At 42.5% G+C, this 72,089-nt stretch overlaps 2 protein-coding genes across 2 annotated transcripts in view; both read right to left on the reverse strand.

The window, feature by feature from the left end:
• Positions 1-778: 778 nt before the first annotated feature.
• Positions 779-49,318, reverse strand: LOC115464530 (extracellular calcium-sensing receptor-like). Its single transcript, XM_030194897.1, has 8 exons — positions 48,915-49,318; positions 40,311-40,602; positions 35,188-35,499; positions 16,065-16,191; positions 9,888-9,946; positions 9,357-9,581; positions 7,247-7,436; positions 779-1,674 (listed from the first exon to the last, which is right to left on the reverse strand). Exons 1-8 carry the CDS (start codon positions 49,316-49,318, stop codon positions 779-781), a joined length of 2,505 nt encoding a protein of 834 aa, XP_030050757.1.
• Positions 49,319-67,435: 18,117 nt separating this feature from the next.
• LOC115464531 (vomeronasal type-2 receptor 26-like) overlaps positions 67,436-72,089 on the reverse strand; it is a 7,600-nt gene continuing 2,946 nt past the window's right edge. The window contains exon 3 of the mRNA XM_030194898.1: positions 67,436-68,364. Coding sequence (XP_030050758.1) covers positions 67,436-68,364 — 929 coding nt within the window. The remainder of the gene's footprint in view (positions 68,365-72,089) is intronic.

Raw genomic sequence — 72,089 nt, forward strand, 5'->3', positions numbered from 1 at the left:
ACTGGATAATGCAGAGTGTGATGTCACCAAATACCCAAAGGTGTAGGCTGAGTGTCTAGTGACCATCTGCCGCCTACCTGAAGGTGTAGGAGGCAGATAAGCTAGCTCCTTTAGCCAAAAGGCGGTCGACGATGACCCTCAGTATTCTAAGGGCTATTTACTGCAGCGAGTTTATCCACCTACTCTGTAGTAATTGTCAAAATGAATGTGTAGTAGTTGCTAAAGTACCATATTATCTATTGGTGCATTTGAATTTCAATGTTAACAGTTAATGAAGCTGAGAGTGAATGAGGAGTCTAATGGTTAGTGCAGTGGGCTGAGAACCTGGGGAACCAGGTTTAATTTCCACTGCATCTCCTTATGACTCTGGGCAAGTCACTTGGCCCTCCATTGCCCCAGGTACAAAATAAGTACCTGTATATAATAAGTAAACCACTTTGACTGTAACCACAGAAAGGCAGTATATCAAATCCCATCCCCTTTCCTAATTAGCCCCCAAGGATTTCCCCATTGAGTGGATGACTCAGAAATCTATTCAATAGTTATTTCAATAAAAAGATATCAGCAACAACTTTATTATGGACCACTATATCTACTTAATTTTTATATTCAAATTGTGTGCAGTATCTAATTTTAGCTATAATATTACATATGTGAAATTTAGGATTGCCTCAACCAATGATGCAGTTTCTGGGTTAAAGAAGGACATTCAATTTGGACTTGCCCAACAACTGATAACATTTAAATTAATCCATCTTTTGCACAAATATTAATCATTCTAGTTTCTTGATAAGCATTTTCTGCTGTTCCTTTCAGGTCTCAGCAGAATAACAAAGCACTTAGGGAAAAAGATACAGCCAAGAAGTCCAGTACTGGAAGCCAGAATAGCAAATATTTCTACCACTACCATGTACTTGCCCTTGGTGCTCAGGTACGTTGGGATGAAGGAGAACCAGACGTTGCAGAACACCAGCATGCTGAAGGTGATGTACTTGGCCTCATTGAACCTGTCAGGTAGATTTCTTGCTAAGAAAGCTACAATGAAACTGACACCAGCCAGAAATCCCAGGTAACCCAGAACAAGGTAAAATGCAACTATCGACCCTTCATTACATTCAGTTAGTATTGTTCCAATTTCTGATTTCGTATTAAGATATGGAAACGGGGGAGCAGTGAACAACCAGGCAAAACACAGAACAGTTTGAATAAGAGAACAGAAAAGGACTATAAAAGCTGAAACCCTGTAACCCATCCATTTCCGGAGCTTGCTTCCAGGCTTGGTGGCATGAAAGGCTGTGACCACAGTGATGGTTTTTGCTAGTACAGAAGAAAGAGCGATGGAGAAAGTGATCCCAAAGGCAGTCTGTCGGAGAATACAGGTCACTTTGTCAGGGTGTCCAATGAATACCAAGGAGCAGAGGAAGCAGAGCATGAGGGAGATGAGGAGAATGTAACTGAGTTCTCGGTTGTTGGCTTTCACTATGGGGGTGTCTTTGTAATGAATAAAGATGCCCAAAATGACAGTATTAATGAGAATTAAGAAAATACAGACTAAAGTCAAAATTATTCCCAAAGGCTCTTCATAGGTCAGGAAGGTTATCACTTTTGGGATGCATGTATCTTTCTTCTGATTCGGCCATTGGTCCTCTGGGCATTTCAAACAAGCGTCCATATCTGAGAATTGAAAATATTGTCCCATTATCTCACAAATAGAATCAGTTATAGGACAGTAACTTTTCCCTTATAATAAGATATGTTTCAAAATGGCAGACCTTACTTAACTGCCTTCATCACATCAGTATCACAGATCAAGTCTTAGCCTGGTTTGAGTCATACCTCGCCTCCAGAACCTATACAGTGAGCTTCCAAGGAACTACCTCTGAACCATTCTCCACAAGTTGTGATGTCCTCACAGATCTATATTGGCACCAACCTTGTTCAACATCATTATTACCCCATTGCTAACTCTCGTTCAATCAATCAACCTCATTGGTTTTATTTATGCTGCTGATATTGAGATTCTGACAAATATAGACCCCACCAACCTGCAAGAAATTCATTCCCTAACAATAAACTCTCAAAGATCACTTCCTGGCTAACAAACCAGAAGCTAAAGCTGAATTCAGAAAAATCAAAGGTCATCTTATGTAGTGGCCAACCCCATATAGTTCTTTCAATTCCACTCCTGCTTCACAATGTACAGAGTCCTGTAGTTTCTTCTATGAAACCTCTAGGCATTATAATTGACAATGATCTCAATTTCTGGACCCAGATTTCAACTTTGATTCGGTGATGCTTCAACAAACTGCACCTGAGATCCTAGTACACTCTCTTGTCTTGTCTCAAATTGATTATTGTAATTCATTATGCAAAGGGCTATGACAGAAAGATACACAACATATTCAATTGGTTCAAAATAACCCTGTTAAAGTGATCAATAGTGCGAAAACGTTTGATCATTTCACACTGTTAATGAAAGTCACTCACTGGCTCCCTATTGCACGTAGAACAACCTATAAGATTCTACTTCTGGTACTTAAAATAGTCACCACTGAGTCCCCTCCTTTCCTGGCACATGTTTGACTCCCTATTCTCCGTCACAAGCCCTTCGCTTCTCTCCACAACATCTTCTAGCCATTTCCTCTTTTTGGCACATCAGATATGATACCACTCGTAATTTTATGTTTTTCTGTTGTTGGCCCCACTCCCGAACGCCTTACATCTCCAGCTAGGATCACACATTTCCTTAAACAAATTTTAAACCGATCTTAAAACCTTCCTCTTTGAAGATGCTTTTTCCATAAAATAATTATGGTGACTTTGATGATAATCTCCACTTCTCCCCTGGATGAGCATGTCTACATCTGAAACTACCCTTTCTATCATTCTCTGCTACTCCCTGTCCTATCACATATTGTAGTTCCTTCTTCCTCCCTCTCATTACTGTCTACCCTCCCCCTTCCTCCTCTATCTCTAGTTTTTTAATCCTATTTTTATTAGTTTTGTTAGCTGCTCAGATAATTCTGATAGTTTGTGGGATATTAAGCACTAAATAAATTTAGAAACTTGGACAGTAGCAAACATTAAACAAGTAATAAATGATTTTACTGGAAATGAAATCATGCATTATGTCTTAGACTTACTTGCAACTGAAATGTATACTTCTAAAGGATTTATTGAAAAATCAGATACTACAAGCTCAACATTGGTAACTTGATTGAGATGTTTCTAAGTGTTTCAGTGATATGGCTATCCTCACTGATTATTGAAATCACTGATACTTTATAGATACTTGACTCCTGAAGCAGGCAATCGTTGCCAAAACATGGACTGTGCCAAGTCTGTGGTAGCTGGTTTTCTCAATAATTCATATTTGATTACAATCAACCTCTGGATATTTATCTGTTTTGTTTGGCCTACATCCCTTCCCTACTACTCCAGTTGTCTCAACCTTCCCATAGGGACATTCCTTCTTCTGTCAGGCATTGCTTTTAAAGGATTCCATACGTCTTATCCAATGGGGGTGTGATTAGTTTGCTAGCAGTACCAGTTTCATATTTTTGGATTAGACACAAGGTATTCCACTAGGACATTTGAAGACCTTCTTACATAGAATACTGGAGATTGCAATGAGATGTCCAGATCAGGATGTGCTCAATTCTGGTGATGTTTTTCAAAAGGGATAAAAACACTAAATGGAAGGAAGCGATTTTATTTGGGGACAATACACGTCCCATGTTTCAGAAGATGTTTGCATCAGAGGTCAATATGGATATACCACAACGCATAATTCCCATTCTTTGCTGTTTTTATCCCATTTGTGGCCTATTTCACTGTCTTGATCCACATCTTTTTTGTGTTGTTGCTTCCCTCCTCCTTGCTTGGTAAACATAGTAACGTGGAGGGGAATAATCGAACATCGCTGGCAAAATAGATCGCCGGCGATCTATTTTGGCGGCAGCGGCGCAACAGCCGGCAGGAACTGTATTATCAAAAAAGATGGGCCGGCCATCTTTTTTTTCGATAATACGGTTTGGCCCAGCGAAATGCCTTGGATTTTCGCCGGGTTTGACATCGCCGGGTGTGTTTTTCCACGATAATGGAAAAAACTGCCGGCGATCTCAAACCCGGCGAAATCCATGGCATTTGGCCGTGGGAGGAGCCAGCATTTGTAGTGCACTGGTCCCCCTCACATGCCAGGACACCAACTGGGCACCCTAGGGGGCACTGCAGTGGACTTCATAAATGCTCCCAGGTACATAGCTCCCTTACCTTGTTTGCGCTGAGCTCCCTAAATCCCCCCCAAAACCCATTCCCCACAACTATACACCACTACCATAGCCCTTAGGGATGAAGGGGGGCACCTACATGTGGGTACAGTGGGTTTTGGGGGGGGGTTTGGAGGGCTCACATTTACCACCACAAGTGTAGCAGGTAGGGGGAGAATGGGCCTGTGTCCACCTGCCTGAAGTGCACTGTACCCACCTTTGTGGGAGGGGTTTGGTGACCACTGGGGGAGTACAGGGAGGTCATTCCCTATTCCCTCTGGTGGTCATCTGGTCAGTTGGGGCATCTTTTTGAGGCTTGGTTGTGAAAATGAAAGGACCAAGTAAACCTGGCGAAATGCTGATTATTGCCGGGTTTTATTTTTCCATTATCCGCGAAAGCCAGCATCTGGTAGCCATGCCCATGCCCACCCATGTCCCGCCTTCGCTTCGCCGGCAACACGCCCCCTTGAACTTTTGCCAGCGATGCGAAGGGAAAGCGGTGATGCTGTTAAAAGCCAGCTTTCAATTATACGCTTTTCGCCACTTTTGCGAAATCGCCGGCGATCTCCCGATTTGTGTCGGAAGATTGCCGGCAAAAAGTTTTGATTATAAGCTGGATAGTAATATAGTAGATGATGGCAGAAAAAGACCTGCACGGTCCATCCAGTCTGCCCAACAAGATAACTCATATGTGCTACTTTTTGTGTATACCTTACCTTAATTTGTATCTGTCTTTTTCAGGGCACAGACAGTATAAGTCTGCCCAGCACTAGCCCTGCCTCCCAACCACCAGCCCCTTGATTTGTATCTGTCTTTTTCAGGGCACAGCTCCAACCCTCGTCGTCTCTTCACCACCCTTAACTCCCTCCTCAAAGTGCCCCCCGCTCCCACTTCCCCTTCACTCTCTCCTCAATCACTGGCTGACTACTTCCGTGACAAGGTACAAAAGATCAACCTTGAGTTCACTACCAAGTTACCACCTCCTCTTCAGCCTGTAGCCTTATCCAATAACCAACCAACCATGGCCTCATTCTCGTCCTTTCCTGAGATCACCGAGGATGAAACCTCCCGCCTTCTTTCCTCCTCGAAATGCACCACCTGTTCCTCCGATCCCATCCCCACCAACCTACTTAACACCATGTCCTATACTGTTACCCCCTCCATCTGTCCAATCTTTAACCTTTCCCTCTCCACTGCAACTGTCCCTGACACCTTCAAGCACGCCGTAGTCACACCTCTCCTAATAAAAACCATCACTTGACCCTACCTGCCCCTCCAACTACCGCCCCATCTCTCTCCTCCCCTTCCTCTCCAAAATACTTGAGCGCGCCGATCACAGTCACTGCCTTGATTTTCTCTCCTCTCATGCCATCCTAGATCCACTTCAATCTGGTTTTTGCCCTCTACACTCGACAGAAACAGCACTCTCTAAAGTCTGCAATGACCTGCTCCTCACCAAATCCAGAGGCCACTATTCCATCCTCATCCTCCTCGATCTATCCGCTGCGTTTGACACTGTCAATCATGATTTACTTCTTGCCACACTGTCCTCTTTTGGGTTCCAAGGCTCTGTCCTTTCCAGGTTCTCCTCTTATCTCTCCCACCGCACCTTCAGAGTACACTCTCATGGATCTTCCTCCACTCCCATCCCACTATCTGTTGGAGTTCCCCAGGGATCTGTCCTTGGACCCCTTCTCTTCTCAATCAACACCTCTTCCCTAGGCTCACTGATCTCATCTCATGGTTTTCAGTATCATCTTTATGCTGATGACACCCAGCTATATCTCTCCACACCAGACATCACCGCGGAGACCCAGGCCAAGGTATCGGCCTGCTTATCCGACATTGCTGCCTGGATGTCCAACCGCCACCTGAAGCTGAACATGTCCAAAACCGAGCTCCTCGTCTTTCCACCTAAACCCACCTCTCCTCTTCCTCCACTCTCTATCTCAGTTGATAACACCCTCATCCACCCCGTCCCATCTGCCCGCAACCTCGGAGTCATCTTCGATTCCTCCCTCTCCTTCTCTGTGCATATCCAACAGACTGCCAAGACCTGTCGCTTCTTCCTCTTCAACATCAGCAAAATTTGCCCTTTCCTATCTGAGCACACCACACAAACTCTCGTCCAGGCTCTCATTACCTCTCGCCTTGACTACTGCAACTTACTCCTCACCGGCCTCCCACTTAACCATCTATCCCCCCTTCATTCCGTTCAGAACGCTGCCGCACGTCTTATATTCCACCAGAACCGATATACTCATATCACCCCTCTCCTCAAGTCACTTCACTGGCTTCCGATCAGATACCGCATACAATTCAAGATTCTCCTCCTTACCTACAAATGCACCCGGTCTGCGGCTCCTCACTACCTCTCTACCCTCATCTCCCCCTATGTTCCCGCCCGTAACCTCCGCTCACATGACAAATCCCTCCTTTCAGTTCCCTTCTCCACCACTGCCAACTCCAGGCTCCGCTCATTCTGCCTTGCCTCACCCTATGCTTGGAACAATCTTCCTCAGCCCCTACGCCAAGCCCCCTCCCTACCCATCTTCAAATCTCTGCTTAAAACTCACCTCTTCAATGCTGCTTTTCGGCACCTAACCTTTCGTGAAATATAGTATGCCCTATCAGACGGACTCTACACTTGTCTTTAGATTGTTTAGATTGTTTTTAGATTGTACACCTGTCTTTTAGATTGTAAGCTCCTTGAGCAGGGACTGTCCTTCCATGTTAAATTGTACAGCGCTGCGTAACCCTAGTAGCGCTTTAGAAATGTTAAGTAGTAGTAGTATAAGTCTGCCCAGCACTAGCCCCGCCTCCCAACCACCAGCCCCTTGGTGTTGATGTTTTGCAAAAGGCAGGAGTACATGCATATTTGCTTCCCATGTTGGGTCTTCAATAAAAGCTGAATATGGGCCTAATAGTGACTAAACAGTGTCCATGAGCATGCCAAATTATAACATGAAATCACTCACCAGCTTGGCTGGAGACCTCGCCCTCTGGACAAGGGATACAGTCATAGCAGCAGACAGGCTCTCCTTCCCTGGTTAATTTCCTGAACCCAGGAAGGCAACTCGGGCTGCATCTGGACTGTAGAGGTATCTGAGAATTGAGAAAACATCTGAATAACTTGAGATAATACTGGATTATGACTTTGCAAATGCAGTGTTACTTTTCTGTCTAAACGTGAGCCGGTTTTCCCATTTAGTTTTTGAGCTCATTACCAAGCTATTCAGTAGAATATGGAGGTCAGTATGAGCTCTAATTTGATTGGAAATATAAATAACATGAAATAAGTTTGACCTAGAATCAGTCATTCAAGCTGATTGGGGAATTTTATGAGCAACGTTCCCATGCTTTTCACCCTTATTAGTTTGATTAAACAGTATGAGAAAATACCTCTACTTTCTCAAATAACTTTGAATTCTCCCTCTCCTCTTAAGACTTGGGCAATGAGAAAAGGACTTTTGTTTCTTTATTCATTTAGCTAACATCAATCAGTGAGTTTCATTCAGCTTCACTAGGTATTTTTTGTTTAAACTTGATGCCTTCTCAAATGGATATATTTTGGCCAAATTTATCTTGATATGTGAATATACTATTCATTGACTATCCAGATAACTTATCCATTGATATTAAATTACACTGCAGGCTAAACTATATAGATATTACTGATGAATATAGCATGAAGATATGCAGATAAATTAGTATATCTTTATGCAGTCACAGTAACATAGTAAATCACAGCAGGTAAAGACCTGAATGGTCCATCCAGTCTGCCCAATAGTCACACTCTTTATCAAGTCATGATTAAACCAACAATGAATGTGACATAAAATACTTGACCATTTTCTCTTTTTGGCATTTCTGGGTCATGTTGTAGAATACAATGTACATTGCTCACAGATGCTCTTAAAAACAAAAGGAGGAAAAGATCTCAAAAGATCCAGGTGCTCAAGTGAACTTGTCACTAGCGTGACTCTGACTCTGATGGGGAGTTACTTATTTTTCTATTTTCTACCATGGGGGACATTCCCAGCAGTAATCAGCAGTACACTGTATGGTTGTTGCATGGGTAGCACATGAGCCCTTACCGCTAAGTCAATGTCTGGAGGTAAGGGCTCAGGTCATAAATAGATATGCACTAGATTTAATTTTTGTGCATGCCCATTTCCCGACCGATTAAAAAATTGCCTTTTTCCCAACCTTGGTAAAAAATGGCCCAGCATGTGCCCAAAAGACATGCCCACACTTCTGCAGCCCACTTTTTACTGTGGCTTTGTAAAAAGACCCCATAGTGAGCAGCTCAAAATGGGACGTGGCATGAGTGTGTCAGGGCTTTCCCAAAAATTAGGCACCATGTTAAAGGCTGCCATCAGTTGGGCACGAGAATTTACCCTAGGTTCTGGCAGACATAAATCCTTGGAATTGACTTTAAGTGCGATTCTTTAAATGGTGCTCTGTGCAGTGCGCCCTTTAGAGAATACTGGTTTATCGCACAACTTTCCGGCACCTAACTTTGGGTCCCATTTACTGAATCTCTCTCAATATACACATGGTTCAGTGTTTTGCATCTTGTTTTTGTATTATTTAGTTTAGTTTATTAAAAATGTGATATACCGCCCTTCACAATCACATCAGAGCAGTGTATAGTAGTCAAATAAAACCATGAGGAAAGGCACGACAAAATACAAGGAAAATAAAATGTTAATTTAATTAAATTAATTAATTAAATTTAGTAAATTAAGTAGACGGTAGTACCAATCTAGGCAATTTTAAATAGGTGAACTTTCAACAAAGATTTAAAATGACCAAATAATTGCTCAGAATTGAGGGTTAGCAGGAGAAGCATTCCAAATAGAGGGAACCAGATAAAAGAAAGCAGAGTGATGTGTAGATTCCAAATTAGAAAAATGAACAGGAGAAATAGAAAAGCCGGAGAGATAGAGAGAACAGAGAGGGTGATAAAGGGTTTAAGGAGAAATGAGAGCAGTGAGATATGAGTGGGGGGGGGGGGGGGGGGGGTGCCAATGTTAACGGCCTTAAATGCCAGAGTGAGGAATTTAAATTGAATTTAAATCAGACCCCGTTGAATGTGCTATCCCACATGGTCTTTTCATAGATGGTAAATTCCTGCTCTGGTGGAGCATAAGGGTTATAAGTTCCAACAATTTCATTAATCTGTGTCCCATCAGGTAGAAAGAAATTGCTTATAATATCATATCCAACGGCGAGATCACCATTCTCATCAAAAAAGATTTCCTCACCCAGAATGTTCTTAAAGTGGAGGTTCTTTAGATAATGATGAAGCTAATAAAAAAGAGAAACATAGTTACTGGTGAAACTCACTGCAGGGTTAAACTCCGAACTTCAAGCACATACAATCTTCTCCTGATTTTACAGACATGTTTTCATTTTGAAGCAGCATTAGGGTGGAGCTTATTTTTGAGGCAAAACATCAGTTAAATCAATGAACATTTATTGGTAGCTCAACAACAATGATGTTCTAAAGGCATCAAACAGTAATAATTCCGCAATCCACGTATGGCATTCTTGAATATGGGCTGTTTGGGCTTGTTAGTGTTGAGACTCAGAACCAAAAACCCAACACCTCACCCATACAAATTTCCCAACTGGTTTCTTAGGACCACCAGTCTGATAAGTACCAAAAACAACTATAAACAAAAGAAGCTTCTTACATTACAGTTTATTCTTACCCAAGAACATGAAAAATAAGAAATAATAGAAAATTAGGAACAGCACGTAAGAAACAGGGTAGTGAGGGAACATAAAGAAAAAGGAGGTGCCAGGGAAATGGTTGTATATTCCTTAGTCTATTGAGACTGAGGAAGATTTTCATCGCCCCCCTCCCCCCCTCCCCCGCCTTTGAGAGCAGGCATTTATATAGTGTTTATCAGCCCCAAAGAACAAAGAACTGTTTTTTTTTCAGGAATACATCATACAGGATATGTAATTTGTTTGTTATAATTGCCAAAAGGTACATAAAAAAATATTGCCTTTCCTTAAAAGATACATTTCAGTCCTTTTGTTAAATAAACACATCCCCAGTAAAACAAACTTTACCTTACTTCAAAGGAGTCAGAATTCCTTTCTCACAGACCCTACCCCTGCAATATGTCATTCTCCTTTCCTGTCCTGGCCACAGAATCTTGTCTTGCACCTCTGCCTTTTGCCCTTCACATGGAAATTAGTTCTGCAACCTAAAATTCTCCAATTAGCCTCCTTGAACACCAGTGGCGTACCTAGGGTAGTTGACACCCAGGGATGGTCATTTTTAACACCCCCCCCCCCTCCAAAATCCAGTACTAGGCATACCGAGAATACAAAACACTCAGGACCTATAGAGGAATTCTAGCATACCATAAGCAGTCATTTCTACAAGTCACACAAGGAAAAGGAAAGCATCTTAAACACTACAGTGAGCACTAGAACATCAATTCACCTATTGTAAAATGAAACCAGACAGAATAGTACAGATCGTTGATCCTGCATAGTCAATGCCAACTGAAAATCATGTCTTTTTCACAAACACAGATGCACTCTAATCCACTATAGAATAACTAATCATAAACTGTCTATTTAGACAAAAATTAAACTGAACTCCCAAGATGCCAGACTCTGCATACAATGCACCACCACAGTGAGGGAAGGGCCGACGCGATGAGGCGATTTGCTTCTTTTACAGCAGAGCAGACACGAGGCGCTTCACTGATTTTTTTTAAGGCTGGGTGCCGGGTGGCAGGAGAGGAGGGTCGTCTGTCGATGGAGCTGGTGGGCAGGTGGGGACTGCGGCACCAGCGGAGCACTCCCCCCACCTGCTGACACCCGGGGCGAACCGTCCCCACCACCCCGCCCTTGGTACGCCACTGTTGAACACACTCATCCTAAACAGTGAATTGCATGACTCATTGTCTTTCAATTACCTGGCCAGAGGAAGGGAGGAAGGGGTGGGGTACTTGCTTGTTTGTGCACCAGCACCAAATGGCCTTGTTTATTTCCTTTGTAATCCACAGAAGAAAAAAGGGTCTCCACACTTCAAACATCTGTAGATTAAGATTAGTTCTTTATATTAAATATTACCAGCACTGGAACTGCATGGTCTAGGCCTTCATAAGTGCAACTCCACCAACAGGACCGATGAGAACCAAATTAGGCTGTCAGTGTTTTTTTACACACAGTTGAACAACAAATTGAACATGTAACTTCATCACATGTCACCCAGTATGCTGACATCATTAGTCATCACCTTCTGCAAAAACGGAAATTACAAAATTTTGGCAATCAATAGAAATAAAACAAAATAAAACATGGAAAAGAAAATAAGATGATACCCTTTTTATTGGACATAACTTAATACATTTCTTGATTAGCTTTCGAAGGTTGCCCTTTTTCGTCAGATCGAAAATAAGCAAATGTGGGCACATTCTACATGCTACCCAAAATCCACAAACCTGGAAACTCTGGCAGGCCAATCATATCAGGTATTGGCACACTCATGGAGGAAATATCTGGACTCATAGAGGGAATTCTGAAACCTCTCGTGCACAAAACAAACAGCTTCTTACAAGACACCACAGTCTTTCTGAATAAATTGAAAAATATCAAGCAATGGATGTAGAATCACTATACAGCAGCATTTCCCCATGCGGATGGTATAGCTGCATGTGGGAAACTCCTAAGAACATCCACACTGGGACCATCAATACTCACCACTACTACTACTACTTAACATTTCTAAAGCGCTACTAGGGTTACGCAGCACTGTACAAGAAACTATTACAAGATTAATCAAATTTATTTACCTCACAACTACTTCCACTTTAACAATGATATCTATCTACAAATGATGGGCACCAGGACAGCACCCCCAATATGCCAACCTCTTTATGGCTGAGCTGAAGAGACATTTCTGAATACATACCAGGACCAAACCCCTAAAATACTACTGGTACATCGATGACATTTTTATGATTTGGACTGAGGGGGAAGAAACTCAAACAATTTTACAATTCTTTCAATACATACCATCCTTCAATCAGATTCAAAATTGACTACTCCTCAGAAAAAGTCAATTTTTTGGACACCACAGTCTCAATCAGCGATGCCTATATACAAACATCTATATACAAGAAACCCTCAGACAGATGCAGCTACCTCCACAAATCCAGCTTCCACCCTTCACATACAAAAAGATCCATTATTTACAGCCAAGCCACAAGTTACCACTGTATCTGCTCTGACCCAGGGGACAGAGACAGACACCTTGAAATCCTGACTGTATCCTTCAAACAGAAAGGCTACAACCCCAAAATAATCTCCAAGAATATTACCTCCTCCCTCAAAACACCCAAAGAAAATCTGCTACAGTACAAAGAAAAAAAAGTCACAGACAGAATCCCCCTTATAGTGACATACAACCCAGAGCTGGAAAAGAAAATCATAAAAGATCTGCAGCTTTTTACTCCAGGAGAATGAATTACCAGTGCTGGCCTTCCGACAGCCACACCAACTTAAAACACAAGCTAATTAGAAGTAAGCTCCCAACACAGACTCAAAAAGAAGAGAATGGCACACATTCTTGTAATATATCCAGCTGCAAACTATGCCAAAACATTTCACAGGACCCCATAGGCGGTCGGTGACTCAACTGTTTGGGGAGGCTAAGATGGGTGGGGCTAAATAGTGGGTGGGGTTTAAGGCGGGGCCAAGGTTGTGGTTGAATGGAGTGTGATTGGGAAGGTTAAAATCCTTAGTGTAGGGAGTAGCCCTTAGATTGTAAACTCTCCAGGGACAGGAAAATACCTATTGCATCCTGAATGTAATTCTCCTTGAGCTACTGCTGAGAAAGGCGTGATCTAAATCACATCCAGAAGACTAGTACCACACATAATAAAGTGATTATAAAACACAAAAAATGTCACTTAGGACTAAAGAACAATTCTACAATACCATAATAGCACTAACTTCCAGGAGTCACACAGCAAGGGCAGCAGCGTAAACAGTGGCAGTGGGCACTAGAACATCAATACTGGAAAACTAAAACAAGCCGGATTAGAACAGAATCAGCCCTACATAGACCATTCAATGTTAACAGAATACCTAGTTGTTCACACACACAGAACACAGATAGACCCTCACCAGGTATAGAACTAAAAATAGACATATGTAGACAAAAATACAAATACTTATGGATTACAGCAATATAACTAGGCCCATACGTCAGATGTACAGTCATATGTAAAGCATTTAAATTTTCTTCACCCATATTCTTAAAAATACACTATTATGATTTTTAAGAACTTCTGAAATTACACCGAACCCCAAGAAACTAGACTCCCCAATGCAACACTAAAATATATGCCAAATGTAAAGATAGCAGATGCAAATTTTAAAATATGACATATTCCAATCACATTACAAATTAACAAATAAAAATAAAGCAAAAAAATGGAAATAAGGCAATATCTTTTTATTGGACTAACGTAATACATTGTTCAACTAGCTTTCAGAGGCCAAACCTTCCTTCCTCAGATCAGGACAATATAGTGCTGTTATGGTATACTGTTCTGACCTGACGAAGGAGGCTTCGATCTCCAAAAACTAGTAAAAAAAACAAATGTATAGGTTAGTCCAAAAATGGTATCATCTTATTTTCCATTTTTTTGTTTATGTTTATAAGAGTAGAATAACATTACTACCACACTACTTTATCCTAAATTAAAAATACATTTTTTTCTACCTTTGTTGTCTGGCCGTTTTAATTTTCTAATTGTGTTAGTCGCAATTTCTGCACTCTGCTTTCTCCCTATCAAGGATTTCTTGTCCATTTGTCCTTTTTCTCTCTTCTCTTGTCTTCTTCACATCCTCCACTACATCCATCTCCAACATTGATATTTTCCCTCAGCTTCCTTCCATTTATTTTTATCCATTTTTCATTCATTCTTACTAGAGTCTTCAATTTTTCCTCTTTTTACTGAATCTACCTAGAGCTTTCCATCTTTTCCTTTCCTTTTATTTCCCAGTCTCATTAACTCTATTCTCTCCCCTTCCAACCAGCATTTCCTCTTTCCCCCTTCCATCTAGTGTATCCTCCTCCCCATTCATCCAGTGCCCCCCACTCTCCCATTCCAAACCAATGTGTCTCCTCTCTCCCCCCTTCCGAGTGTCTCCCTTTCTCTGTCTCCCCCTTCCATTAGTATGTCCCCACTCCTCCCTTCCATCCAGCATGTCCCCTCTCTCTCCTCCATTCAGCTTCTCCCCTTCTCTATCTCTACTTACATCCAGCTTTTCCCACCTCTCCCATCTTCCATCCAGCATGTCCCCTCTCTCCCCCTTCCCTCCAACATATCCTCTTTGTCTCCCCCTTTTCAACCAGCATGTCCCCTCTCTCCCCTCCCTTTAGCTTCTCCCCTCTGTCACATCTTCCATCCATTGTTTCTCTCTCTCTCTCTCTTTCTTTCTTTCTTCCCTCCATCCAACATCTCCCACTCCCTCCCCCTTCCATTCAGCGTTTTTTCTCTCTCTCTCTCTTTATCTTTCCATCCAGTCTCTCCCCTGTCTCTCTGTCTCTCACTCTCTGATTGTATTTCCTCTTCCCCTTCACTCTACCGATCAGAACTTAAGTGGCTGCTGCATTTCGGGACTAGCCGCGGAACAGGCATTCTGCATAGGCGCGACTTCCGACTCTGCTGTTCTTCTCAGTCACTGGGAGAGGAAATGACGTTGGGGAGAGGGCAAGGCTGGCAAAGTCGTCACGTCAGTTGCGTGACTACAGGAAAGTGCAACCCCGCGGCTCTCTTCTCTTTTACTATTGCTCCTCTGAGTCTAAACCGGCAGTAGTGGCAGTCAGAGTTAGCAACGGGAGGAAGGTAGTCAGAACAGAAGTCATGGTTGGGGCTGGGGAGGCTTAGCCTTCCCAAGCCTCTTATACCGGGCGCCTATGTAGGACCCCACAGTCATTCACAAAGGAAAAATATTCAACATAAAGGAATCCTTTACATGCTCATCTTCCAATGTGGTATACATCATTCAGTGTAAAAAATGTGACGAAGGGTGCTATATTGGAGAAAGAAGCCAGATGCTAAAGACAAGATTTAATTTACATAGCCATCATATGAAAAATGCCAGTGCCAGCCAGGATTGTCCTGCCTGTGGGGCAGCACTTTACAACACCAGAACCCTGTACCAGTGATTTATAGAATCCTGAAAGGTATCTTTAAAAACAATACAGGAAACGTAAGACCTTTGACGTCAGACTGATTTAATATTTTGGACACCCACCAGACAGAGTTAACAAAGATCTGGGTTTTCTAGCCCATTATAAACCATAAAATGTACTGCTTGTTTGTCACTCTTCTGTCTCCATGCATATCTCCCTGTATCTCACCTATCCACCCCCATCCTGTTAGACTGTCACTGAAATGCTTTGATGTTTTCACTATATATATACTGTCATCTACCAACATTTGCTTTTCCAATCTGACCAAAGAAGGGCAACCTTCAAAAGCTAATCAAGAATGTATTTAAGTTATGTCCAATAAAAAAGGTATCATCTTATTTTCTTTTCCATGTTTTATTTTGTTTTATTTCCATTGATTACCTTCAAAAGTGGACTAACATGGCTACCACACCTCTCTACTCAAAATTTTGGCAGAAATCAAGAATCCCAATAAGAGACCTGCAAAACTAGAACAAACATTTAGAGAGTGGCATTTGCTGAAGATCAAAGAGTGGCAAGTCTGTAACACAGCAACTCAGAGAGTCTGAGTTTGCCTCCAAGCTTGATGATCTTTTTGACATTGCTCATATCAACATTTTCTGCATAATCACAAGCAGTTCTTGCTGGCTGAACATGAAAAGGGGAGAAGAGGATCAATGACTGGTATCGATGCACCATTAGCTGCAAAGAGAAACAAAAGAGAAGCAGCAGAATCTTGCAAAACTTAAAAGAGTTGCATATGTGTTTGCATGTCAAGTGGTGCTTAGATGGCAACTCTGGCTGTATCAAGGTCGGTGCTCGGCTGGCTTGTACGATCTGAGTCCGACAAGGCAAGCTGAACCCCCCCCCCACCCCCACCCCCCCCCCCCCCCCCACACACACACACACACACACAAGACCAGAATACCAGACCCCACACCAAAGAACAAAGTCTTATCACACATCCAGTCAGCAGAACACGGCCTTATCATTAGGCCACAGTGAATAGAAACCGAAATGAATACCTTCAAACTACTCGTAATAACCTACTCCTTAACACTGATCTACCTAACACGAACAACCCCGCTTGCAGAAAGTAACAGTATACACATACTGTACAATCACCAACGATTGACCAGATACACCACACCTCAAAAAACTGACAACTTAAACGAAGGAAGGCAACTAACATGCGGATGACCACCACAGAACAGAAAGAAGGGCCCAAACAAACTCACCTCGACAAAGAAATGACAACTAATAAAAGTCCACACAACACCAGACGCAGAAGACCCATTCCAAACACTCCAAGTGGGCTACATCAATGCCAGATCCGAAGTAAACAAAACTGCAATTCTAACAGACTGGATCATGGCAGAAGACCTCGACCTACTCTTCATCAACAAAACCTGGATCCATGACCAATAGGACCCCATAATCCTAGACCTTTGCCCTCCAGGATACAAAATCACACACTGGACCAGAAATGAAAAGAGAGGAGGAGGCATAGCAGTAATTTATCAATCACCCTTTACCACCGAAACCACTGCTGAATCCATGACACCTCAATTCGAAATGGCCTCTATCAGAATCCACAACATAAAACTCTGCAATCATTTGAACTGTTTCCTGTTCTACAGACCTCCAGATAACTGGAATGAAGGCCAGACTGACTTCATGGACTTCATTTCAAACACACGTGTAACCAACTCCAATGTACTAGTAATAGGAGACATCAACCTTCACCTAGAAGACCCAAACTCAATCAACGCATGAGAATGTAAGGAATTTCTCCAATTATGGGATCTCAAATTGCCACAAATGCAGGCAACCCACGTCAAAGGGCACACACTTGATCTCATCTCACACAAACTTTCAACAGACCAGAACCTAATAATAACAAATATTAAATGGACAGAAACACCCTGGACTGATCACTACAAACTAAACATCCCTACACTGAGGGAAGAAGGGATCACACCAAACACAAGAACACACATCCTACATAATAAGAGGTCAAGTAGACACGAAAGCATTCTGGCAACAGATAAACAACAATGAATGGTCAGCTCAAACAGACTCCATATCATACCTCATGGAATGGGATAAAAGATGCAAATGTATACTGGATCTTCACGTAAGCATAACTCGATACCATGGTTCACCGTTGAACTGAAAAAGCTAAAAACACAATCCAGAAAACTCGAACGAGCATGGAGGAAAACAAAAGATGAATACACACTCAATACATGGAAACAATCACAAAGAAAGTACAAATACTCTATAAGACAAACCAAAAGATCATACTATAGAAATAAATAGGGACAGATTACAAAGACACAAAGAAATTATACCAACTCGTGAACAAACTCCTAAACACCAGCCTGGTCAGTACATCGAATACAGACATCCCATCTACAGATAAATTGGCTAAGTACAATGCAATCTGCTTAAGTGCAAGGGTCTGGGACCAAAGAAATACATGCAGTTAACCAGAGCGTGCACTTAACCGTTGTGATCCAAAAAAGCTTGAATCTGATAAACATATGTACAGTACTGTTTATATTTACATACAGTATACAGTCTCAGTTAACTGACATTAGGCTTACTGAAGTAATCAGATATAGTCCTCTGTACACTACTTGGGACGGCGAATCCCATAGACTACATTCTGCCAGATGGTAAAAACTATCATAGCACTGACATCCAGTGGCCTCCAGATAGGCCCCGCATGGTGTTGAGACTCTCCAGCACTCTTGCAAAGTGGACAGGAGGAGGTGTTGAATTTCATCAGCATGTGCCTTGCTGCTCATTTCTTCATCTGTTCCATCATCAGCTGGTGTAGGAGCATATCTCGACATCAGTGCTGTCTTCAGCTGTTTGTAGATCGTAATCAACAGCTACGTAGCAATGGAACTCCTCTTCAGTAAAACCGGTTGGGATGTCAATAACTTCTTCAACTGACGCGTTTGCAACAGCTGCACCTGTTTAGACCCTCTCCACATCCTTAACAAAACTTGCCCACTTGTAGCAGTTCACAATGGTTGCCTGTGTAACATGATTCCAGGCTTCTTTCTGCATATGTAGGGAATCCAACAGTGATAGATTACGAGCCAGTTCAACAGCACATTTATCCTTCCCAGCCTGGTCATCCATAACACTCATCAGACGACGTAGCACAAGAGCCTGATAATGTTGTTTGAAATTGGCTATTATGCCCTGATCCAGAGGTTGGATCAGAGAGGTAGTGTTTGGTGGCAGGAAGACCACCTTGTCTGCTTCCAAATTTCCCCAGTCATCCATGAATTTGTGTTAGCCTCGTATGACACAGGAAGTCGCTTAACTTTCTTGAAGCAACGGGGCTGCTTGCTCTTTCCAATGACGAGGGGTTCCAACTTCTCACTCCCATCCATATTGCAGCAAAGGAGGATCGTCAGTTGGTCCTTCGATGTTTTACCTCCAGTAGTTTCGGCATGTTTGAATGCAAGTGTTCCATCAGGAATCGCTCGCCAGTAGAGACCATTTTCGTCAGCATTGAAAATGTCACGAGGTGCAAACTCATTCAAGATGGTAGGAAGAACTGAAACAACCCAATTTTTAGCACCAAATTATAAGCGTCTTGTTTCTCACCATGCTGTTTCTTGAATTTTATGCTGTTCCTCTCCTTCCATCTTTCCAACCAACCAACAGTGTTTTTGAATTCAGTTAGCCCAAGACTTTCAGCTAGCTGGTTAGCTTTCTTCATAAGCAGTGGACCACTGACAGGAAACTGTCTGCTCCTGACTCGAGAAAACCACCGAAGAAGAGCATCCTCTACCTGCTCAACTTTTCCTGCCCGTTTTCGTTTCTGTTGTGGATTTGTATTGTTTTGCCAGTCTTCCAGAAGCTGGTCTTTCTGCTTCAAGACATGTGAAATTTGACTGGGATTGACACCATATTCTTTAGCAATAGATGCTTGACTTTCTTTGTTTCCTAATTTTTTTAAGAACTTCTATTCGTGATCCAAGATGGCGATGGTGTGACTTGCACTGACCAGACGCGTTCTGAATATGCTCAAGTGATCTGGAAAGAGCCTCTTACCTGCTGTTTCAGATGGGTAAGAGACGAGGGAAAGACAGGGAGATTCCCTCTGCCCCAGGCAATAAATCCCCGCTCCAACAGCCGACGCTCGAACACTTTGGAATTGCGTCTGGCTCAGGTATGACCTCTACTCCTGCTGCTGGAGTCCGCCCCTCGGAGCCGACCGACAGTGTCGATGGGGCTTCTTTGAGCCCTGTCCCACGTACAGCACCACCCCAACCAGGAAGAGAGAGCTTTGTGGCGAGTCCTGTTTCTTCAATCCTGTCAAGTGAAAGGAGCATTCAGGGAGGGAACTTGCTCGAAGCTGGAACAAACGCTGTAAGCTTGAATATTCCAGAGGAAAGCTCTACTCCTGCTGTGACTGTGAGTATCCTGGAACAAGTTGTTAAAGCACCTCCACTGGTTTTTGAGGGGAAGTTGGAAAGACCTGCTGTAGTGACATTAGAGTCACTTTGGGAATTAAATTCCACAACTCTCTCTGCTTTACAAACTATGATAATAAAGAATTCTGAAATTATCAAGGTTTTGGCTGGGTCTACATTGAAACAATTACAAATTAATGACTTCCAAGCAGCAGAGGTAAAAACCATCTCTGGCAAACTTGAAAAAATGGAAATCGTGGAGCAGTCTTTGATTAAAGAAAGGAATTTTGCCTCTAAACGCTTGGAATATTTGGAGAATCAATCAAAGAGACTTAACCTAAGAATTATTAACTTTCCTAAATCTCCACTTGTGTCACCAGTACAAACGGTTAAGAAATATTAGTAGAAATCCTGGGATACTGAAAATTCTTACCACCTATTACAAGGGCATACTATTTGCAAATTACTGGGAAAAACCCAGACAATTTAAACCCTCAAGATGTAATGAATTTGACTGAGTTCCTGGAATCATCTCTGGAGGTTGTCACACAAAGAACTACTTTGTTAGTGACATTTGCATTAGAATTAGATCGAGATGCTGTACTCAGACTGTCCTTGAGACATTTGAATTCTTTATTTTTAGGTTCAAAAGTAAGGGTTTTCCCGGATTTATCCAGGGAAACCCAAAAGAGAAGAAACTTATTTCTTTTACAGCGTCCTAGGGTAGTAGCTTTAGGAGCAAATTTTCAATTGAAATTTCCTTGTGTTTGTAGGATACTGTATCAAACAAAGCAATACCAATTTTTTGAACCTAAGCAGTAAGAGGATTTTTTATTAAGCAAAGAGAGTGTAATTGTGAAAATTTAATCCTGAATGTAACACTGTATAGTAGCTTGGATTAAGTCAACAGAGCATGGTGCAGTCTTTGGTTTAACAATTAGAGAATAGGCTTTGTTATATTGGCTTATAATTTAATTTCTTTTTCTTGGATCAATTCCTAAATTGTGGCCGATAAGAGTTTTTTTTTCTATTTCTCTTTGTATTATTGTTTCCCTATGATGATGTTGCATATTTCGTGTATTTTATTCAAGATTTATTGAATATTGTAATTATTAAAATTAAAAAAAAAAAAAAGAACTTCTATTCGTTCAGCCAGTGTTAAAGTTTTACAGTTCCGCTGCTGCGATGACAACGACCCCGGTGCATGCTCCAACAACATTCTTTCCCTAATCTGCCTGGGGCAGTTAAAGAGGTGGTAAATTCTAAATCTCGGTTGTCACGCGCCAATCGGCTTCCATATTCCATGCTCGCGCTTATGCGGAGACTTTCCTGCAGAGGAGCGGTCTTAAACCATGCATATAAGCGAATCTTGCACTTATCAGTGGTGTGCTAAACCGAAGTTTGTCCCCATAGAAATTGATGGTGCCAAAAACGAGACCGAACTACGGAATGCAGTTAAACAGAGCATGCGCTTATCCGACGTGCACTTAAATGGAGTGCACTGTATTTCAATGAAAAAATTGTAAATCTACACAACATGTTACCTCAGGACAACACTGACATCGAAAACTTCCTTAATGAATCGGACCCAACCACTGGAGAATGCCCAGCTGACCGAACATGGGTAAATTTTGCCATACTCGACGTCGACACAGTAGCACTGACGATCAGAAGGTTCTCCAACACCCACTGTAAACTAGATACTTGCCCCAACTACCTAATGAAATATGCCCCTGACCACTTCATAATAGACCTCACATTCCACCTAAACTACATGTTTCAGCAAGATTTCTTCCCTAAGGAAAATGGCAATATCCTACTCACCCCGATACCAAAAGACACCAAGAAAAAAGCAAATGAAATCACTAACTACCGTCCAGTAGCATCCATCCCGTTGTCAGTCAAGCTAATGGAAAGCATGATAGCCAAACAACTTACAGAATATATAAACAAATTCACTATACTACATGAATCACAATCAGGCTTTCACTCCCTCTACAGCACAGAAACAGTACTAATCACCCTCCTAGTCAAATTCAAGCAGGATATAGCAATAGGCAAAAATATTCTCCTCCTCCTCCAAATCGACATGTCTAGTGTATTCGACATGGTAAATCACAATATATTAATAAGACTACTAGATAAGTTCAGCATTGGAGGAAACATACTTAGCTGGATCAAGGGTTTCCTAACCACAAGAACATATCAAGTAGGATCAAACTCAAACATATCATCACCGTGGAAACCAGACTGCGCAGTACCACAAGGATCACCACTATCACCGATCCTCTTCAACCTAATGATGACCCCACTAGCCAAGTCCTTATCCAACCAAGGCCTTAACCCATTCATCTATGCAGACAATGTCACAATAAACATTCCTTACAAATCCAAACTGACAGAAATCACCAACGAAATCAAGATCAGCTTGAACATCATGGACTCTTGGGCAAATTCATTTCAACTAAAACTCAACAAAGAAAAAACACACTGTTTTATCCTCTCACCCCAACACAGCCGTGGGCATTCCCACAACTATCACACCCCCGATTACACCCTCCCTATCTCAGACTACCTGAAAATCCTCGGCCATTACAATGGACCGCAACCTAACCTTAGAGAACAAGTGACATCCAAAACAAAGAAAATGTTCCACTCAATGTGGAAACTCAAACGCATGAAACACTTCTTCCAAGGGAAACCTTTTGTTACCTGATACAATCAATGGTGCTAAGCCACCTAGACTACTGCAATGGCATCTATGCGGGTTGCAAAGAACAAACATTAAAGAAACTTCAGACCGCTCAAAACACAGCAGCTAGGCTCATCTTCGGAAACACCGATTTGAAAGCGCAAACTCTTCCGTGAAAAAACTACACTGGCTCCCAATCAAAGAATGCATTGCTTTCAAAAATCTGCACTCTGGTTCAACAAAATTATCTACGGTGAAGCCCCGGGATACATGACCAAATTGATTGACCCTACCAACTAGAAACACATCCGAATCAACACGAACGTACCTAAATCTGCACTACCCAAGTTGCAAAGGACTCAAATACAAATCAACTTATGCATCCAGTTTTTCCTACATAAGCACACAACTGTGGAACGCATTACCTAAAGCCTTGAAAACTACGTACGACCACTTAATCTTCCAGAAAAAGCTAAAAACTAACCTGTTTAAAAAAGCATACCCTACCGATCCAACATAAATGCCTGATCTCTGCAACACAACAAAGCCAAAGTACGTAATGGATATAACACAACTCTCCCACTGTACGATTCCCAAAAGTGGCTGTGCCACATGAACTTTATCTTACCATAATACCACTTTGTATTTGTTTACACTGGAGTCGGCAAACGCCGCTCCGACACTATGTAAGCCACATTGAGCCTACAAATAGGTGAGAAAATGTGGGGTACAAATGTAACAAATAAAATAAAAATAAATATAGCAATTTGGTTGTAGGATGGGCTGGAGAGAGCTTTGACAGAAACTCCAGCAATTTGGAATGTGAGAACAGATTCGGGCAGACTTTTATGGTCTGTGTCCTGCAAATGACAAGACGGATTTGGATAGGCTGGAGTGGCTTTGACGGCAATTCTAGTAGTTGGAACATAAAGACAGAGCCAGGAGGACTTCTATGGTCTATTTCCCAGAAACACCAATTGTATAATATTATGTTCATTGTTGATTTAATCTTGAATTGATAATGAATATGACTGTTGGGCAGACTGGATGGGTCATTCAGGTCTTTATCTGCTGTCACTTACTATGTTACTATGTTACATCATCAAATGGAAGATTTGCAAAGAAGAGAAACTAAAACAGGAGTATTGATATCATCAAGTAGTAGTTCTGGGGATGAGAATGTAGGCAATACAGTGACCTCATGACCAAAGCATGGTTTATCCGGATACCAAGAAACTAGGCTTCCTCTCATTTGCCACGTGGGAATCTGTAGCACAGTTTATAAAAAAGGCCCTAAGATTGTCAGGGCTACACAAATTTTGCTGCTTTTCTCCAGCATTGCTGCATTACAGATTTGAACACGGCAAAATGTTTGTCTGAATATGTTGCATAATCGATACAGAACTGATTCATGAAACAAATTTGTGTTTCTGCTTTTTTGTTAATAAGGGGCCCTGTTCCTAAGCTGTGATAAAAGAGAGCCTGCACTAGTGTCAGTGCGTGTTCTTGATGCACTCAGGATCCTCTTTCACTGCAGCAGGTAAAAGGCTGGTTTTTTTGTAAAGAAATGTCCATGCGGTAAGTGAACTCGTCTGCGAGGAATCCAGTCTCCTACTAAGGCATACCTACTGAGTCACTGATCATAGGAGGCTGATCAGTGCATATCCCAGCCAAAACGACCACCACTTGCTAGACAACCAGATACAACTTTACCTAAACCAACAACACATTGCCCTTGTTAATGGAACCTCTCTGCCTCCAACAACTGAACGGCATCCAGAGCAACAGAGCTCTGCGCCCAGGACATCACCCCCGAGCATCTAACTGTGAGTAACCTACCATCCCCAAACTGATACCAAAATGAACATAATCAAAGTACTCCTAACAATCTACTCCCTCACACTATCCATCCCACTTAAAGAAAATAACATCGTACCCATCCTACAAAATCACCAATGGCTGATCAAATACTCCACTCTTCACCAAACTGACACCCATCAAATTAAAGGAAGACTATCTAAATACGGACAATACCAACAAAACGGAAGGAAAAATCATAATAAACACACACCATCCAAGGAACGACAACTAATAAAAATCCACACATCATCAAACCTAGCAGCCCCATACCAAAATATCCAAGTGGGCTACATTAATGCTAGGTCCGTAGTTAACAAAACCACAATAATATCAGACTGGATCAGCTCAGAAAACCTCAATCTTATCTTCATCAACAAAACATGGATCCATGATCAAAAGGGACCCCATAACCCTTGAACTATGCCCCCTAAGTTACAAAATCACTCACTGGACCAGAATGGAAAAGAGAGGAGGAGGCATAGCAATAATCTACCGAGCCCAATTCACCAGCGAAACCATTGCTGAATCCATAACACCCCAACTAGAAATTGCATCATTCAGAATCCATAACAAATCCCTGATCGATCACTTGAACTGTGTCCTGTTTTATAGACCGGCCGGTAACTGGAACGAAAGCCAGTCTATTTTCATGGCCTTCATCTCAAACACTTGTGTAAACAACTCCAATACATTAATACTAGGTGACATAAACCTTCACCTAGAAGACCCCAACTCCACCAACGCACGAGAATGCAAAGACTTCCTACAGTCCTGGGATCTTAAATGGCCTCACATGCAAGCTACCCACATCAAGGGACACACACTAGACCTCATATCACACAAACTGTCCACAGATCATAACCTACTAATAACAGAAATCAAATGGACAGAAACACCTTGGACTGACCATTACAAATTGAACCTATCCCTAGGAAGAAGGGATTAAACCACACACCAGCACACACAACCTACACCACGTGAGGGCAAATAGATTCACAAGCATTCTGGCAAATGATATATGACAACGAATGGAAAACATCTACGGACTCCATACACTACCTCAACAATTGGGAGGACAGATGCAGAAACGTACTAAACGAAATAGCACCCTTAAAGACAAGAACATCAAGAAGAAAAAACTCAATACCATGGTTCAATGACAAATTAAAAAAACTCAAAACAAAATCCAGGAAACTTGAACGAGCATGGAAAAAAAACAAAAGATGAACACACACTCAATGCATGGAAACAAACACACAGAAAATACAAATACGCAATAAGGCAAACCAAAAGGTCCTATTACAAAACTAAAATAGGACCGGATTACAAAGATCTGAAGAAACTATTTCAACTTATAAATAAGCTAATAGACACCACCTCTATTAAAACAACCAACACAGACATTCCCCCCACAGACAAACTTGCTAACTACTTTAATGAAAAAATAAAATTACGCAGCACACTTCCTCAGCACAACACTAACATCGAAAAACTTCAACGACCTGGACCTAATCCCTGGTGGATGCCCAGCTGACCGCATCTGGTCAACATTTACTCTCCTCACCACCGAATCAGTTATAAAAGCAACTCATAGGTTTGCCAATACCCACTGCAAACTGGATATATGTCCCAGTCATCTACCCAAATCCATCCCTGACCACTTCATAGCAGACCTCACATCCCACCTAAACTTCATGCTACAACTAGATCTCTTCCCCGAGGAATATGGCAACATCCTACTCACCCCAATATCAAAAGACACCAAGAAAGACACAAACGACCTAACCAACTACTGCCCAGTTGCGTCTATCCCACTAGTAGTCAAACTGATGGAAAGCCTGGTGACCAAACAGCTTACGGAATACATGGACAAGTTCTCAATGCTACAAACTATTGAGAACTTGTCCAGGGATTAGGTCCAGGTCGTTGAAGAAGTTTTCGACTCACAATCAGGATTCCATCCCCACCAAAGTACTGAAACTGTACTAGTCACTCTCCTGGCCAAATTCAAGCCAGAAATAGCCACAGGTAAAAGTATACTTCTCCTCCAATTCGACACGTCGAGCGCATTCAACATGGTAAACCACAATATACTACTAAGACTCCTTGGCCACTTCGGGATTGATGGAAATGTACTTAACTGGATAAAGGGTTTTCTAACCACCAGAACCTACCAAGTAAAATCAAACTCAAACATATCACCACCGTGGAAAGCTACCTGTGGTGTACCTCAAGGATCACCATTATCACCAATACTCTTCAACATGATGATGATCCCACTGGCACAGTCCCTGTCCAACCGAGGCCTCAACCTGTTCATCTATGCAGATGATGTCACAATCTACATTCCCTTCAGTCATGACTTGACAGAAATAACCAATGAAATCAATGACAGCCTGAACATCATGGACTCCTGGGCAACCTCATTCCAACTGAAACTAAACACTGAAAAAAACACACTGCCTCATTCTCTCATCTCAACATAACAAATACAAGCCCACAACCATAAACACCCCAGAACACACCCTCCCTAATTCAGACAGCCTAAAATTACTCAGCGTCACAATTGACCACAACCTTATCCTTGAGAGCCAAGTAAACTCTGTAATAAAGAAAATGTTCTACTCAATGTGGAAACTTAAACGAATAAAACCCCCACCGACCCAACATAAATCCCTACACCCAGCAACACAGCATAACCAATAACCGCACTGGACAATATATAATCTTCATTCCCTTCGACCCTTACGATACCTGACACACATCTACCTCATTCAACCACAACACAACCTTGTATTTGTTATCAACCAACTGGCGAACGTCTTTACGGTGTTATGTAAGCCACATTAAGCCTGCAAATAGGTGGGAAAATGTGGGGTACAAATGTAACAAATAAATACACTATTTACGACATGGCAATTCTGGGGGCGAGTTTTTACCGCCACCCATTGAGATGGCATTAGGGGCTCCCGCACTAATCCGGTGATAACCAGGCAGTGCATGGTGCTGCCCAATTAACGACGGGTAAGCTCTGGTGCTACAAAAATAGGTTTTGCAGACCTCCTAAGCAAATAAACTGTCAATATCAGAGGCATCTGATGGAAATTCCTGAAATGAGGATCCATCAGAATCTATATCTACCAAAAGCTGTCCCATAGTCTTCTCAGTAGACAGTAGAGGTTGCCCACCTGTTCCACTTGGCTTTACATGTTGCTGGTATCCTGTTACCTCACCCTGTGTTGCTTCTGCCTTCCTTCACCTCTGTGTAGAGATAGGAGCAAAAAACTAGTCTTTCATAGGTGCACTTAAAGCTGCAGATGTTTGAACATTATTTTTTACAGCAATTTCTCTTGGATTTCTAGTAAGCTTCTGCAGATGTAGAACTTTCTCTTTGTTCCTCCCTACAATGCTGCTGCTGGACCGAGATCAAAAGAACATGAGTTGCCTTACTCGTCAGACCTAGGATGCAACTAGCCCAATATTCTATTTCCAGCAGTGACCAATCCAGATTACAAATATCTGGCAGAGTCCACAAAAGGAAGATAAGCAGTGGCATTTCCAGGTCTACCTTAATAACAGTTTATGGGCTTTTCCTCCAGGAATTTATTCAACCTTTTTTAAACACAGCTACACAGTTTTAACCACTTGCTCCAGCAATGCGTTCCAGAGCTTAAGCTAGCACCTCTCTCTCTCTCTCTCTCTCTCTCTCGCTCTCACTCACTATCTCTGATTCTCTCTGTCTGTCTGTTTCTCTTTCTGATTCTTTCTGTCTGAGTGCAAAAAAAGAAATGATGAACCGCTCTGCTTTCTTTTACTTTCCTAGTCAGGAATTTGAGGGAAGAATCAGAAGCTTAGGTTTGTGTAGCTGCTTATGAAAGTTTTTGCAAGATTGCTGAACTGCTTTTTCTCTAATAGGCTTTGGTTTGTCCAACTTCTCCCATCCCTTGGGCTGTCTCTGAGCTTAAAATAAATGAAATGAATAAGGATTTGGTTCAAACCAGCATCTTTTCAACTGGTTTGTTGAAAAATATAGAAAGTGCCATTCTTCCAAACAAACATGCCTAACAAATTTATAAGTATAAAGAAGAGATTTATCACTGGGCAGATATTTTAGAGATGAACAATTTTGAAAAGATGTACAACTAAACTTTGCAGCCCATTTTGAAATGGGAAAAGTTGTACTAACTTTTTATTTATTTGTTACATTTGTACCCCACATTTTCTCACCTATTTGCAGGCTCAATGTGTCTTACATAGTACTGTAATGGTGTTTGCCAATTCGGTTGATAACAAATACAGGTTATATTGTGGTCTAATGAGGTAGGTGTGTATCAGGCACCATGAGGGTCGAAGGGAATGTAGAATGTATATTGTCCAGTACGGTTATTGGTTATGCTGTGTTGCTGGGTTTAGGGATTTACGGTGGATCGGTGGGGTAAGCCTTTTTGAAGAGGTTGGTTTTTAGTGATTTCCTGAAGTTTAGATGGTCATGGATTGCTTTCACAGCTTTTACTTGCAAAGGAAACCAAATTTTCAAAATCATCTTGTTTATGATCCCCTTTTTAGCAAAGTAAGTAGAATTCGATATTCAGTATTAAATAACCAGGCAGGAGTCTCTCTTACCTGTTTGTTTTTCTAACTAAGCAGAGGTAGCATTTTTAGCTCACAGTAGAAATCAGTAAGCAGTAAACACCAAGACACCCATAGGAATATAATGGGTGTCAAAGAGGGGCATAATCGAACGGGGTGCCCAAGTTTTCCTGAGGACATTGTCGCAGGACATCCCGGCGAAGGGGTGGGGAAACCTGTATTATCAAAACAAGATGGGCGACCATCTTTCGTTTCAATAATACGGTCAGGGATGCCCAAATCTCAACATTTAGGTCGACCTTAGAGATGGTCGTCCTTAGAGATGGTTGTCGGCGATAATGGAAACCGAGGATGCCCATCTCTGAAATGACCAAATCCAAGCCATTTGGTCATGGGAGGAGCCAGCATTCATAGTGCACTGGTCCCCCTGACATGCCAGGTCACCAACTGGGCACCCTAGGGGGCACTGCAGTGGACTTCATAAATTGCTCCCAGGTGCATAGCTCCCTTACCTTGGGTGCTGAGGCCCCCAAAACCCACTATCATAGCCCTAAGGGGTGAAGGGGGGCACCTAGATGAGGGTACAGTGGGTTTATGGTGGGTCAGGTAGGGGGGATGGACCTGGGTCCGCCTGCCTGAAGTGCACTGCACCCACTAAAACTGCTCTAGGGACCTGCATATTGCTGTCAGGGAGCTGAGTATGACATTTGAGGCTGGCTTTAAAGTTTTTTTTTTTAGGGTGGGAGGGGGTTAGTGACCACTGGGGGAGTAAGGGGAGGTCATCCCCGATTCCCTCCGGTGGCCATCTGGTCAGTTCGGGCACCTTTTTGAGGCTTGGTCGCAAGAAACAATGGACCAAGTAAAATCGGCCAAGTGCTCATCAGGGACGCCCTTCTTTTTTCCATTATCGGCTGAGAACGCCCATGTGTTAAGCATGCCCCAGTCCTGCCTTCGCTATGCTTCCAACATGCCCCCGGGAGCTTTGGTCATCCCCGCAACGGAAAGCAGTTGAGGGCACCCAAAATCTACTTTCGATTATGCCGATTTGGGTGACCCTGGGAGAAGGACGCCCATCTCCCAATTTGTGTCGAAAGATGGGCGCCCTTCTCTTTCGAAAACGAGCCCAAAAGCGTTTTCCACCAGCTAATTTCTACTGCAAGCTAAAAACGCTACTGTGGCTTAGTAAAAGACCTTTCTAGATATATAGCACTTTGCAACTTAGTGCCACTGAATTTCAGTTCTGACTCTGCTACAGAACTATTTGATCAATGCCAAGGCAATCCAGGGGCAGAGATGGGCTGTACTTGGAAGTTATCTGAGCACTGCTGATATTTAGTGACAATGGCTGGATAACTAAGAAACACAGAAAAATGAAAGCAAATAAACCCATATGACCTATCAAGTCTGCTCATCCATGCCATCTACTCTCCCTATCACAGATCCTATGTACTTGCTCCAAGCTCTCTGAACTGAGATACTGTTTTCATCTCCACCACTTCCACCAGGAGGCCGTTCCACAAACTCACCACCCTTTTCATGAAGAAGTATTTCCTCAGGTTACTTCTGAGTTTATCCCCTTTCACCTTCATCCTAAGCCGCCCCATTTCAGAGCTTCCTTACAATTGAAAGAGACTCGCCCTCTTGCTCATTTATGCGGCATAGGTATTTCAATGTCTCTATCATATCTCCCCTCTTTCTTCTAAAGTATACATATTGAGATCTTTGTCTGTCCCCTACACTTTATGACGAAGACCACTGACCATTTAGTAGCCGCCCTTTCTGTATGAGGTCTCACCAGAGTCTTATTCAGGGGCATCATCACTTCCTTTTTCCTACTGGCCCATTTCTCTCCCTATGTACTGTTTAAATGTCTCTTTTCTAGACCTCCTTCTGACTCTTTCCCACGGGGGACTAAAGGTACTTATTTCATATAACAGGTTCTGTAGTTTCTCTGACCTCCATTGTCACCCAATCACAAGGGGGTCTGTTCTGGGGTGACATTAGGAGCCGTAATTGAAAACTAATTCCCATAACTACTGCTTTCTGTCTTTCTGGATCTAGGTATACTCTGGGCCATTTATGTTCCCATATAAGGCCTATTAAAAATCTGTCTAAGTTTCTCCAAAGACTGAGTGTCACTTGTATGTGATCTGCCTTGTAGGCTAAATGTAAAGTAAGGAGAAGATAGAATCAATACAAATAAAGACAGAGATAGGTTTAAATAGATAGGTACATTTTATTTCTTACCCAAAGACAAGTCTTCAAGTTGGTACAAATACAGACATCAAACAGATTCTGAGTTCATCTGCACAGGGCCCTGCCGTCTGAGAGAAGCGTTGGGGAAGATTCCGACACTAAGGCAAAATCTCCCCTCTTTTATACACAAACCTCTCCATAGAAGTAAATGGTGAGATACCTTGCTCTCAATTTCTGAGATGATACTTTCCCACGCGGTCTTATCAGCATGTTTTGGGAACAAGTTCTTTTTCTCATCTCACGGTCGAGATGCCAGTTTCACATCTCCCTGTCGCAATACTTTTCACACCATCTTATGAACTCTGTATGACCTCTGTATCATTTTATACAAAATTATAAGCTCCATTTTATTCATCTGATCCATCATTCTTTCATTACAGTGCTGTATTTGATTTAAAAATTGTACCAATTTGTGGCATCCAAGCATCCTTCTAGCATTCACTATCTCCTTTCATATCTGTTTGGCCATCCTAAGATCATCACATACGATCACACCCAAGTACTGCTCCTTTTCTTCACCCCCTAAACTGTACTGTTCCTTCCAGTTTTTGCAGCCCAAATGCATAACCCTGCATTTTTTAGCCTTAAATCTCAGCTGCCAAATTCCAGACCATTCCTTTAGCTTCACTAAGTCCTTTCTCATATATCCATACCATCAGGGATGTCTACCCTATTGCAGATTTTGGTATCATCAACAAAGAAGCAAACCTTACCAGACAGCTCTTCAGCAATATTGCTTACAAAAATGATTTTAAAAAACCAGCCCAAGAGAGGAAGAGCTCAATTTTCCACTACCTTCTGTCCTCTTCCACTCAATCGGTTCCTAACCCAGAACAGTCACTTTAGTCACTTTAGTGCCCATACCAAGGACACTCAGTTATCTATTAGTCTTCTTTCGGTAACCATGTCAAATGTTTCCTAAAATGTAAATATACTGCATCTATTTCTCTCCTCAAACAACTCTCTGGTCAGTCAGTCAAATAAATTAATTAGATTTGTCTGACAAGACCTGCCTAGTGAAACAATGTTGCCTCAGGTCCTGCAATCCATTGGATTCCAAAAAATTTATTATTCTCCTGTTTTTAAAGTGTTTCCATTAATTTACTTACCACAAAAGTCAGACTTACTGGCCTGTAGTTCTCAACCTCTTCCTTAATTACGCTTTTGTGGAGAGGGACTATATTTGCTCTTCAGTCCCCCAGGACCACTCCCAACTCTAGAGAAGCTTTGAAAAGGTCAGCCAGTGGAGCCATTAGAACTTCCCTAAGTTCTTTCTGTACCCTCGGGTGCATGCCATCCAGCCCCATCAATTTGTCCACCTTTAGTTTAGGCAGCTCCTCAAAAACACAGTCCTCTGAAAATCAATCAGGGACTACTCCTCCTCCATTCCTATTTGTGTTTATCATCTGCGGACCTGCTCCAGGCCCTTCATCTTTGAACATAGAACAGAAATATTTGTTAAGGAATTTGGCCTCATCTTGAGTCTCACAATGCCACTTTTGCACTTCTTTCTATCACTGGCATATGTAAAAAATGTCCTGTCCCCCATTCTACCATATTGGTTGTTTGTTTTTCCATTTGTATCTTTGCTTTCCTGAATACTCTACCAGCTTCTCTTAGCTTTTCTAGATATTGTCGCCTGTCTTTCTCTTTCTGCAATCTCTTGTAGTTTATAAGGACTAACCTCTTTTTCTATACCTTTTCAGCTACTACTTTGAGAACCAAGCTCTCCCTTTTGCTCTTACTTTCACCAAAATGTTTGTTGCCTTTACATTTCAGTTTTATCCACTGCTTTCCAACTTCTTCCAGACAACAGTTCCTTGAGGTAATTCCCCATCCGAACAAGTTAGTTTTTTTATGTCTAGGATCTTCATTTTTGAATGAACCCTCTCCACACCTATCTTAATATTAAGCCAAACCATCTGGTGATCACTGGATGCCAGATGATTACCTACTATAACACTATCTCAATTAGTAAACACTAAGTCCAGTGTGATCCCATCCGGCATGGGTTCTAATACCAACTGCTGGAATAGTTCCCCCTGTACAGAATCCAGGATCTCCCTACTTCTCAAAGATCCAACAATAGGGATACTCCAACCAACATCTGGTATATTAAAATCACCTATTAGTAGTACATCACCTTTCCCAGCTAGATTTTCAATGTCTTCAATTAAATCCCTGTCTAATTTAAAACAAATTTGAAAAATATTCTTCACTCAACCTATCATTAAACTCTTGAATTTGATGCCAGAGAATGTAGTAAAGCAGAGTTCCTTTAGGTGGCTTCCTAAAGGATAAGCAGCATAAAATCTATTGTACTGTTTTGGAATCTTGCCAGGTACTTGTAACTAGTTTGGCCACTGTTGGAAAACAGGATGCTGAGCTTGATTGACCTTTGGTCTGTTCCAATACAGCAATACTTATGTACTTATGACTGTGAAGGAGGCCTGTATATCCACACCGTTGTAAATACATTTGCCGTTCCTTCTTTCCAGATTGACCCACAGTTTCTCTCTCTTCCTCTGTAGGTCCTGCAATATGTGGCTTTAATTTATTTATTTATTGCATTGTATCCCACATTATCCCACCTCTTTGCAGGCTCAATGTGGCTTACAATATATAGTGAAAAGTGGAAATGAGAGGAGTTAATATTAGTGTAACAGAAGTGGAAAGTATGATGAAGTTATCATATGGGGCACTGTCAACAATGCTTACTAGATATATGTGGGATTTTCATATGTTTTAGTCATTGTGGTATGTCTTGTCAAAAAGATGTGTCTTCAGCAGTTTTCGGAAGTTGGTCAGTTCATAAGTCGCTTTTAGGTTACGTGGCAATGCGTTCCAGAATTGCGTACTCATATAGGAAAAGGTTAATATCTTTAATATATAATGCCACTCCCCCTCCCTTTCTTCCTACCCTGTCTTTCTTGAACTAACTGGTCAAACTGGACCACATATAAAGCTGCCCTAATGATGCCTGATTAGTAATCTGGGTACTGGTACTGTGTAACAGCTGGCCCCAGAAAATATCCAGGTCCTTGTGGACTGCTGGAAAGTAAAATATTTTCATCTGGGTTAGGCCCATCACAGAATATCCAGATCTAATTCAACCCATGGCAATCAGCATTTAAAAAAGCCCTGACAGCCATAGGATAAATATTACGTATGTAGTTTTTATAAGTACTTTTATCTTTCCTATGTGATAAACCACCCTTCTGCAATGAGTCAGAGCAGAGTGGTTTACAATCTAAAATTATATAAAGAAAGGAACGTGAATATACAGACTTCTCTGCGTCCTCCTTCCCTTCCACACTGTTCAATCATATACCATCACTTCTTTATCAAAATAACATTCTTCTAACATAGGATAATACCTTCCATGGGAAAAAATCTAAAAATCTCTCATTTTCTCCACTCCACATGGTGCTATTTCCAGAACCAGAAGTGATCATGTCATGTAGTGCATGTGCCATGGCATACACAGCATTGTATATATTATAACTATCTCCAGAGTTTACAATGTCACAGTGTAAAAGATAAAAAGATGTTTCATCACTGCTGCAGGATCTTTGGATGCTCTTGGGACACTGGTTGTTGCACAAGTCCATCCACCACATCTCTGTGAATGAATCATTAGGAAACATGGCAGGATTCACCTCTCGGACAAATTTGTGAAAGCTTGGAATAGTCCTCTTTGCGACAGTAAAAGCTAAGGTGTTTTTTTTTATCAACGTTGTATGAGGGTAAGAAAAATCCCCGTTCATTTGGGATGATCCAGACCTTTCCAGGTACTTCCCAAATGGATGAACGTCTTATAAGCTCTGTGTACTCTCTATTACAATACAAAATAATCACTTTAGTTGAAGATGTAATGATGGTGTTGGAAAGTTTATCTGTATTTTGAAGCATGGGTGAATTGTACTGATGGAAGGTTTCTATGAATTCAATGCAACCTCCACTCTCCTCAATCCCTTCTCTCAGGATCTGCACAGCCCTCATGCTGTTTTCATCATCAGCTGCAATGATACCGACCCAGGTACAGCCAAAATGCTTCAGTAGTTTGATTATCCCAGCACAGAGGTGCAGCTCACTGGGGACAGTCCGGTAGAAATAAGGAAATTTAACCGTATTGCTCATGACAAGATTCCCCGTGGTGTAACTGATCTGCTGAAAATAAAAAATTGAATTTATCAGCACTTTGTCATGAAAACATCACATTTCTTTCACATAGAAAATATTTAGAGCATAATTATACTGTAAAGAATGGAGGTGTTAAGTCAACTGGTACGCAGTAGCCAAGAAGCTATTCCCCCTTCCCCATGTGAAGTCTGTTGCTGCTACTGATGAAATTCTGAAATAAAGCCCCACCCTGGGAAATTCCTCCAAACCCTCAAACTCCACAGATTCTTTGTTTATTAATTTCTTCACCAGGCAGGATCAGTCCACTCTTATTCTGTCCTTCTGCTTCTGTAGATCAAAATTGCCATACAACTTGAGCGTGGGTGGTAGCTTTACATACAGTAGGTTGGGTAACTTTATAAGTTCATAAGTATTGCCACACCAGGGCAGACCAAAGGTCCATCAAGCCCAGCATCCTGTTTCCAACAGTGGCCAATCCAGGTCACAAATACCTGGCAAGATCCCGAAAAAGTTCAATACATTTTATGCTGCTTATCCCAGAAATAAGCAGTGGATTTTCCCCGAGTCCATTTTAAGAATGGGTTATGGACTTTTCTTTTAGGAAGCTATCCAGAAAACTGAGCTACTGAGATGTGCATCTGTATTTTATAAATTTTGCATTAGGAGACCTATCTCTATCCACTCTCATTCTATGACTGAACAGCAGTAAACATTATGAGGGCAGGTGTATTGTTCATATATGCCACATAGAACTAGATTTGATATCTGGATATTTGTGGGATATAAGGCTAATAAAATGAAAAGAAATAGACACCCAAAAAAGAGGATATTTTCCTAAAAATTAAGAAAAACCTAAGGGACATATCTGAAGAAGCCGATAAAGAGGACATATGGTGATTCTATATATATGCTAGGTCTAGAACTAGATGAACATAGAGGGTATCTTGAAGAGAATAGTCAGGTTGTATGGGTGGATGCTGTAGTAGTAAAGACATGAATTAAACCAACTTTCTGCTTTTTGGCATCTTGCAGGGTGCCTCGACCACTGAGGACACAAGCACAAGACACCTTGAATGGGGGTTAGCAGATTATTTTACATCCGTCAAAACCTATGTGAATGTTCTACTCAGCTCAGCTCAGTTCTGCTGCTGGGAACCCTATATGTGCACCTATGGGACATGATAGCCTTACCCTGCTCATTTTGATCTATATATAGTATTTTGGGGCAATTCTATGACAGGGCACCTCTGATTGGGCCCCCCAATATAGCACATGGAGCACATGTTCTAGAAGGGCTAGTGTAAATGAGTGTGCATAAATGTGACACTTTCATGCGTGAATTGCAGGGTGTGATTTGGGTGGTACTAGGGTGGGCCCAAAACATGTACATCCATACTGTATTTTAGAAGGGGAGGGGACATTTAAATCAAAAAAGGATGGACATTGGGCGTTACACCTGCCATTTGTGTTGTCCAGGTTTCAGAACAATATTCGTATGGAGTAGCGCTCCAGTGGGTGGAGTAGATGAGGTCATCTCCTTCATTTCCCAGTGATTGGTGCACCCCTCCCCCAGAAAAAACATTAATAATGAACAGAATGAAAACATGGAACCAATCTCACTGACAACTCTCCTTCCCCCTCCAGCCACCTCAGACATTAGACATAAGAATAGCCATACTGGGTCAGAGCAAATGTTGATCTAGCCCAATATCATGCTATTAATAGTGACCAAGCCACACACACAGTAACACAGAGGAGATCCAGGAAATTATAGACCGTGTGAGCCTGACGTCGATGCCTGGCAAAATGGTAGAGACTATTATAAAGAACAAAATTACAGAGCATATTCAAAGCATGGATTAATGAGACAAAGTCAACATGGATTTAGTGAGGGGAAATCTTGCCTCACCAATCTACTACATTTCTTTGAAGGGGTGAACAAACATGTGGATAAAGGTGAGCCGGTTGATATTGTGTAACTGGATTTTCAAAAGGCGTTTGACAAAGTACCTCATGAAAGACTCCAGAGGAAATTGGAAAGTTATGGGATAGGAGGTAGTGTCTTATTGTGGATTAAAACTGGTTAAAAGATAGAAAACAGAGAGTAGGGTTAAATGCATAGATGGTCGGTAGCCAACTGTTTTGGGTAGGCTAAAGGGGGTGGAGCTTACCTCCATAGCGACGTCAATGACGTCGCTGCCAAGGGGCCGGAGCTAACCTCCATACTCTCCGTGGAAGCGACGTCAATGATGTCGCTGCCATGGAAGTAAAACAATTAAAACGCACACGCGAGGGGGGCGGGTAGGGCGGGCGCAACACCCAAATGAAAGTCGACCATTGGGCTGGGGAAGCTTAGCCTCCCCAAGCCTCTTATACGGGGCGCCTATGGTTAAATGGTCAGTATTCTCAATGGAGAAGGGTAGTTAGTTGGGTTCCCTAGGGATCTGTGCTGGGACTGCTGCTTTTGAACATATTTATAAATGACATAGAGATGGGGGTAACTAGTGAGGTATTTAAATTTGCTGATGACAGAAAGTTATTCAAAGTAGTTAAACTGCGGGAGGATTGTGAAAAATTACAGGAGGACCTTACAAGACTGGGAGACTGGGCATCTAAATGGCAGATGATGTTTAATGTGAGCAAGTGCAAAGTGATGCATGTGGGAAAGAGGAACCCGAATTATAGCTACATAATGCAAGGTTCCACGTTAGGAGTCACCGACCAAAAAAGGGATCTAGATGTCATCGTTGATGATACATTGAAACCTTCTGCTCAGTGTGCTGCAGCGGCTCAGAAAGCAAATAGAATATTAGGTATTATTAGGAAAGGAATAGAAAACAAAAATTAGGATGTTATAATGCCTTTGTATCGCTCCATGGTGTGACCGCACCTCGAATATTGTGTTCAATTCTGGTCGCCGCATCTCAAAAAAAAATTATTGGAATTAGAAAAGGTGAAGAGAAGGGCGACAAAAATGATAAAGGGGATGGGAAGACTTCTCTATGAGGAAAGCCTAAAGCAGCTAGGGCTCTTCATCTTGGAGAAAAGACAGCTGAGGGGAGATATGATAGAGGTCTATAAAATAATGAGTTGAGTGGAACAGGTAGATGTGAAGTGTCTGTTTACGCTTTCCAAAAATACTAGGACTAGGGGGCATGCAATGAAGCTACAACATAGTAAATGTAAAACAAAAATCCATTGCTTATTTCTGGGATAAGCATCATAAAATGGTTTGCGCTTTTCTGGGATCTTGCCAGGTACTTGTGACCTGGATTCACCACTGTTGGAGAGAGGATGCTGGGCTTGAAGGACCTTTGATCTGTATTTTGTGTCTTTTAGACTGTAAGCTCTTTTGAGCAGGGACTGTCCTTCTTTGTTTAATTGTACAGCGCTGCGTAACCCTAGTAGCGCTTTAGAAATGTTAAGTAGTAGTAGTAGTAGTAGTGATCTGTCCCAGTATGGCAATACTTATGTACTAAAGGTGCTACTAGATTTACACAGCACTGTACACACTGTGGGCACACAATCTAAATTTTTGTACCTGAGGCAATGGAGGGTTAAGTGACTTGCCCAAGGTTATTAGAAGCTACAGTGGGAATCAAACCCAATTCACCAGGATCAAAGCCAACTATTGATATTTTCTTAGCAGTAGTTTTGTTACAAACTCTTATTTTAAAGCAACTAATATACTTCCCCAAATAAAACAAAGTATCAGATAGCCTGACTTACACTTCCTGAAAGCAAAGGAAAATGTGTCTTACTGACCTCAAGCACAAGTAGAATAAAAGTAACAGGAATACAACCTTTTGTGCCAGGAAAGACACCAATTTGTCCCAACCTGTGGGAATTATATGGTAAAATATTTTACCAGTAAACTGCAGGATATGCATTCTCTTTGTAACCATTCAAGACAAGACCTACAAGTCTCATAGATATTTCTAAACATTGAACTTTTTCACTTATCCCTCTGTACCACTGTGGCTTTAATTTGAGCCTCACTTGTGAGGCTCACCATCTGGAGAATTAGTTGGCTAGAGCCAGCGTTAAAATAATAAATGTACCCACCTCGTAACAACTGCCATTCCTTGGAACAGGATCTTCATTCAGCTTCTTGTTTGCCATAAAATAAAATAAACAGTCATACAACTTTTTGCTTGGGTTCATTTTGAGCAATTCCCTTTTGTTTCCAGATAGAAAATATCAGGCTGCGTGATACTTTGATTTGTTTCATTCAAGAAAATGTATTAGTTATAATGAAACAAGCAACAAAGCCCATTTTGTGAAAAATGAAACGGGCCCTAGGAAGGCTCTCATCTAAGAGATTTCTCCTCTCTCCCCTGCCCTTCCCTCCATGTCCAGCGATTCTCTCCTCCCATCCATGTCCAGTGATTCTCCTCTGTCCTGCCCTCCCCTCCATGTCCAGCGATTCTCCCATCCCATCCAATCCATGTCCAGCGATTCTCCTCTGCCCTACCCTCTCATCCATGTTCTGCGATTCTCCCCTCCCCTCCCATTCCATCCATGTCCAGCAATTCTCCCCTCCCATCCCATCCATGTCCAGCGATTCTTCTCTGCCCTGCCTTGCCCTCCCATCCCATCCATGGCCACGATTCTCCCCTCCCCTCCAATCCATGGCCAGTGACTCTCCCCTCCCATACCATCCATGTCTAGCGATTCTCCTCTCCTCTCCCCTGCCCTGAATCATCATTTAAATGTTACAGTTTATCACCATTAAGAGTGAGTGGTTAATAATTTGGTTTCATTCTGCTAAAGGTAGAGGTTCTGTAAGGAAGGCTTATAGAAGAGGGAATGAAGTGAAATCAAAGATGCTCCCTGACCTGTGGGTAGTGGTATATCCTGGAGAGGCTGGAAAACTGGCTTGAAAGCTCAGCTGGAAGACCTTCAATAATAGCAGCCGGTGGTCCAGATGTTTTGCAGTTGTAATTTGGGATCCCGGTGTCCATTCCTGAAAATATACTCATGGCAGCTCTATATGTTAAGAAAAAGTTATCATAAGGGTTATGAATGTGGAATCCCAGAGTGAGGTTGGGTAAGAGCTCCGAGCTGTTGTTAATCTCCTCCACCGCAGAAACAAAGGCCAGGAAGTTGTAATAGTTCAATGCTACAAAACTTTGATGACAATAAATATAATTTAATATGAAATTAGCATCACACTATAAGCTACAGAAACATACATTAATAGTAGACAAGAAATAGGTTTAGGATTAAGGTTAGAAGCATTGTTTCTCATATTGGTCTGATAACAAAGAGCAAAACGTGCATGTTCCAGGTTTAGCACAAATTAACTGCATTTCTTTCCTATTTTTCTCTTCACCTATATCTTTATCTATTCTTCAGCCATGCTTTCAGGCCACAGCAGGTAAATATACATCCTACCCATATGCAGACACCCATAATCACTGGACTCTAGCACTGCTGTTTCTCTGCCCATCCATAGACATCGGAACCAACAATATAAACTCCCCACCCAAGATTATTCAGGAGCCAAAGGAGGTAGGATGAAGAAGTGGTATCAGGAGAGATGCCATGGTTGGAAGTACAGGTGGAAATTCCCAATCCCCAGCAACAAAAATGAGGCCAGATCCATAATAGAACAGCTGGAAGAGTTAGTGGAAATTCACATCCACCACAGGTGAAGATGTGCCCCATAGTGTGAAAAGAAAGAAAAGATAGGAAGGGGAGAGGGAGGAGGAGAAGGAAGAGAAAGGAAGGGGCTAAGAGCAATGAGGAAGCGGAGGTGATGTGGGAGATCACTACATGCCTCAATGAAGCTGACTAGTTAAAGTTTCATGCAAATGTTCACTATCCAATTCATTTTTAAAGGTAGCTGTACTAGACTTTTGTGCAAAATGGTAGACAACTCACAGGAAACCCCTCAGGTTACTACCTCAGTGCCTGAAAACTCTTCATACAAGTAAATTTCCAAAACTCTTACTGCACAGATTGTGTGTTTTTAGGTTTCACTGGATATTCAGGCAAACACTTCACGGTTGTATGCTGTGAAGCATCGGATGTAATAATCTGTGCATTAAAACATTGACTGAGCAACAGCACAAAATGCTCTAATGCATGTGCAGAACTCTGGTCTTGATGCAGTAAACTACTGCTGCTTTAGAAAATGTGTAATGAAAGATAATTGTGCACTCTATGGATTGCTGCAACGGACGTGTTTGTTTCCCTTCCTATCAGGTGTCACCATTTCCCAGATAACAGAAGACAAAGAGGGAAGCACAAAATGCCGTGGTGATCTGGTGAGAGTGAAAATCCAGTGCTGTGGCTACTAGGATGCTCAGGATCAGATATCCACCATAGGTGGCGTAGTGACCTCAGCAGAAATAAAGTTTGTGCACAAAGGGAGAATTAGGATGGAGGTCATTCATACAAAAATGAGCAAAATGATGCTAGTCTGAAGAATAAGTCACACACAGAGGGGCTGAAGGAGCTAAAGAAATACTCGACAGAAGAAGAAAAGGAAAAGGAAGATATAATGCAAGTTTTCAAATACTTTTGTGCATTGAATAAGGTACAAACAAGTAGTATTTTCAAAAGAATGAAAAGCTCAATATTAACAGGATGTTAAAGAAATAAAGAACAGGAGAACCTGAAAAAGAGATATGAAATTTTTCTTTCATGGAGAGTATGGTGGATATCTAAAGTAATTCAATACAAAACAGCGTCAGAATGTAAATGTGTTTTGGAAAAATCTGCGGAGTTCAGTTTTCACAATACTTTTACCCAGGATCTAAAGCTGTCTAAAAACCTTTATTTTTTTTTTGTTACATTTGTACCCCGCGTTTTCCCACTCATGTTCATTGGAAAAAGTGGACACAGGGAAAAGTATATTTTATCTGCCTGAAGTGTATGAAGGCTTGAGAGAGACAACATTTGTGCATTTTTCACAGTGATTTTAAGGGAAAAATATTCAAAAATAAAGAGATGAAAATCTTAGCAGGTCCTTTTTCCCCAGGTCACCTTTCAAAGGAAAAATACTCAGACTTAATGTGAGAGAATTACTAAAATGTCATCAGGTTATTTTTCCAATTCATGTCAGTAACCAACCAAAATAAAACCCTCAAGCCTATAGAAACTAAAATACTATCCAAAAATGACAGAAACACAGGAAACAAACCAAAGTAGTAATCCTAGCCCCAAGAATATGAAACCTGTTTCTGTAAAAATGTCCGCTAACTTCCAAACATTTATCACTACTACTTGACAAGGGAAAAGAATTCATTGACTCTCATAGTTCCCAATAAGGAACTCATTTAAGAACCTCACAAATATACCACTGTAATGGTATCAGTTTATTACTGAAATATGTAGCATATTTGCTGGATTATATATACACCAATATATTTGTGTATCTTTTAAAAATATATATTTGACACGGCAGCAGAGAGAATAGTTTCATTTCAAGCCCCTCTCTCTCCATTCCTTTTTCTGGGAACTTCTGAGAGCAGGGATAGTTAATCACAAACACTTAACAAACACAAAAGAGCTTCCTCTGCCCTCCCACCTAACAAAAGATGGACTAAGGTGGGCACCTGAATAAAACAAAGAACTCAGAGGAAGCATAAACAGGACATTTGCCTGTCAAAGGTATACCTGCCCCTCCCATCATCTATCAGACAAATGGACGCCAGGACATCTGCAGAAAGAAGGACTTATAATGTGGTCATGTGAACAGACTACATTAACCATAATGCCTTACAAAATATCCAGGACATGCACACACCATGCTTCTCTGCTAACATTATAAAAGGCCTGGAAACAGCCCAGCTCGCTCTCTTGGAACCTGCCTCCTCTTGGGACCTGCCTCCTCTTGGGACCTGCTGCTCTCTTTGGGGTCTGCTGATGCCTTGCTCCTGAAACATGTGCTCATCAACCAGCTGGACCACAGCATGCCTGTAACAAGGACTTGTAAGTTAACCTACCTGCTACTTTGTTCTATTTTATGCACAGATTACCTGTAAAGATCTTTTAAAAACCTACCTCTCGTGTGCAATTGTATATTAAATCAACCTTTTTGAAGCTAAAAATACGGTCTCTTTGTGTTCTGAGTATACTTAATTTATTTAATTTATTGCAATTATCACCTTTGGTGATTGGTAGAGAAATCAATATAAATACAGCACCTGCTCTTAAATTATAAGCAGTGGCGAGTTGCTCTAGAGCTATTTTCCCCAAAATAAATAATTTCTTGTAACACCACCATCATCGGTCCTAATCCTTCTTATTTTAATATAATTACTGTAACCTCTTTGAGCAGGGACTGTCTTTCTTCTATGTTTGTGCAGCGCTGCATATGCTTTGTAGCGCTATATAAATGCTAAATAGTAGTAGTAGTACTGTGCCCTTAAATATATATTAAACTTGACCCTTTCAGCAATGTCACACAATAATATAACTGCCGGTGTGAATAGAAATAGCCGGATGGGATATTATATATTCCTTCTTATAAACAAAGCACTTATTTTTTAAAGCTGCTCTGAACTCATAAGCTCTTAGGCTCAATGGAACCATTCGTTTCGCCAACTTCAGCTTTGTCAGGAGCAAATGCATCAGTGCCTTACTGAAATCAACTACTTTAAAAGAATAGTGCTTTGTTTACAAGAAATAGTATATAATATCCTATCAGACTATTTCTATTCACACTGGCAGTTATATTATTGTGTGACATTGGTAAAAGTGTTAAGATTTATATATAATTAAGAGCACGTATTTATATTAAAATAGGAGGGTTTTGGACCGATAATGGTGGTAGATTTGTGAGGTTCTTAAATGAGTTCTTTTTCCTCATCAACTAGTAGTGATAAAAGATTGTAAGTTAGTGGACATTTTTACAGAAAGTTAAACAGGTTTCATATTTTGGGTCTCAAATAGGAATTAAGCCATGATGCTACTTACAAGGTATGTCCATCAAATGAGGGAACAGTTGTGAAGAATGGACCTTGAAATGGGTTAAAGGTCTCTACAGTTATGAGTCCTCCAATCATGATATCCCCATCCCTACGGTAACCTGGTCGTAGTGGTATTGATAAGTAGTTTCCAAGTGTGCACTGACACTTGGCCGTCTTCCACAGGATGTCACAAAGCATCAACACAATCGGAACCAGATGAGCTTCCATCGTTAATGCTCTGAAACAACTTCTACTGTGATAATGCTCACTCTTCCTGCTCCAAATGTAGTTGCTGGGTATGGTGTCAGATGCTGTATAGTTTCTGATGGTGCTATCTAACTAAATATTTGAATGATGGGCAGAAAACATTAAGTACTAAACTGCAATGAAGGATTAAGAAAGACAGCAATGTATTGCTTATGATGAGGTGACAACTCTATTTCTAGCTGAGCTACATCACCTGTGAGGACACCATATGGTCTCTGTTGGGCTCTGCTGCTCAGAGGTTCATCCTTAAGGGATATCTGCTCCTGACGTCTTCATTTATCTTGAAATATAGGTTGTTTCTTTTTAAATATAACCTTACGGATCCACTGTCTTCATTAACTTAGAGACATTAATTTGATAGGAATACTTGTGTGGACTGCACGAAACACAACATTATAATACAATTGATGATATAGAAAAAGATGAAAAAGCTCATCCACTCTGCACAGGTATTGTGTCTATACTGCCTTGGATACATCTGAGATTCCAGTTAGAGTGAGACTGATATACAATATCTCTCCAGGAGAGTCTATTTTGTCCCTTCCTTCATAATCCAGCACCTTGAATAGCATAGTACTCTGATCCCTATTACTACATCCTGCACCCCATCTTTCTCATATTTAACCACAAGGCTTTATAATAATTAAAATAAATCTGCTTGATACAGATTTATTCCATTGGCCTAAGCTAAACACATAAATCCAATGAGGTGACTGAATACTGACCCCTCATGAGTTCTGGAAGAGATTAATGGAACAATGGTCAGGCTGCTTCTTTATCTCCACCACTGTCTACTTCAAGAAACTGAGTTCTATGGAGGAGGAAACTAATGGTCTGATAACTCAGGAAAGCACAGAAAAATGAAGGCAGATAAAGACCATATGGCCTATCTAGCCTGCTCATCCATGTCATCTACTCTCCATATCTCTTCCTAAGAGATTCTATGTACTTGTCCAAAGCTTTCTTAAATTCAGATGATGTTTTCATCTCCACCACCTCCACTGGGAGGCTGTTCCTCAAATTCACCATCATTTCCACCTTATACAACACCTGCTGCTCTCTCTTACAGGCCCATTTTTGAAAAAGAAGGACGCCCATTTTTGAACACAAATCGGAAGATGGGTGTCCTTCTCATAGGGTCATCCAAATCGGTATAATGGAAAGCCGATTTTGGACGTCCCCAACTACTTTCGTTTGCAGGGATGGCCAAAGTTCCTGGGGGCATGTCTGAGGTGTAGTGAAGGCGGGACTTAGGCGTGCCTAACACTTGGATGTCCTCGACCCATAATGGAAAAAAAGGGCGTCCCTGACGAGCACTTGGACGACTTTACCTGGTCCTGTTTTTCTTACGACCAAGCCACAAAAAGGTGCCTGAAATGACCAGATGACCACCAGAGGGAATCGGGGATGACCTCCCCTTACTCCTCCAGTGGTCACTAGCCCCCTCCCACCCTCAAAAAAATCTTTCAAAATATTTTGTGCCAGCCTCTATGCCAGCCTCAAATGTCTTACTTAGGTCCATGACAGCAGTATGCAGGTCCCTGGAGCAGTTTTAGTGGGTGCAGTGCACTTCAGGCAGGCAGACACAGGCCCATCCCTCCCCCTACCTGTTACACTTGTGGTGGTAAATGTGAGCCCTCCAAAACCCACCACAAACCCACTGTACCCACATCTAGGTGCCACCTTCACCCATAAGGGCTATGGTACTGGGGTACACTTGTGGGTAGTGGGTTTTGGGTTTTGGGGGGGGTTGTGGGGCTCAGCAGACAAGATAAGGGAGCTATGTTTCTGGGAGCAATTTCTGAAGTCCACTGCAGTGCCCCCTAGGGTGCCCGGTTGGTGTCCTGGCATGTCAGGGGGACCAGTGGACTACAAATGCCGGCTCTTCCCATGACCAAAGGGCTTGCATTTGGTCGTTTCTGAGATGGGCGTCCTTGGTTTCCATTATCGCCAAAAATCAGAAATGACCAAGTCTATGGACGACCATCTGTAAGGACGACCTAAATTTCAAGATTTGGATGTCCCCGACCGTATTATCGAAACAAAAGATGGACGTCCATCTTGTTTCGATAATACGGGTTTCCCCGCCCCTCCATTGGGACATTCTACAAGGATGTCCTCATGAAAACTTGGACGTCCCTTTCGATTATGCCCCTCCACGCCTCCTTCCACGTTCCCATTAATGCCCCACATTTCTCTTTATTTAACTATCTCTCTCAATTAACCTAACTCACCAGCAGAAATCCATCCCTTGGCTGCTAAGCATCATATACAGTCTATGCCAGCATGCTATCACTTTCAAAACTCTCAGACTGGCATTTTCTTCCTGTTGATGTCATGCACTGTAAGAACAGTGTACTGTCCACTAAATTATAGATAATTTGCAGACTTCTTCATACACAAAACATAGACAGCCAAATACAGAACACAGAGGCAAATGCAGAGGTGTGGAAAGTGGCACTCTAGATCTAGTTGAGGCGACCTGGGACATCAGAAAGCAGCAAAGATCAGTGCCATGAATAGTGGATCTGGGGTATATACACAGAAGAGGAGCCTGGTCAGAGCGGCCTAGTACAGGAGACCATGGAAAGGTATATGAAAGTTCCAGCACAACTCCAGGAGAGCTGGGCAGGGCTCTGAAGTTGTACTAGTGAATTCAATCCCCTGTTCATAATGGGGTCAGATGGTTGTAGGCATAGGAGCCAACTTTTCAAAATTATTGGGGGTGCTAAGCCCAGTGGAAACAACCTCTCCCTGGACACATACAAGGAATTTTCTCAAGCACCCACGGAGCCGACTTCTATTAGAGCCCCCTCCCCCAACCAGGCGCGCTGCCTTATTCTGATTCATAAATACATAACTACTACTACTACTTAACATTTCTAGAGCGCTACTAGGGTTACGCAGCGCTGTACAAATTAATAACTAAGGACGGTCCCTGCTCAGAAGAGCTTACAATCTAAAGGAGCATTGCCATACTGGGACAGACCAAAGGTCCATCAAGCCCAGAATCCTGTTTCCAGCAGTGGCCAATCCAGGTCACAAGTACCTGGCAGAAACCCAAATACTACCAACATTCCATGTAGAACTCCAAAGAGTAGCAAGATTCTAGAATTCTAAAGAATAACAAGATTCCATGCAGGATTTCAAAGTGTAGCAACATTCCATGTAGAACCCCAAAGAGTAGCAAGATTCTACAATTCTAAAGAATAACAAGATTCCATGCAGGATTTCAAAGTGTCACAACATTCCATGTAGAACCCCAAAGAGTAGCAAGATTCCATTCAGAATCTCAAGTACATAAGTGTTGCCATATTGGGACAGACAGAAGGTCCATCAAGTCCAGCATCCTGTTTCAACAGTGGCCAATCCAGGTCACAAATACCTGGCAAGATCCCAAAAAAGTACAATACATTTTATGTTGCTTATCCTAGAAATAAGCAGTGGATTTTCCCCCAAGCCCACTTTAATAATGATCTATGGACTTAGAGCCTAGGCAGTACTGCAGCTTTAAACTGGTGTTTTGGGCTGCGCAGGGGAGTTGAAATCTCTTGCAGTCCAGCGAGTTACAGATACAGACTGAAACGACCCATCTACTGCTTTACTGGGGCTCATTTTCAAGGCACTTTTAGTTAGACTTGAAAAGTTCCATAGGTTACCATGTAACTTTGCAATTCTTAGTGCTTTGAAGATATGCCTCGCACATCTGCTTGCAATCAGCACGTTTCAGTAAGCCTGTGACCTCTGGCTGCCTTCCAGAAGGGGTGGAAAAGGAGAGAAAGTCTGAAATCAAGCTGAAGTAGAAAGGGGTTCAGATGCCCGAAAAAAAGTAGCTGGCCAGCAACTCCGGATCGGCAGGTAGGGAAGGAGCAGAGGAGGTGGGGGGGTGGGATGGAAGCTGAGGTTTTGGGCCATAAATGTGCGGCTGAAGAAGCCCTTGACAGGGTCCAGGGTCCAGGGTGAGGGGTATTCAAAGTTCGCGATAATCCTGGTTCTGACGAGGGGACAGGTTCTTTTATGAGACAAAAAGTCCTCTCTTTCCAAATTGCATAATGTTATCAACTTTGGAAATGAATAAGAAGAAGCAAATTCAATGTTTTTTTACAATTTATTTTGAAGGGGGTTTTAACACGTTTTAAGAAATGAACGATATAAACGTGTACAAGTGTTTTCTGGATATCAGGTCTCTAGTTGCCTGTAAAGTTCAGTTTTCAGAACGTTTCAACAATCTCAAGACATAACAAAGTATAATACCGTAGAAGTTTACCTCCTTGGGCTGGGATGTTAGGTGTTTGTGATAACTTTCCTGTCAATCGATGGTGCATCCACAGACCCAATTCTGCTGTATACACAGCTGCCCTCAGGCTCCCGAGCTCTCCCTCTGCCTCAGCATCCTGCCTATGTGGGACAGGAAACTGCTGCACACTGCTGGTGGGCCCGGAAGTTGAAACAATGAAGCTGTGTGGGCGGGCCATGGCAGGGTCGGGACTGCAGCGGGACTCGGGAGCTGGCCTGGGACTCAGGTGGGACAGGAGGACCGAGGACATGCACTCACGCATGGCGCCACCGGCCTGCCACTGCCTAAGTTCGGGCTTTTGCGATGGCGGCGCCGGAAGCTCCTCTGTGCTCTGCCTCTGTTGCAGCATGATGATGATCATCCCGCCTATGCGGGACCGAAAACTGCAACAGAGCAGAGCCAGAGGGAAAGCTTCCGACGGCGAAGGCAGTGTCTGCACTGACACGGAGACAGAGTCAGTCCGGAACATTGAAGGAGGCGGAGCTGGCAGGCGGACAGCACAGCGGTGCAGCAGGGAAGGAGTCGGGAGTCGGGACAGTGTGCAGGGAGCGGGACCGGGCGGGAGGGACTTTATGCTCACGTCACATCGTCACGTGCCACTGCCAAATTATTGGGGGTGCTTGAGCACCCACAGCACCCACGGAGTCGGCACCTATGGTTGTAGGGATAGAGAGGGATACTGCCGCGCAGGTGCTCAATTAAAAAGAAGTTGGGTTATTGAGGCCTTGTGCTGGCTCAGAAGTGCAGGCGCAGCATAGAAATGACAGTTGAAACTGAAAGCAAGGCAAGAGCCGGTCGACAAAAGGGGAGTGATGCTAGACAATGTGAGAGAATGTGTAGGATGAAAAACAAAGCAACCAAAAAAGAACTCTGATATTCAGTGCAATACAAGGGTTGCAAGGAGCAGGAGCTTACAGAGTGACAGGGCTCGTGCTGCTTCGAGCCTATCTTTGAACTGTGGCTAGTTGCTGAGGCAGTTGGGAGCACTGTTCCCTACAAGCTGAGCAGGAGTCCTCCAACTACAGTCCTGCCAGTGGGGGGTGCTGTTTCACTATCATGTTTTCAATATTGAGGTACAGGCAAGTTCTGCAGAATCCAGGGAACCTGCCTGTCCCTAGAAAATGAAAACACAACATTGAAGCACCACCCCCTACTGGTAGCAATGCAATTAGAGGACAGCAACTCAGCTTAGAGGGAACAGTAGTTGGGAAGGAAACTGTTAAATGGGAAAGGGCATGTGTTGTGTGAGCTCTCTGTAAGAGACACATTTGTTTAAATTTTCTTTTAATATTCAAGCACCTTCTGACCTCATATGCAACTTTCTTTAATTGAGTCCCCTTATTTTCTAACTCCTGTTACTCTGTCTTGTCTATTTGTATCCAAAAATGATATCCACTATTGTATCTGATATATTTTTTTATTAGGAGGAAAGACCTCAAATCATAAAGGGACACTCCTTCATTGATAATATCAACATTAGGGAGAACCTTTAAATCATCAAGAGTAAAAACCTCCTTTTAATTTTTATTTTATTTTACACATATATATGGCTTCTGCGCCTTACTTTAATCGTTCAAAATAACGATAACCGTCTATTGAACAATAGTACGGGATAATTGCACTTAACTTTTTAATCTACAGTCGGTTAGACATACATAGTTACATAGTAGATGACGGCAGAAAAAGACCTGCACGGTCCATCCAGTCTGCCCAACAAGATAACTCATATTAGCTGCTTTTTGTGTATACCCTACTTTGATTTGTACCTGTGCTCTTCAGGGCACAGACCGTATAAGTCTGCCCAGCACTATCCCCGCCTCCCAACCACCAGCCCCTCCTCCCAACCACCGGCTCTGGCACAGACTGTATAAGTCTGCCCAGCACTATCCTCACCTCCCAACCACCAGCCCTGCCTCCCAATCACCAGCTCTGGCACAGACCGTACGAGTCTGTCCAGCACTATCCCTGCCTCCCAACCACCAGTCCCGCTGCCCACCACCGGCTCTGGCACAGACCGTACAAGTCTGTCCAGCACTATCCCTGCCTCCCAACCACCAGTCCCGCTGCCCACCACCGGCTCTGGCACAGACCGTATAAGGCATTGCAAGGCCTAGTTCAGTCTTATGCAAACTTGTATGTACCTCATTTCTCATACATATGTTTTTAAGCTACATACTCAATGTTTTGTTTATTATAGACCCCTGAGGCAGGCATAGTCGAAACACGGTGCCGTGTCGGGTATTAGAAGAATAAAGTTTTTTTCATCATATTGTTTGTCTCCTGGTGTTTCTTGGAAGGGCCTTGCTGGTAACACTATTCCTCTTCACGTGTATCTTCATACATAGTGGACCCAGGTCTTCCGCTCCTGCGGCCACTCCTGCACCAAGGCATCCAATCCTTCCGAGAGACTGTCCTTCCTCCGGCTAAAGGATTGAGTAATCTTGGCAACTGCACTGCTACTCTTAAATGCATCTCAATGTTTTTCAAATGCTAAATGTCTTAACTGCACTGCTATTCTAAAATGCATCTGAAGGTTTTTCGAATGCTTTGCTTTTAATGCCTTGCTTACAAATGTTTCTAAGTGCCTTGCATTATAAATGATTTATTTCACTTAAATGTTTAATGCCAACATAAATGTATTAACTTGCCTCGCTACCTTTAAACACATGCCAAAACCTCTCAATCTGCCTTACTTCTAAACGTCTTGAATGCCTACCTTTTAAATGTTCTATAAACGACCTACCAGACATCTAATAACACCATAAAGAGACTCGATCTATCACCTGCTACATAAATTTAAATACTTACTACGGACCTCAGAATAACTGCCAATATGAACACCAACAAACTGATTATGATAATCTACTTCCTCCCCCTAATATATCATGCATGGACTATTCCTAACACAGACACCAATCTGCCTACAACACATGCACCCCATATACAATTTACGCATAACCCACCAGAACAAAAGAACAACAATCAATTAAAAGGAAAAACAAATATATACGGAAACAACCAACAGAAAGGGAAGAAAGGACACAACAAAACTAGACATCAGGAAAACAGACAACTAATAAAAATTAAGACATCAACGCCCCAAATTGAACCTTACCGTTCAATCCAAATGGGATATATAAACGCCAGATCAGTAATAACCAAAACAGAGACCATAACAGACTGGATCATTGCAGACAACCTTGATTTCCTATTTATCACTGAAACCTGGATCCATAACCTTCAAGACCCTATAATTTTAGAATTATGCCCACCAGGATACAAAATTACACACTGGACAAGAAATGGAAAAAGAGGAGGAGGAATAGCCATAATATACAAATCTGAGTTCAACATCACAAACATAGCTGAATCCATACTGCCACAACTTGAAATTGCTTCCATAAGTATAAGTCACCCAAATTTGAAGGAACACCTTAACACAGTCATACTCTACAGACCACCAGGCAACTGGTGAGATAGCCAAACACACTTCATGGACTTTATCTCGAACACCTGTATCTCTTCCTCTAACCTCATCATAATAGGAGATATTAACTTACATCTGGAAGATCTCACCACAACAAGTACTCAAGACTGCAAAGAGTTCCTACAACTATGGGATCTACATGGACCAAATACGCAACCAACACACAAAAAAGGACACACATTAGACATCATAACACACAAATTTGACCACGACACAAACTTTATATTAACTAACACTAAATGGTCACCTACACTGTGGTCAGACCATTACAAAGCACATATTACCCTCCAATGGAGAATGAAAGACCTACCAAACAAACAAATACGAAAAACTTACACCACAAGGGGAAAAATAGATCCGGATGAATTCTGGCAACAGATCTACATTAACGGATGGACAATAAAGACAGACACAATCCAATTCCTCTCCAAATGGGATAATAGATGTAAATTAATACTAGATAACATTGCCCCAATCCAAACCAGAACCTCGCACAGAAAAAAACTCAATACCATGGTTCAATGAAGAATTGAAAAAACTCAAAATACAAGTCAGAAAACTAGAACGTGCGTGGAACAAAAAGAAAGACGATCCCACTCTTAATGCCTGGAAACATCTCCGAAGGAAATACAAATATACCATAAGACAAACCAAAAGACAATACTACAAAACTGAAGTTGGGCCAAACTACAAAGACACACACAAACTCTTCCAACTTGTGAATAAATTATTTGGCACTACCCCAGTCACCAACAACAGTAAAGACACACCAGGAGCCAACGACTTGGCGAAATACTTCAAGGAGAAAATCATACAACTGTGACTCAAAATACCAGCCAGCCCAATCGAATACACTACACTCCTAGAGTGCCTAGACCCAGACCCTGGAGTCTACCCATCAGACAGGATCTGGACTGAATTTACTATATTACCAGAAGATCTTATCTTACAAACAATTAAAAGATTCGCCAAATCTCACTGCAAATTAGATATATGCCCAAACAACCTCATGAAGTTGGCCCCCCCAACAATTTATAATGGACCTAACTAACCATGTGAACTTTATGTCACAAAATGGACTCTTCCCAGGGGAGAAAGGCAACATTTTACTCACCCCCATACCCAAGGATGCAAAGAAAAATGCCAATGAACTAACGAACTATAGACCAGTAGTATCTATTCCCTTAATCACCAAAATAACAGAAGGCATGGTGACCAAACAACTTACAGAGTATCTAAACAAGTTCTCAATACTACACGATTCCCAGTCAGGATTTCGCTCTAATCATAGTACGGAAACCGTACTAGTCACGCTTATAACCAAACTCAAACAATTGATAGCAAACGGCAACAACATACTACTGTTACAATTCGACATGTCAAGCGCATTTGACATGGTTGACCATGGAATTTTATTACACATCCTTGAATACTTCAGAATCGGAGGCAACGTTCTCAATTGGTTTAAAGGGTCCTTAACCACCCGCTCATATCAAGTGACTTCAAATTCGACTACATCAGCTACTTGGACACCTGAATGTGGAGTTCCACAGGGATCTCCCCTCTCACCGACCATATTCAACCTGATGATGACACCCTTGGCTAAATTACTATCGAATCAGAATCTAAACCCATATATATATATATATATACGCTGATGATGTAACGATCTTTAGCCCATTCAAACATGATCTAAGAGAAATCTCCTATGAAATCAACCAAAGCCTACGTATTATGAACTCCTGGGCAGATGCATTTCAATTGAAACTAAATGCAGAAAAAACCCAATGCCTAGTACTCACCTCGCAATACAACAAGAAGGAATTTACCACCATCAACACACCTAAACTAAGTCTACCAGTTTCGGACACCCTAAAAATTCTCGGAGTCACCATTGACCGACACCTAACACTCGAGAATCATGCGAAAAACATAACTAAAAAGATGTTTCACTCAATGTGGAAATTAAAAAGAGTCAGACCATTTTTCCCAAGGAATGTCTTCCGCAACCTGGTACAATCATTGGTACTTAGTCATCTGGACTATTGTAACTCACTCTATGCCGGCTGCAAAGAGCAAATACTCAAAAAACTCCAGACAGCCCAGAACACAGCAGCCAGACTTATATTCAGCAAACCAAAATACGAAAGCGCAAAACCCCTATGTGAAAAACTACACTGGCTCCCACTCAAAGAACGCATCACGTTCAAAATCTGTACCTTGGTCCATAAAGTCATCCATGGTGACGCCCCAGCCTACATGTCAGACCTAATAGAACTACCGCCCAGAAACACGAAAAAATCCTCTCACACATTACTCAATCTTCATCCTCCCATGTGTAAAGGCTTGAAATACAAATTAATGCATGCATCAACTTTCTCCTATACAAGCACACAGTTCTGGAACGCGCTGCCACGCAACCTGAAAATGGTCTATGAAATGACCAACTTCCGCAAACTACTGAAAACCTATCTCTTCGACAGAATATACCAAAAAGATCAACACGTGTAACTGTTCATTCTTTAAGATAGCCAGAAATGTTCTTTAATGTTTTTGCTCTAACACTATCATGTATTTCACCATCATGTACCCAAAGCTTTCTGTAAAACCAAATGTATAATCTTCTATTTCCAGTATCCACGTTGAATTGTAAGCCACATTGAGCCTGCAAAGAGGTGGGATAATGTGGGATACAAATGTAATAAATAAATAAATTGTGGAAAGTTGCTATGATTTCTATGATCAGAAGCCCCCACTTGCACACAATAAGGGCAAAAACTTCTTGTCCTAAGCTCCAGTCTCCTAGATCAAGAAAGTTCCTGCTGAGGTAATCCATCTGAACACTGTCCAAGTCCATTACACGTGGAGGAAAGATACATTAGATGGCACTCCATCTAGGACTTGAAAAGAGCAGCTTCTAGCGCCACCAGGTGGCTCTTCGTGACTCTCTCTGGTGATTGATGTAGGTCACTGCTGTTGCATTGTCCAACATGACTCGCACCACCTTGCATTGTAGGAGCTCATGGAAAGACTACAGTGCCAGATGAATTGTTATAGTTTCCAGTCTGTTAATTGACCAGCGCTGCTCCTCTTTGGCCAACCAATGGCCCTGAGCCACGTGTCCTAGTTAATGTGCCTCCCAGTCTTGAGACTGGCATCAGTTGTCACCACAGTCCACTGGGGGGGGGGGGGGGGGTACTCACACCCCTCCCCCCCCCCCCCCCCCCCGCCAGATTGTGTGTCTGCAGCCACCACTGCAGGCTGTGCTTCACCAGTTCCCGAAGGGGAAATTCTCCTCTAAATCTTGCTTCTGGGGGGATTGCCATGATAGCAGTGCTGTCTGAAGCAGTCTCATGTGGACCCCAGTCCACTGCACCCCTTCCAGACATGCCACCATAAAGCCAAGAACATGGGGTGATGAAGAAAGCAAACCTGGGCCTGCAGCTTCTGTATTCTTGCCCCTGGAAAAAACATCCTGCCTAGTTTGGTGTCGAAACGAACTCCCAAATATTCCAGGCTCTGCAACGACTCCAGATGACTTTTGACCAGGATGACTACCCAGCCCAATGACTGCAGCACCTGCACAACTCTAGAAAGGATTTTGCGCAAGATTTCCCCCACTTTGGGCTCAGGCCCCCTCCAAGCATGCAATTCCCATTAAATGTCTGGCGGGGATGCTGAAGCCTTGTCGACCAAAGAAATTAATTGCCGAGGTGCTCCCTTCCTCCTCACACTGCTATACAAAAGAAGACTCCAGTCGCCAACGCTAAAACTCCCTGCGCATGTTCAGTTCTTGCGAACTGGGCATGTGTGAGGAGTTCCAGCTACATGTTTGGAGGGGGCCTGAACCCAAAATGGGGGGTCCCAGGCCCCCAAAGCCCCCTCCCCCACCTTGTACATGGCCAAAATAAAATCAGAGGAAAAATCCACCCCAGAAGTTTCCTGCTGCGCAAATGGGCCCTGTGATGTGGAAGCAAGAGAAATCAGCTCCAAGAGCGGGAGCTGCTCTAGAGCAGACACTGCAGACAATATGGTGGTAGTTTTTGCCAACAATCAAGGCCACTGTCATCACTGGAATCTCTGCATCAGTTGTTTCAGCCATACCCCCTTAGGGAACCTTAGACTTGAGGGAAATGCAAGCCGGGACATCGGAGGCTTCCACACCACTTTGAGCCAGACAAAACTTACAGAGTTCTGCTATGTCCAAACCTCTTCATTAGCACAGGAAGCACTGGAATCACAGTGTCCACAGACAAAGCACAATGAGAATACACTCACCTACTGTGAAGGACAAAATAAGAAGGGCTGAAAGAGGTTGCAAAACTGAGGAGAAATTCTTACCTGATAATTTTCTTTCCATTAGTTCTTCACACTATTCCAGGACAAGTGGGTAGTCATGTTCATCAGCCATCCCATGCTTCAACAAGGTTTCTTCCCTGAGGAATATGGTAATATCCTACTCACCTCAATACCAAAGGACACCAAGAAAAAGACCAATGATCTCACCAACTACCGCCCAGTTGCTTCTATCCCACTAGTAGTTAAATTGATGGAAAGCATGGTGACTAAACAGCTTACAAACAACCTGAACAAGTTCTCTATATTACACTAATCACAATCAGGATTTCGCCCCCTGCATAGGACTGAAACTGTAATAGTTACTCTTCTGGCCAAATTCAGGAAATAGCTACAGGTAAAAGTATATTTCTCCTCCAATTCGACATGTCGCGCGCATTTGACATGGTAAATCATAATATCCTACTAAATCTTCTTGACTACTTTGGGATTGGTGGAAATATACTTAGCTGGATTAAAGGTTTTTTAACCTCTAGAACATATCAAATAAAATCGAATTCAAGCATATCATCACCACTATCACTAACACTCTTCAACAGAATGATGATTCCACTGGCCAAATCCTTATCCAATCTAGGCCTTAACCCGTTCATCTATGCAGATGAATGCAGATGATGTCACAATTTATATTCCTTTCAGACACGACCTGACAGAAATCGCCAATGCAATCAAGATCGGTCTGAACAAAATGGACTCATGGGCAAATTCATTCCAACTGAAACTGAACACTGAAAAAACCCATTGCCTCATCCTTTCATCTCAACACAATAAGTTCAAACCTACAATCTTAAACATCCCCAGACCACACCCTCCCTATTTCAGATAGCCTAAAAATACTCGGCGTTATAATAGATCACAACCTGACACTTGAAAGCCAAGTAAATTCCACCACAAAGAAAATGTTCCACTCAATGTGGAAACTTAAACGTATAAAACCTTTCTTCCCGAGAGATGTATTTCGCAATCTCATACAATCAATGGTATTAAGCCACTTAGATTACTGCAATGGAATTTATGCAGGATGTAAAGAACAACTTACTAAGAAACTCCAGACTGCCCAGAACACAGCAGCCAGACTGATCTTCGGTAAATCAAAATTTGAAAGTGCCAAACCCCTTCATGAAAAAATGCATTGGTTTCCCACCAAGGAACATATTGCCTTCAAGGTCTGCACCCTGTTCCACAGGATTATCTACGGCGAAGGTCCAGGATACATGTCGAACCTCATATATTTGCCATCCAGAAACAGAACCAGACTATCCTGAACTTATTTAAACTTACATTATCCAGACTGCAATGGTCTCAGATACAAATCAACTTATGCATCCAGTTTCTCTTACATAAGTACACAACTATGGAACGCACTGCCTAAAGCTGTGAAAACAATCCACAACCATCTTAACTTCAGGAAGTCACTGAAAACCAACTTGTTTAAGAAGGCATACCCCCAGATCCAACTTAAATCCCTACATCCTGCGACACAGCAAAACCATGGACCGTATTGGACATTTGTAACCATCCCTTTCTTATCCCTTTGTTGCTTTAAACACATGATACTTGTATGACTACTACTCTATTGTGTATTTGTATTTTACCGAACCGGAGCTCACCTCTACGGTACTGTGTAAGCCACATTAAGCCTGCAATTAAGTGGGAAAATGTGGGATATAAATGTGATAAATAAATAAATAGTGTATTTCAGTTCCTTTCATTTGTGTTATCTCTTCAACCTCTGGATCCAGGGAAAGTAAAATACTTCTCTGTCTCTGACACATCTGAAGGGCAATTTATAACCTAGGCATGCAAGTTTATATGTACCTTATGTGTGTACATGTTTAGAATGCTGGCATTTATTCATATATGTGTGCACTTAAGCACAGAATTGCTAGCATGTCCTCTATGTGCTGTTCTGCACATAACTACTTAACTTACATAGGGCAGTGGCGTAGCCAAGGGTGGGCTTGGGTGGGCCCAGGCCCACCCACTTTGGGTTCAGGCCCACCCAGTAGCAGCATACTTATGATGCCCCACCAGCTGAAAACTTCCAACAAGTGTACCTCCTGCATACCTTGTAAGTAGCAGATCTTCACCTGCAGTGAGCAGTGACATACATACTGCTCGTACCGGCCCCACAGCCTTCCCTCTGATTTATTTCTGCCTAGGTGGAAACAGGAAGTTGCATGAGAGGGAAGGGTGTGGAGCCAACATGAGCAGTGTGAATTAGTTGCTGCTCGCTGCTGGTGAAAATATGCTATTTAAAAGGTATACAGGAGAGGGGGTGATGTTTGAGAGACCATGTGGCATGCAGGCGAGAGAAGGAGAGACCAAATCACCTGTGGGATGGGGCGAGGTTCTTCTGCCCACCCATCTTGGGCCCAGGCCCACCCAAAATTGGGTGTCTGGCTACGCCCCTGACATAGGGGCTCATTTTTTAAACAGAAAAACATCCAAAAGGCAGCACAATGCGACAGATGGATGTTTATTTTGGTCTAAAACATCCCAATTGCTATTTTTGAAACTCATTGTAGAGATGTTTTTCTATGCAGTTCATCAGCAGTGCATCCAAATCACAAGTGGGCATGTCTAGAGTATGTCAAGGGTGTGTTGGGGTGGGATTTGGGCTTTCCTAAAACTGGGGATGTTTTTCTGCCATAATGGAACAAAGCAACAATGTCCAGGGCTAAAAGATAGAAGTTTTGATCTAGACCTGTTTCAAACATGACAAAAGTCATAAAAAGTTACTCAAAATGAGCAGATGACTACTGAAGGGATTATGGCATGACTCCCTTACTCCTCCAGTGGTCACTGACCCCCTCCTACCCCCTCCCCCAAAGATGTAAAAGAAACAGTACAAACCATGTTCTATGACAGCTTCAGCTGTTATGGTTAGTCCTATTAGAACAGCAAGCAGGTCCCTTAAGTAGCCTAGTGGTCAGTACAGTGCATTGTAGAGAAGGGAGCCTAGGCCCATATTTCACTCTTAACTGTTCCACTTATGGTGGAAAGTGTGAGTCCTCTAAAATCCACCAAAAACTTACTGTACCTACATATAGTTAGCCCTTTACACACCATTGAGACCTCTAAGGTCCTCTCAAGCATTATCTGTACCCTTGTCAAAAGAAATTGTATGATGTGATACCTGCCAGTGAGCCTTCTCAGGAGTAGCTCTCATATTCTGGAATTTACTTCCAGAGGCACTACGTACAATTTGAGACTACCTCTACTTCAGGAAGCAGGTGAAAACCTGGCTTTTCTCCCAAGCCTTTAATACATAGGGTGACTGACTATACATTCATTCTTCACCTGGACTAGCTTGCCACACACTGACACTGGGTCACCCTTCCAGGATCTGGCCAGGACCAACCCTGCGTAGCAGATATGCTGCCGTGCCAGCTTCTATCTCCTTTGACACTGGTGAATTCCTGTTCTCTGCCCCTCCGGCCACAGCTTCCTTGAGTGACTGCTCCTTTAGCTTGCCCTTTACTGATAACCCCAACAAACGGACAGAAACTCCAGCAGTCTTATAATAAAGGGGTTCACTTTTATTCACATCAGTTCAGTTGTAGTGACCTCAGCAACACAGTAAAATGATCTCACTTTAAAGTCCTTGACAAGTTTCCCTTGCACAATGCCAAACAGAGATTTCCTGTTTATTTACTGAACATAGTCCAATAACCGCTAACACCACCTTCCTCCTCTTCTCAGATAGTCACCAATTATCAGGTTAAACCTCAGTTCCTTACAACAGACAGTATTTAACTTCTTGTACCCTTAACCTTCTTAAGCACTTGCTGCCACAGGTTCCTTCCCAGCTGTATCAATCCTGTCCTCCCCTTTTCAGACAGTTGAGGCAATACCTTAGCCAGGAAGCTCTTCACCTTAGCACCAGCAGTCTGTGCACATGCCACCACCTTCATTCTCTCCTCTTCATTCTCCTCCTTTTTATCCCATTCCATCTCCTCTACCTGCTCCCAGGGCTCCCCCAGCTGCTCTTCATCACCCTCATCAGAGACCATCTCCCAATCCTGCTCCTCCCCCTCCACTTCCTGTGAGTCTTGTGTTGGGTCAGGTGCATTGTGGGAATTGTGGTTCCTAGGCTCATCCCTTATTCTAATTGGTTGCTTGACCACCAGAGGGCGCATTCCCCGTCTATAAGGGACCTGTACATGTCTTATACTCCCTCCCTGGGGCTGCTCTCGCTTTCCCTGAGACCATCTTCTCAGTAACCTCTTACAACACACTATAACAGATTAGTTCATTTCTTGCTAAACTGTTACAAAGACCTTGAGTTTGGTCAAACATCTATTCTACTGCTATGGATTTACAGCCTGTCTCACTGACACAGGCTACTCAATAAGTACCGTGGATTCTTTTGGATTCATATTGAGTAAATGAAACCTTTATTAGAGGAGATAAAATCTACAATGATTAGGATATAGACAATGATTAGCTATATACACACAATGATTAGCTAAACAATCATTACATCACTGGTCTCTACATCTAAGCAATACCAAGAGTTCTTAGACCAGGAAAAGAAGCAATAATACACTATATACATACAATATCACTGGTCCTTACATCATCCAGGCTCTTATCATCAGCTGGGGGGGGGGGCATTACAGCGAAAGCCAGGAGCTTTTTAGACCAGGAACAGATCCTCTGCGCACGTTACTCACAGATGAGCTCCCACTCTGCTGTAACAAGCCCCCCTTTTTATTACGCTTAGAGCTCATGTTCAGACCTGAGGAAAATTACAGAATGCTTCTCTGTAAACAAGCCATACTGTGGGAATATGGTCACATGCTGTCCAACTCCAGGTAGCCAGGCTGGACCTGGAAAGCAAGCACCATCCTGACCTTCACATACCAAATTAATTAGAGCTGTGTCTTATCTTCTGCATTCCAACTTATTTTCACACAGTTAAGGTTAAACAATCATTTTTAAACAGAATTACTTCTAATCAACAATACAGACCCTGAGTGCACTGGTCGATCAAGACAGAGTTGAAAAACAATCTTTAAAATTCACTTCCATTACACCTATTTATCCCAACTGACTCTGTACCATGCACCTTTTCCCCATCATATATCTGTACTTGGTCCCTCGGCTATATCATATATCTGCACTTGGTCCCTCAGCTATATGTTCTAATGCCTGTTTATTAGGTGTATCATTAGCATTCTGCTAACACTGCATTATATCTCTGTTATTTGAATTTCAGTGCTGCTGCTGTGTATATTTTTGATACTGTTTCATGCTATTATTAGGTTTCAATTTGCTGTTTTCAAGTTTACCTCATTTATTGTATTTATGTTTATACTTGGTTATTTCACTCTTGTAATACTGTTTAAAAATTTGTAAGTCTTATGTTAAACTATACTTGCTATACACTGCCTTGGGTGAATTTACATAACAAAGGAGAACATAAAAGTAGCCATACTGGGTCAGACCAATGGTTCATCTAGCCCAGTATCCTGTTTCCAACAATGGCCAAGCTAGGTCACAAGTACCTGTCAGAAATCTAAATCATGGAAACATTCCATGCTACAAATCCCAGGGCAAGCAGTTGCTTCCTGTCACGATTGTGACTATTTTCCATGTCTGTGCTCACTTTGCCCTCTGGTGGCCGGACCCTGTGGTTGCTATGAACGGTCTTGTTCTTGTTTCTCAAGCATGTTCCAGAGGTCAGTCTGGTCCAGATTTTCCAGTCTGCCAGACTTGCTTGACTTGTTTGTACCTAAGCAGCACCCTTACTTGCCTTGAGATTCCTGCAGCTAAGCCTCAGCTGGTGATGGTCTTTATTAAGCACCTGTGGGCTTTGCTGCTTTGCCTTTACAACGCCAAAGGTTGAGGTTTGTGTGCTTTCTGCACTTCTGCCGTCTTGCTTTGCCTTGTTTCTTGTCAGTATTTATAGTCTTAGTCTGTGTTCCTAGCTAGTTTGAGTCTCCTGAATCCTGTTTTGAATCCTGTCCTGTTTGCTCCTTCCCTGTCTACTTTTGGCTTCCTTCCCCTTCTGTTTGTGAACCTTGTATCTTGTCTGTTTGAGACCCTGTATCTTGAATCCTGTTCTAGCCAAGCTTGTGTCTGTATTTCTTGTCTGTTTGAGACCCTGTATCTTGAACTCTGTCTAGTCTAGCTTGTTTCTACCCTCTCAGTCAAGTAAGTCCTGCTGGCTGCCTGCACCTACGGGCTCAACCCCTAGGGAATGGCGGTCAAGCGCAGGTGAAGTCCTGTTCCAGTCATGCTAGTTCCTGAATCCTGTTCTAGCCAAGCTTGCTTGTCAGTCTTGAATCCTGCTTGTGATTCCTGATTCCGGTCCCTGCCAAGCCAAGTCCATTCTGGTTCTGCTTATTCCTGCTTTGCCTGCCTACAGCTTCTACTCCAGTCCTGTTGGTCCAGTCCTGGTTGGAGGGTTTTGCCTGCTGCTGCCGCTCCTCGTCAGCAGCCTAAGGGCTCACGTTACTCCAGAGTACGTGCCTGCGTGTTTTGAATCTGAGAACCTGACACTTCCCCATGTGTCTCTCAACAGCAGACTATGGACTTTTCCTCCAGGAACTTGTCTAAACCTTTTTTAATCCCAGATACGCTAACCGCTGTTACCACATTCTCCAGCAAAGAGTTCCAGAACTTAACTATTTGTTGAGTGAAAAAATATTTCCTCCTATTTGTTTTAAAAGTATTTCCATGTAACTTCCTTGAGTGTCCTCTATTTTTTGTTCTTTTGGAACGAGTAAGAAATTAGTTTACTTCTACTCATTCCACACCATTCAGGATTTTGTAGACAGCAATCATAATCTCCCCTCATCTGTCTCTTTTCCAAGCTGAAGAGGCCTAACCTCTTCAGCCTTTCCTCATACAAGAGGAGTTCCATCCTCTTTATCATTTTGGTCTTTCTTTTTTGAACCTTTTCTAGTTCTGCTATATCTTTTTTGAGATACGGCAACCAGAACTAAATGCAATACTCAAAAGTGCAGTTGCACCATGGAGTGATACACAGGCATTATAGTATTTTCAGTCTTATTCACCTTCCTTTTCCTATTAATTCCTAGCCAGGGCCACCGAGAGACTGGGCCGGGCCCGGGACAAGGCCGCCCCTGCCCCCCCCCCCCCAAGGTCGGTGCCACTCCCCCCTCCACCCGCTCCCCTACGTCCGCCACCGGGCCGGGCCCCTGCACTATATGTAGATCCTTCAAGAGGTAGTGTGTCATGATTTAGACTCTACACCTTTTCTGATGTTTTGGTGCCACCTCAGTAAGGCCAAAACACAATCTCTCCACTGCAAAACACTATATACAAACTTGTGCAAAAACACACCCTATAACCTTACCAAACCATAACAGCACTAATTCCAAGGACAGTACGAGCTACAACCTTATGCGTGGAAAGGCAGCACTGTAATTACACCGGGCTCTAAAACACCAGTACACTACCTAATGAAAAACAAAGCAAAACAAAAAGGGCTGCAAATACTACACACTAGCAAATACTGCACCTTGATCACACATGAAAAACACATGACAACAGATATGACACAAGGAACTAGAAATAAAAAAAATATGAAGGCAAAATACTGAACTGGAAAGTTACCTCAAGAAGTCAGACTCAGCATGCAGCAATACTAGAAAAATTGAAACTTAAATGAAAAATATCACAGATACACATTTTCAAAAGTTGACATATTCCAATTAATAAATTCTTAATAAAATACTTTTTTCTACCTTTGTTGACTGATCATTTAGTTTTTCTATTCGCTTTGGTCCCAGTGTCTTCTGTTTTATGCAGTGTCTTCTTTCCATTTGATATTTTTTCTCTCACCATGTCCACCATCCTCCTGTGTCCTTATGCGTCCTGTCTACCATATGTAGCCCTGTCCCTATCCTTCCTCCAGTTTCAGCATCTGCCCTTAAAGTGTTCTGATCCAGCCCTTAAATTCAGCAATTTGCCCTCCATCCATATCCAGCATTTCTCCTCACTTCCCTCCCCTCCATCCATGTGCATGTACTTCTTGTCTTCCCTCCCCTCCATCCATGTCCAGCATTTCTCCTCTCTCCCTTCCCCTCCATCCGTGTGTATCTCCTTCCTTTGTCTTTCCTTCCCTTCATCCTTGTCCAACATTTCTCCTCTCTTCCCTGCCCTCCACTCCATCCATCCATGTCCAGCAGTTCTCCTCTCTTCCCTCCCCTCCATCCATATGCATCTCCTTCCTGACTTCCCTCCCCTCCATCCATCCATCCATGTCCAGCAACTCTCCATTCTCCCCTGGCCTCTCCTCCATCCACCCATATCCAGTAAATTTCCTCTCTCCCCTGCCCCCTCTATTCATCCATCCATGTTCAGCAATTCTCCTCTCTCCCCTGCCCTCCCCTCCTCTCCTGTCCAGCAATCTCTTCTCCCCCTTGCCCTGCCCTCCTCTCCTGTCCAGCACTCTTCTCTCCACCTGCCCTGCCCTCCTCTCCTGTCCAGCGCTCTTCTCTCCACCTGCCCTGCCCTCCCCTCCTGTCCAGCAATCTCTTCTCCCCCTTGTCCTGCCCTCCTCTCCTGTCCAGTGCTCTTCTCTCCACCTGCCCTGCCCTCCCCTCCTGTCCAGCGATCTCCCCCCTCCCCTCCTGTCTAGTGATCTCTTCTCTCCCCCCTGCCCTGCCCTCTCCTCCTGTCCAGCAACCTCTTCTCTCGCCCCCTGCCCTCCCCTCCTCTCCTCTCTATGCCCAGCGATCTCTTCTCTCCCCCCTGCCCTCCCCTCCCCTCCTGTCCAGTGATCTCATCTCTCCCCCCTGCCCTCCCCTCCTGTCCAGCAATCTCTTCTCTCTCCCCCTGTCCCCTCCTCTCGGTGGCCCTGTTCCTAGCATCATGTTAGCTGCTTTGGCCGCCATTGCACACTGAGCAGAAGTTTTCAGCATATTATCTACAACAACACCTAGATCTTTTTTTTGAGGGCTGACCCCCAAGGTGAACCCCAGCATCAGGTAACTATGATTCAGATTATACTTTCCAATGTGCATCACCTGGCATTTGTCCACATTAAATTTCATTTGCCATTTGGACGCCCAGTCTTCCAATTTCCTAAGGTCTTCCTGCAATATTTCACAGTCCGCTCGTGTTTTAACAATCTTGAATAGTTTTGTGTCATCTACAAATTGAATCACCTCACTCGTCATTCCAATTTCCATATCATTTGTAAATCTGTTAAATAGCACCGGTCCCAGTACTAATCCCTGCAGCACTCCACTGTTCACACTCCTCCATCAAGAGAAATGACCATTTAACCCTATCCTCTGTTTTCTGTCCAATAGCCAGTTCCTAAACCACAGAAGGACATTGCCTCCTATCCCGTGACTCTGATTTTCTCAGGAGACTCACGTGAGCAATTTAATCAAAAGCTTTCTAAAAAAACTAGATGTGCTACATCAACCAGCTCAACTTTATCCACATGTTTATTAATGCCTTGAAAGAAATGAAGCAAATTGGCGACTAGAGTTACGCATGCAATTTTGGCCTGAATTGGGCACATAACTTGATTAACAAACTAATCAGCGCTGATAATTGGACCCTAACAAGCAATTAACCGCACTAGTTGGCAATAATTAGAATTTAGAATTTACACAAACTACTCTACGCGTATTCTATAAAGTAGTACGCGTAAATTCTACCACGTTGATTTCAAAAGGGCATGTGGTCATGGGAAGACCATGGGCATTCCTAAAATATATGTGTAGTGTTATAGAATACACCCGCTTCCCACTTAGGCTTGGGAATTTACACAAGGTTTTTCTTGTCTTAAATGGCCCATGACTACATTTAGTCACATGGACGTGCACTAGGCATATTCTATAAACTGTGCCTAACTTTAGGCATACTTTATAGACTGCACCTAGGCGTATTTTTTTGACATCATATATAGAATCTAGCCCCATGTCTTTGAAAATCAACATCTGTCTCATCACCTCTTTTATACACACACAACTGCTGTCTTTACTGCCCTTTAATGAAATATGTATGCAAACAGAAACCCAACTAACTGAGCTCTTTAAGCAAAAAGGCCTATTTACTGCAGTTAGTTTATCCACCTCCTCTGGAGTAATTGTCAAAATTAATGGGTAGTAGTTGCTAAGGTATCATATTAACTATAGGTGTATTTAAATTTTCATGTTAACAGTTAACAAAGCTTAGCGTGAAGGAGGAGCCTAATGGTTAGTGCAGTTAGCTGAGAACCCGGGGAACCAGGTTCAGTTCCCACTGTAGCTCCTTATGACTCTGGGCAAGACACTTAGCCCTCCCTTGACCTGGTGGAAAATAAGTACTTGTATATAACATGTAAATCACTTTGACTGTAACCACAGAAAGGCAATATATCAAATTCCATCCCCTTTCCTAAATAGTCCCCAAGTGTTTCCCCATTGAGTGGAGTATGATTCAGAAATCTAATCCAATAAAGTTATTCCAATAAAAAGATACAACAACTTTATTATTGACAATTATATCTACTTAATTTTTGTATTTAAATTGTGTATAATATCAAATTCTAGCTTTAATATAACATATGTGAAATTTAGGATTGCCTCAACCAATGATGCAGTTTCTGGGTTAAAAAAGAACACTCAACTTGGACTTGCCCAACGACTGTTAATATTTAAATTAATCCATCTTTTGCACAAATATTAATGATTGTTGTTTTTTTGAAAAGCATTTTCTGCTGTTCCATTCAGGTCTCAGCAGAATAACATAGCACTTAGGGAAAAAGATACAGCCAAGAAGTCCAGTACTGGAAGCCAGAATAGCAAATATTTCTACCGCTACCATGTACTTGCCCTTGGTGCTCTGGTATGTTGGGATGAAGGAGATCCAGACACTGCAGAACACCAGCATGCTGAAGGTGATGTACTTGGCCTCATTGAACCTATCAGGTAGATTTCTTGCTAGGAAAGCTACAATGAAACTGACACCAGCCAGAAATCCCAGGTAACCCAGAACACAGTAAAATGCAACTATTGACCCTTCATTACATTCAATTATTATTATTCCAATTTCTGATTTCATATTAAGATATGGGAATGGGGGAGCAGTGAACAACCAGACAAGACACAGAACAGTTTGAATAAGGGAACAGAAAAGGACTATAGAAACTGAGACCCTGGAACCCATCCATTTCCGGAGCTTGCTTCCAGGCTTGGTGGCATGAAAGGCTGTGACCACAGTGATGGTTTTTGCTAGTACAGAAGAAAGAGCGATGGAGAAAGTGATCCCAAAGGCAGTCCGCTGGAGAATACAGGTCACTTTGTCAGGGTGTCCAAGGAATACCAAGGAGCAGAGGAAGCAGAGCATGAGGGAGATGAGGAGAATGTAACTGAGTTCTCGGTTATTGGCTTTCACTATGGGGGTGTCTTTGTAATGAATAAAGATCCCCAAAATGACAGTATTAATGAGAATTAAGAAAATACAGATTAAAGTCAAAATTAACCCCAAAGGCTCTTCATAGGTCAGGAAGGTTATCACTTTTGGGATGCAGGTATCTTTCTTCTGATTTGGCCATTGGTCCTCTGGGCATTTAATACAAGAGTCCATATCTGAGAATGAAAAATATTGTCCCATTATCTCACAAATAGAATCAGTTATAGGACAGTAACTTTTCCCTTAAAATATGTTTCAAAATGACAAACCTTACTTAACTGCTTTCATCACATTGGTATCACAGATCAAGCCTTAGCCTGGTTTGAGTCATACCTCGCCTCCAGAACCTATATAGTAAGCTTCCAAGGAACTACCTCTGAACTATTCTCCACCAGTTGTGATGTCCTCACGGATCTATTTTGGCACCAACCTTGTTCAACATCATTATGGCCCCATTGCTAACTCTTGTTCAATCAATCAACCTCACAGGTTTTATTTATGCTGATGATATTGAAATTCCAACAACTATAGACCCCACCAATCTGCAAGGCATTCATTCCCTAACAATAAACTCTCAAAAATCACTTCCTTATTTAGTGACCAACCATAGGCGGTCGGTGGCCCAACTGTTTGGGGAGGCTAAAGGGGGCGGGGTTAGGGGTGGGGCCAGGGGTGGAGCTTAAATCCATAATTGTCTGATAACACACAGAAAAAATAAATAAATAAAAATAAAAGTCACAAGTAATACCTTTTATTAAATTTAGATATTAGCTATGTATCATATGTCAAAGAATAAAGTGGTTGCTCAAAGCATATACTAACCACAATCGCTCAACTGCAAAACACTATGCACAACTTTGTGCAAAAACACACTCAGAACCTTACTGTACCATAAATATTACACTGGGCAGAACCTACTACACCAATATACCACCCATACGGAAAATGCAGACCGTCAACAATATGAAACAAGGGATCATAATATCACAATTCTCATGTAGAGCCACAAAACACCCTAATTCATGTTTAATGTGGGATAAAATGCCATAAATAAGTAAATAAATATAAACGTTTAATGTTGAGCACCTGATTCTCAAAGTGGACATATTCCAAACACTATAATGAAAATAAAATAATCTTTTCTACCTTTGTTGTCTGGTGACTTTGTTTTTCTGATCATGCTGGCCAAGTATCCGATTCTGCTGCTATCTGTTCTCTTAACTCCGGTTCCAGGACTTCCTTTCCATTTATTTCTTTACTTTCTGCCTTTCTTCTTCATTTCTTGCCTTACATCCGTAAGTAAAAGCTGGGTCCTCTGAAGACTTGACTGTCCAGTGGATCCAGCTTCTGCCTATTTTCTCCATCGATGTGCAGGTTTTACCCCTTTTCCCTCATCTCATCTCCTTCCTCTGTCTTCCCTCCCCTCCATGCATGTCCAGAATTTCTCCCCTTCATTCATGTGCATCTCCTTCCTGTCTTCCCGTCTCACCATCCATGTCCAGCAACCCTCTTCTCCCCTCTAGCCACCCATGTCCAGCAACCCTCCTCTCTCTTCCCTGCCCTCCCCTCCATCCACCCATGTCCAGCAACCCTCCTCTCCCTTCTAGCCACCCACCCATGTCCAGCAAATCTCCTCTCCCCTGACCTCCCCTCCACCCATGTCCAGCAACCCTCCTCTCTCCCCTGCCATCCCCTCTATCCACCCATTCCAGCAATCCTCCTCTTTCCCCTGCCATCCCCTCTATCCACCCATTCCAGCAACCCTCCTCTCTCCCCTGCATCCCCTCTATCCACCCATTCCAGCAATCCTCCTCTCTCCTCTGCCATCCCCTCTATCCACCCATTCCAGCAACCCTCCTCTCTCCCCTGCCATCCCCTCTATCCACCCATTCCAGCAACCCTCCTCTCTCCCCTGCCATCTCCTCTATCCACCCATTCCAGCAATCCTCCTCTCTCCTCTGCCATCCCCTCTATCCACCCATTCCAGCAATCCTCCTCTCTCCTCTGCCATCCTCTCTATCCACCCATTCCAGCAATCCTTCTCTTTCCCCTGCCATCCCCTCTATCCACCCATTCCAGCAATCCTCCTCTTTCCCCTGCCATTCCCTCTATCCACCCATTCCAGCAACCCTCCTCTCTCCCCTGCCATCCCCTCTATCCACCCATTCCAGCAACCCTCCTCTCTCCCCTGCCATCCCCTCTATCCACCCATTCCAGCAACCCTCCTCTCCCCTGCCCTCCATGCATACCCAGCGCCAGCGCGATTCTCCTCTCCCCTTCCCCTCCCCTCGTTTACTATCTGCCCCGCGCCATCTTTAATTTACCTGCGTCCCAGTATCGGCCCGCCGCGTCATTTCAAAGCCCGCCTGCTGCCTGTCTCTAGTCTTCCCTCCATTCGCGATGTGATTCGTTCGGCAGAGTCCCGCCTTCTGACATCATTTCCTTGAGGGAGGGACTCTGCCGAATGAACACATTGCGAAGGGAGGGAAGAATAGAGACAGGCAGCAGGGCGGGCATTGAAATGACACGGCGGGCCGACGCTGGGACGCAGGTAAATTAAAGATGGCGCGGGGCAGTTAGTAAATAAGGGGAGGGAACAGGGAGACTCATGGCGCCACCTAACTCTTTCCTGCTGTGGCTGGGGAGGCTTAGCCTCCCCAAGCCTCTTATACCGGGCGCCTATGTGACCAACCCCATATAGTTCTTTCAATTCCACTCCTGCTTCACAATGTACAGGATCCTGTAGTTTCTTTTCTGAAACTTCTAGGCATTATAATTGATAATGATCTCAATTTCCACAAAGGGCTATGACAGAAAGATATACATCATATTCAATTGATTCAAAACAATCCCGTTAAATTGATCAATAGTGCAAAAAAGTTTAATCATGTCACACTGTTAGTGAAAGTCACCCACTGGCTTCCTATAAGATTCTACTTCTGGTGTGTAAAATAGCCACCACTGGGTCCCCTCCTTTCCTGGCACATCTTTTGACTCCCTATTCTCCATCAAAAGCCCTTCACTCCTGTCAACAACATATTCTAGGCGTTTCCTCTTTTCGGCACATTAGATATGATACCACTCACAATTTTATGTTTTTCTATTGTTGGCCCCACTCTCTGGAATGCCTTACATCTCCAGCTAGGATCACACATTTCCTTAAACAAATTTTAAACCGATCTTAAAAGCCTCCTCTTTGAAGATTCTTTTTCCATAAATGAATTATGCCAACTTTGATTATAGTCTCTTCTCCTCCCGAGATCAGCCTATCTACATCTGAAACTACCCTTTCTATCATCCTCCTCTACCCCCCTGTCCTATCACATATTGTAGTTCTTTCTTCCTCCCTCTCATTACTGTATACACTTCCCCTTCCTCCTCTATCTCTAATTTTGAATCCTATTTTTATTAGTTTTGTTAGCTGCTCAGATCATTCTTATGGTTTGTGGGATATTAAGCACTAAATAAACTTGGAAACTTGGACATTAGCAAACATTAAGCAAGTAATGAATGATGAGTTTACTGGAAATGAAATCATGCATTATGTCTTAGAAGTACTTGCAACTGAAATATATGCTTCTAAAGAATTTATTGAGAAACCAGACACTAGAGACTCAATATGGTCCGAGATTGCCTGCTGTAAAGTATTTATTTATTTATTAGGATTTACTTACTGCCTTTTTGAAGGAATTCACTCAAGGTGGTGTACAGTAAGAATAGATCAAACATGAGCAATATGCAATTAAAGCAGTAAAAATATTCAAGTAACAATACAAAGTATGGCATGGTATACTACTTACAATGTCAACACAATATGTAATACAATATTAAAATTGATAGTGAAAGGTAAAGCAAAGATGGAGCATATATAGGTAAGAGAGTTAGAAGAGTTAGAAAGTAA

This window comes from Microcaecilia unicolor, chromosome 3 (genome assembly GCF_901765095.1).
Source record: "Microcaecilia unicolor chromosome 3, aMicUni1.1, whole genome shotgun sequence".
NCBI classification, from domain to species: domain Eukaryota; kingdom Metazoa; phylum Chordata; class Amphibia; order Gymnophiona; family Siphonopidae; genus Microcaecilia; species Microcaecilia unicolor.

Excerpts from the sequence above, each read along its gene's own strand:
- LOC115464530 (XM_030194897.1), bottom strand. The coding sequence starts at position 49,318 with ATGATCATCATCATGCTGCAACAGAGGCAGAGCACAGAGGAGCTTCCG. Across the intron at positions 16,192-35,187 it reads TCATTACATCTTCAACTAAA|CTAATGGTGCATCGATACCA; the intron begins GTGATTATTTTG and ends TTCTCTTTGCAG. Across the intron at positions 7,437-9,356 it reads GGGATAGCACATTCAACGGG|TGCATTTGCAAAGTCATAAT; the intron begins GTCTGATTTAAA and ends GAAAAGTAACAC.